Genomic DNA, 72,089 nt, shown 5'->3' on the forward strand with positions numbered 1-72,089 from the left:
CCGATACTGGAGAATTCCGCCCATGATATCCAATCTCAGGAGGGTGGACAAAAAAAACTAATTTAAATTTTCCAAAAAGTAGCTAGAGTGGCCCATTCCATCACACCAGCAATGCACTTGAATTTTTGAAAGTCTCCGTACCGTTGATATGCGCTACTCCAGTAATCATGACTTCAGCAAAAAATAATTTGCTGACATACCATATGACTCAGTCTGAAAGATAAATGTTTTTAGTTCAAGCAACTGACAGAAATAACACAGAAGCAAACTAAATTGATCAGCAGAATGAGAACAGGAGCACCGGTTTGATTTTCAACAGTACTTCAGAAAAATAGTATCGGAACAATGAAAAGCTTTACATTTAGGGATTATCAGGATATTTAGATCACATGTCCATGATTAAAGTCTGATGAAAGACAAACTTCCAACATGTACAAGAGCAAACTGAACAAGAAACTTATGAGGAAGGACTGTAATCACTGGTATCCCCCTCTATCTTATCAGTTTCTCTCGCTTTCTTCTACCTTGATCCAAGATTTCCTTAAAAAAGCACCTTTACAATTAATCAAAGATGCTAATCAAAATAGTCTTTAAAGTTCCAAACGCTGGGCACGTGAGGTTTTCTAATTCAATTTTCATACCTCAGAGACCAAGGCAACATTGCCATAATGGGAGTGACTCTCGCTACTGCTGGAATTGTCCATATAGATAATTGCTACTCATATGCAACTAGACAGCAGCAATTGATAACCCAACAGGCCAATATTAATTATTTCTAACACTTGAATGGATTTGGTATCTGCAACCATTTGCTAAACATGACAACTAGCTGAGCCATAAATGAATTATGTTTCTACTTAAAAAAAATCAAACTAGCGACCTTGACTGGAGACTTCCATGTAAGTGATCTACATACAAGCCTGGGAAATGAATTGTTCTGTGTTCCCCTAATACAGCAAGTTAAGGCCAGCAGAGGCTATCTTTAAACTTGTTACAATGGTGATAACATATGAATTGTTAATTCTAAAAATTAAGTTGTTATATTATTTCAATATCATTTAGGAACAATTTGAAGGTATACATAAGTATCAAGAGTTCCAAATCACTCACTGCTACATTGTAGTATGTGTATCGAACTAATGATGTATCAATCCACAGCACATGGTGTGATCTGAGAAATATATTAGATGAAGCTCCAGCATTTGAGTCTCAAAGTGTGATTATTTTGAATGTCTGAGAACCACAATATAACATGGTGGCAGTAGTTGGCAACATTTTCAACAAATCTAATGCTGAATTTGATACAGAGAGAATTGAGTGAATTGCAAGAAAACAAAATGGCCACCACAGCAGGCAGTACATGCATATCTCTAGCCCATGAAGAATTGGGAGAGGGATGATGAGGTAGGGGCATTTCAGAGTTTTTAAAAAATAATCTTTTTAATAATCTTTATTGTCACAAGTAGGCTTACATTAACACTGCAATGAAGTTACTGTGAAAATCCCCTAGGCCCCACATTCTGGCGCCTGTTTGGGTACACTGAGGGAGAATTCAGAATGTCCAAATTACCTAACAGTATGTCTTTCGGGACTTGCGGGAGGAAACCGGAGCACCCGGAGAAAACCCACGCAGACACAGGGAGAACGTGCAGATTTTGCACTGACAGTGATCCAAGCCGGGAATCAAACCTGGGAACCTGGGACCCTAGCGCTGTGAAGCAACAATGCTAACCACTGTGCTGCCGTGCCGCCCCATAATCTTTATAATTGTCACAAGTAGGCTTACATTAACACTGCAATGAAGTTACTGTGAAAAGCCCCGAGTCGCCACATTCTGGCGCCTGTTCGGGTACACGGAGGGAGAATTCAGAATGTTCAATCCACCTAACAGCGCGTCTTTTGGGACTTGTGGGAGAAAACCGGAGCACCTGGAGGAAACCCATACAGACACAGGGAGAACGTGCAGACCCCACACAGGCATTGACCCAAGCTGGGAATCGAACCTGGGACCCTGGCGCTGTGATGCAACAGTGCTAACCACTGTGCTATCGTGCTGGATGTTTAAACAAAAGCTGAGAATGACACTCGGTACTTTCCTGTTATGGACAGGAGGGGGCTTAACTTAGCTAGCCCTAGCTTCTCCCATCCCTACCTATCAATAAATAGAAAGGTGTTTTGATTTTAATTTCCCACTTTACAAGTGGTTGCGTATTTTCCCAACTCCTTAGTTTTCGAGTGATCCAATTTCTATTAATGTCTCTACAGCAAACACAAGATAGAGTAAACTTAGAGGGCTACTTTATTCTCACAAACTCAAACACGAGAGGAGGGGTTGAAAATACCCTTCTTTTACACTCAGACAATAAAATAAAGGGGGAATAGAAAAATAAAGGGTTTACAAGGGGGAAAAAAACAGAATAACACAAGTATTGTTTCACACAAGTCCAGAGTCCAGAATCAAAAGACCAATGGTATATTCCTTCACAGTGGTCAACGGGATGAAACTGATGTGGGATAATCCACTTTTCCAGTAGAAATTACCTTCCTGATGAGTGAAGGTGAATTAGCTTTGCAGACAATGGTACAGAGGTTCCTGTGGAAACAACGTACATGGGGCCAAGCATTTAAACCTGCACAGATTCTTTTCTGAGCTGCTGATTGGTTAATGGAAGATGGCAGCCCGAAGCAATATGGAAAGAAAGGGTAGCTGGTTCTCCCAGCTGGGGTGGAGGGTCATTTTAAATGACTCCCATTTATCCACTTTGGCTTCAACAAAGGATGTGTATTTCTTAGCCTAGGGGCACTATTCTCCCCCCCCACTCCACCCCCCCCCACGCTGGGTGGGAGAATCGCCGGGGCGCCGCGCGAATCGCGCCACGGCCGCCCCAATCCCCGCACGTGATTCTCCCACCCCCGGAAAGCAGCGACGCGCAATTCGCTGCTCGGAGAACCGGTGAGCGGTGATTCTCCATCACGGATGGGCCGAGCGGCCGCTACGACATGACAGGTTCCCGACGGCGCCGTCCATCCCTGGTTGCTGCCGGCGGGAACTCAGCGGGAACGCTGGGGGGATGGCCTGTGGGGGAGGGAGGGGGGCTCCTTCACCGGGGTGGCCTCCGATGGGGTCTGGCCCGCGGTCAGGGCCCACCGATCGACGGGCCGGCCTCTCCCCTGCCGGGCCTACCTCCTTCCGCGCACGGCCCCAGAACACCAGCGCCATGTTGGTGAGGGGCTGCCGTGCGTAAGACGTTCCCTGTGCATGCGCAGGATGGCGTGGCCCAACTGCGCATGTGCAGGATTGCGCTGCCCCGACTATGCATGCGCGGGTTGGCGCGGCGCCCATTTGGCGCCACGTAAGGATGCTGGAGCGGCGTGAACCGCTCCAGCGCCATGCTGGCCCCTTGTGGGGGCCAGAATAGGTTGTGCCCGGGCCCTGTTCACGCCATCGTGAAACGCAACGGCGTTCATAACGGCGCGAACACTTGGCCTCCATATCGGAGAATCACCCCCTAGATTTTTGAGATTGTTAATGTTTCAACGATTAAGAATTTCAAAATAAGTTTCATGGTCCTTTGTCCCAGCAGACTGGTAGTCTCCACTGGCCAGGTCTGGCTTTCGCAATGTAAATGGCCTTTGTATAATTCCCTTGGAATTTGGTGCTTTACAGCTCACCTACTGTCAGCATTTCTTCAGAGATAATTCAGTGTGAGCTTCTCTGAATGCCAGAAATGTCTAGCCATAGCATCAGTCATTTACCAGTGAAGAGGAAGGGGTGAGCTACACCCTTTTGTGGGGAGAAGAAAAATATGTGGATATGTTTAATAATTGGGACATCAGTAAGAACAACAGTATAAACCCAAACATCATTTGAGGAAGTCCTCACACATCTCCAGCCAAATACAAACTACCCGATCTACTGAATGAATTTCAAAACCTGAGATGTGAACCAGATGAGCCTGTTGGCAATCTCTTAACAGCATTCAGATATGTAGCTAATAAGTGTAAATTAAAAGAAATTCATGAAAGGCTGGTATGTCAACCATTTGGGAGCACTGCACACCATGATGTTAAAGCAGCTATGATTGGGCAGGGCAAGCTCAACATTTTGCAGGCTGTTGACACTGCCAGGGCACATGAAGCCACGAGTGGACAGCTAAAGATGCAGGGCGCTATTCTCCCCCCCCCCCCCCACGCCGGGTGGGAGAATCTCCGGGGTGCCGCGCAAATCGCGCCACGCTGCCCCGACCCCCGCAGGCGATTCTCCCACCCCCCGGAAACCAGCGACGCGCGATTCGCACTGGGCCATTTGTGGAACCGGCAAGCGGCGATTCTCCGGCCCAGATGGGCCGAGCGGCCGCTACGACGCGACAGGTTCCCGACGGCGCTGGCCACCCCTGGTCGCTGCCAGCGGGAACTCTGCGGGAATGCTGGAGGGGCAGCCTGTGGGGGAGGGAGGGGGACTCCTTCACCGGGGTGGCCTCCAATGGGGTCTGGCCCACGATCGGGGCCCACCAATCGGCGGGCCGGCCTCTCCCGCCCCGGGCCTACCTCCTTCCGTGCAAGGCCCTAGAACACCGTCGCCATGTTGGTGACGGGCCGGCGTGCGTAAGACGTTCCCTACGCATGCGCAGGATGGCGCGGCCCGACTGCGCATGCGCGGGTTGGCGCGGCGCCCATTTGGCACCATGTAAGGACGCTGGAGCGGTTCTGTGTGGGCCAGAATAGGTCGTGCCCGGGCCCTGTTCGCGCTGTCGTGAAACACGACGGCGTTCACGACGGCGCGAACACTTGGCCTCCATATCAGAGAATCGCCCCGGCAGACTCCCCAAACAGCTGGCCCTTAGCTAAGTCAAGGTAAAGGCAAGAGAGTTGATGCATACCAGGCTGAGATGTATGACCTAATAAGTTCATAGACAAAATGAACTGTCCAACACAGATGAAACTGTATCGCTTGTGGAAAGTACAGTCACCAGGAAAGGATGTGCAGAACAAATAAAGAAGATGGCAAATGAGTCGCCAGAGGCAGAACAACAGCGTGGAAGAAATATAGAATTCCTACAGTGAAGAAGGTTGGCACTTGGCTCAACGGGTCTGCACAACCCTCCAAAACAGCACCCTACCTAGACCCATGCCCCCATCAATCCCTTTAACCCCATCTGACCTTTTGGACACGAAGGGACAAATTAGCATGGCCAATCCACTTAGCCTGCATATCTTTGGACAGTGAGAGGAAACCAAACTACTCCGAGGAAAATGATGCAGACATGAAGAGAATGTGCAAACTCCACCCAAAGTTGGAATTGAGACCGGGTCCCTGGCAATGTGAGGCAGCAGTGCTAACCACTGTTCTCTTGTGCCACCCAAAAGAGAAAGAAAACAAACCAAAACCATATCCGGAAGACACAGTCTACCGGCAGCACGGTAGCACAGTGGTTAGCACGGTTGCTTCACAGCACCAGGGTTCCAGGTTCGATTCCCGGCTTCGGTCACTGTCTGTGCGGAGTCTGTACATTCTCCCTGTGTCTGCGTGAGTTTCCTCTGGATGCTCCTGTTTCCTCCCACAGTCCAAAGATGTGCAGGTTAGGTGGATTGGCCATGATAAATTGCTCTTAGTGTCCAAAAAGTTTAGGTGAGGTTACTGGGTTATGGAGATAGGATGGAGGTGTGGGGCTTAAGTGGGGTGCTCTTTCCAAGGGCTGGTACAGACTCGATGGGCCGAATGGCGTCCTGCTGCACTGTAAATTCTATGATTCAAACAGTATGTTTGATGACATGATAGACATAGGAATGATACAAAGGCTGGATGCAGAAGTTCTCAAAGAAAATAAATTCCCAGGACCATTCAGATCAGTAAGAGAGTGAGAAATAAGCTCACAATCATAAATCTGAAGTTGAAGAATGATACAGGAGCATAGAGTCACATCATCTTGTCCAGACTGTACTGGAAGATATTTCTTGAAAATTTGAAAGGAAATAGTTACCTAAAGAAAAATTATATAAAATTGAGCAACATCATGCTGACAGCATATGGGTGGAACAGAGATTTGACAGCGAGAAATGACTCAAATCAGAGAGGCATACAATGGAAAAGATGTTCGCTGCATGTTCTATGTCTCAGAAGCAGACAGTCCTAATTTCCCAGGGATGGGTAGCTGTGAAATGGTGTAACTGAACTCAGTAATCCATGCGATAAAGGAGGTATCACTGAGGGTTGAAGGTAATGCATCCATTGAAAAGCATCCTCCGATCAGAAGCAAGAGAGTGATGTCCAGAGTCACATAGCCCACATATTAGGTGACTTCTATTATCATGAGAGATAACAAATCTCAAGTCAAGTGAATGCTTTACAGTCAGATTTTGAGGTTCTGAAGGACAATATTGAAAGATACAACAAGCTCTTGACAACATGGCTTTGTCAGAGGGAGGTCATGCCAAACAAATTTGATTGCATTTTTTTAAGGAGGTAGCCAGGTGTTTAGATAAGGGTAGTGCAGTTCAAATAGTTTATGTGGATTTCAACAAGGCCTTTGACAAGTCCCACATGGGGGCCTTACAAAGAAGGCAAATGCACATGGGGTAAAGGGTAACTTGATAAGGTGGATTCAAAATTGGCTTAGTTGCAGGAGACAGATGATGACAGAAGGCTGCTTTAGTGATTGGAAGCCAGTGTCTAGTGGCATACCAGTGGGATCTGAGATGGGCCTCTTATTATTCATTATTTATATGAACAAGATAGATGACTATGTGGGGTTCAGGATCAGTAAGTTTGTGGATGGCACAAAAATAGGCCGGGTGGTTAACAGTGAGGCTGAGAGTCTTGGGTTACAGGAGGAGATAGACGGGATGGTCAAATGGGCAAATAGTGGCAGATGGAATTTAACCCTGAAAAGTGTGAGGTGATACACTTTGGAAGGACTAATTTGACAAGAAAGTATTCAATGACCGACATGACACTGCAAAGTCCTGAGAAACAAATGGACCTTGACGTGTTTGTCCATATATCGCTGAAGGTAGAAGGGCAGGTTAAGAGGGTGGTGAAAAAGGCATATGGAACACTTGCTTCTATCAATCGAGGCGTGGATTACAAAAGCAGGGAGGTCATGCTGGAGTTGTATAGAACTTTGGTGAGGCCATAGCTGGAGTACTGTGCGAAGTTCTGGTTGCCACATTATAGGAAGGATGTGATTGTATTCGACGGAGTGCAGACGAGATTCACCAAGATGTTGCCTAGGATGGAACATTTAAGTTGTAAAGAGATGTTGGATAGGCTTGGGTTATTTCCGTTGGAGCAGAGAAGTCTAAGGAGTGATCTGATCGAGGTGTACAATTATGAGGGGCATGGATAGGCTGGATAGGAAGCAGCTGTTCCCCTTAATTAAAGGGTCAGTCACGAGGGGACATAGGTTCAAGGCAGGGCTGGAGGTTTAGGGGGATGTGAGAGGAATCTTTTTTACCCAGAGGGTGGTGACGGTCAAGAATGCACTGCCTGGCAGGGTGGTTGAGGCGGATTGCCTCACATCCTTTAAAGAGTTCCTGGATGAGCACTAGGCACATCATAATGTTCAAGGCTATGGGGCAAGTGTTGGTAGAAGGGATTAGGGAGGTAGGTCAGGTGTTTTTTATGTGTCAGTGCAGACTTAATGGCCCAAAGAGCCTTTTCTGCACTGTGTGATTCTGTGACAGAAATGGGAAGGGCTAATTCAGAAACTTTGGGCAGTGCAAGAGGAAGATTTCCAGAAATGTCCAGCACTCCAAGATGAAAAGTTAAAACTGGAGAATAAAGTTGGTGACCTGGGCAGACTGATAGCTGAGTAGGACACATGGGCGGGATTTTCCGGCCGCCGATGCCGAAATTGCGTTCAGCAATCGGCCTGAGAATCAACGTTTGTGTCGAAATCGGGGGCGGCGCCGCTTTAGCGATGCGCCGCGCCCTCCAAAGCGGCATACTCTAGGAGTACGGCGCACGCCGTATCGATGGCCTCAGGACGTTGCCTGAGGTTTCCCCCCCCCCACGATGCTACATCCCTGACCAACCGAGTTCCCGACGGTGTGGGTCTCTCATGCTAATATTTGTCAGGAACTCTGATGTGAGGACTTTCTGTTGTGGGCCTGATTGGTGTGGGGGGGGGGGGGGGGTCCTCTATTGGGGATCTGATCAAGAGGTCTCTGTTGGGGGTTTTGGGGAATCTGATGGGGGTTCTGGGAGGGGGTCCAATGCAGGGGTCTGGGAAGGGCAGGGTTTGTTGTGTGAGGGTGCCCTCCCATGGAATTTGGGAATACCTACATTACACATTTACCCCTTGACCTATCACAGGGTCCACTGCGCCAAGGCCCCTCTTGTAAATACCTGCATCAATCCAAGGTTGTGTGAATCCTGGCTGAGAGGCCTGGAGGATCTCCAGGGCATGGAGAATCGGGCTTCCAGCCTGTTAATTGGACGCAAATGGATGCAAACGACCCATTCGCAACCTCCTGCCATCTCAGGGAGTGTAGCCTGCTGCCGCTGCTGACGGGGGTCTGGAGCATCGGAATGCAATGGACGCATGGCGCGATCCCATTTTTAGCCCGTCCCTCGATTCTCCGCTGGATCAGGAACCCCTCTACCAGCGACAGACAGCGGAGAATCCACCTCTATATCACAAACAGTGAATGATTTACTGGAGACCAATAGCAAACAATGAGAAATGCTGGAGCGTTTAAAAGAGGAAATGTGAAATGTAAGAAGTCAAGCAGAGCAGACACAGCAGGAAAACTGATGGAAGACAGATGAATAAAGTGTCTGGAAGAGAAATATAAGCTGCAGAATTGTAACGCAGAGCTTTAGAAATACTGCCAGGTCAAAGACCAACTGCAGCGTGCGATGTTCGCTCAGAAGAAGTGGCAAAATATTTTACCACCTAACTGATAGTGTGAATCATGTTTTTGGGAAAAAAACAAGCTAGAAAAGACTCTGAAGGTGTTCAGTTTAACTATAAAAGTTAATTGTTAATATTCTTTCCTTGAGACATAATAAAAAATGTAATGATTAACAATTACATTGATATATAGAGACATTATATTTTTGAAAAAAGAGGGATGTTATATTGTTATATTCTTCCAATATGTTTGAGTAATATATGTCCAAACATATGTATACATAAGTATCCAGAGCAGCACTTTACTCAATTATGTGCTACCGACTTGATATCAAACCAACAATTTATCAGTCCAGAGTACATGATGTGATCTGAAAAATACATTTGATGCAGATCGAGCATTTGAGTCTGAAAATGTGATTATTTTGAACAACGCATAACTACCCATGTGTTATGTAAGAATTCTTGTTCCCCAGCTTTTTCTCTAGGGGGCACTTGATTCCAGGATATTTATCGAGTGAGCCAGGAAATGAGTTGTTTCTTTTTGAGGTAAAGGAATATTGGAAGGTGGGCTGGAGGTTTGTCTTGTTTGTGGACAGCAGTCAGAAGGACTCAAAACCTGTGTCTGTTAATCTCCTTCGTCCAGGCACAATGTCCTGCCAGGGCATGGGCCTGTGTCAAGATAATGTTGGACCAGTTGGAAACAACCTGGTGTGCACAACTTGGTTCGGAAGGGGGCCGGGGGCGGGGGGGGGGGGGGGGGGGGGGCAATATTGACTAATGAGAAAGCCAAAGCAGGCAACACGAGGCCTTCAGCATATCAGTTAAATGCAAATTCACTCCTAGGGTCTGTGATTCCAGCACAAATGGTGTCCATTTCATGGTGTCCAGCATAAAACTATTCAACCTCTCTCTTTGATGAGCAGGTGTTATTGTGTCAGGAAGTTCTGTCTTCTTCTTGAATTTTCTGACTTCATCTTCAAGCGTGCTTCAAAAAGTCATCATCTGATATCTTTTACCATTATCACCTTTTCCAAATTTTATCTAATCTGCCACATACTCAATTCGCTCTCCATAGAACATAGAACATAGAACAATACAGCGCAGTACAGGCCCTTCGGCCCACGATGTTGCACCGAAACAAAAGCCATCTAACCTACACTATGCCATTATCATCCATATGTTTATCCAATAAGCTTTTAAATGCCCTCAATGTTGGCGAGTTCACTACTGTAGCAGGTAGGGCATTCCATGGCCTCGCTACTCTTTGCATAAAGAACCTACCTCTGACCTCTGTCCTATATCTATTACCCCTCAGTTTAAAGTTATGTCCCCTCGTGCCAGCCATTTCCATCCGCGGGAGAAGGCTCTCACTGTCCACCCTATCCAACCCTGATCATTTTGTATGCCTCTATTAAGTCTCCTCTTAACCTTCTTCTCTCCAACGAAAACAACCTCAAGTCCATCAGCCTTTCCTCATAAGATTTTCCCTCCATACCAGGCAACATCCTGGTAAATCTCCTCTGCACCCGCTCCAAAGCCTCCACGTCCTTCCTATAATGCGGTGACCAGAACTGTACGCAATACTCCAAATGCGGCCGTACCAGAGTTCTGTACAGCTGCAACATGACCTCCCGACTCCGGAACTCAATCCCTCTGCCAATAAAGGCCAACACTCCATAGGCCTTCTTCACAACCCTATCAACCTGGGTGGCAACTTTCAGGGATCTATGTACATGGACACCTAGATCCCTCTGCTCATCCACACTTTCAAGAATTTTACCATTAGCCAAATATTCCGTATTCCTGCTATTCCTTCCAAAGTGAATCACCTCACACTTCTCTACATTAAACTCCATTTGCCACCTCTCAGCCCAGCTCTGCAGCTTATCTATATCCCTCTGTAACCTGCTACATCCTTCCACACTATCGACAACACCACCGACTTTAGTATCGTCTGCAAATTTACTCACCCACCCTTCTGCGCCTTCCTCTAGGTCATTGATAAAAATGACAAACAGCAACGGCCCCAGAACAGATCCTTGTGGTACTCCACTTGTGACTGTACTCCATTCTGAACATTTCCCATCAACCACCACTCTCTGTCTTCTTTCAGCTAGCCAATTTCTGATCCACATCTCTAAATCACCCTCAATCCCCAGCCTCCGTATTTTCTGCAATAGCCTACCGTGGGGAACCTTATCAAACGCTTTGCTGAAATCCATATACACCACATCAACTGCTCTACCCTCATCTACCTGTTCAGTCACCTTCTCAAAGAACTCAATAAGGTTTGTGAGGCATGACCTACCCTTCACAAAGCCATGCTGACTATCCCTGATCATATTATTCCTATCTAGATGATTATAAATCTTGTCTCTTATAATCCCCTCCAAGACTTTACCCACTACAGACGTGAGGCTCACCGGTCTATAGTTGCCGGGGTTGTCTCTGCTCCCCTTTTTGAACAAAGGGACCACATTTGCTGTCCTCCAGTCCTCTGGCACTATTCCTGTAGCCAATGATGACATAAAAATCAAAGCCAAAGGTCCAGCAATCTCTTCCCTGGCCTCCCATAGAATCCTAGGATAAATCCCTTCAGGTCCCGGGGACTTATCTATTTTCAGCCTGTCCAGAATTGCCAACACCTCTCCCCTACGTACCTCAATGCCATCTATTCTATTAGCCTGGGGCTCAGCATTCTCCTCCACAACATTATCTTTTTCCTGAGTGAATACTGACGAAAAATATTCATTTAGTATCTCGCCTATCTCTTCAGACTCTACACACAACGTCCCATCCCTGTCCTTGACTGGTCCTACTCTTTCCCTCGTCATTCGCTTATTCCTGACATACCTATAGAAAGCTTTTGGGTTTTCCTTGATCCTTCCTGCCAAATACTTCTCATGTCCCCTCCTTGCTCGTCTTAGCTCTCTCTTTAGATCCTTCCTCGCTACTTTGTAACTATCCATCGCCCCAACTGAAACTTCACACCTCATCTTCACATAGGCCTCCTTCTTCCTCTTAACAAGAGATTCCACTTCCTTGGTAAACCACGGTTCCCTCACTCGACGCCTTCCTCCCTGCCTGACCGGTACATACTTATCAAGAACACGCAGTAGCTGATCCTTGAACAAGCCCCACTTATCCAGTGTGCCCAACACTTGCAGCCTACTTCTCCACCTTATCCCCCCCAAGTCACGTCTAATGGCATCATAATTGCCCTTCCCCCAGCTATAACTCTTGCCCTGCGGTGTATATTTATCCCTTTCCATCATTAACGTAAACGTCACCGAATTGTGGTCACTGTCTCCAAAGTGCTCTCCTACCTCCAAATCCAACACCTGGCCTGGTTCATTACCCAAAACCAAATCCAACATGGCCTCGCCTCTTGTTGGTCTGTCAACATATTGTTTCAGGAAACCCTCCTGCACACACTGTACAAAAAACGACCCATCTATTGTACTCGAACTATATCTTTTCCAGTCAATATTTGGAAAGTTAAAGTCTCCCATAATAACTACCCTGTTACTTTCGCTCTTATCCAGAATCATCTTCGCCATCCTTTCCTCTACATCCCTAGAACTATTAGGAGGCCTATAAAAAACTCCCAACAGGGTGACCTCTCCTTTCCTGTTTCTAACTTCAGCCCATACTACCTCGGAAGAAGAGTCCCCATCTAGCATCCTCTCCGCCACCGTAATACTGCTCTTGACTAGCAGCGCCACACCTCCCCCTCTTTTGCCTCCTTCTCTGAGCTTACTAAAACACCTAAACCCCGGAACCTGCAACATCCATTCCTGTCCCTGCTCTATCCATGTCTCCGGAATGGCCACAACATCGAAGTCCCAGGTACCAACCCATGCTGCCAGTTCCCCTACCTTCCACTCGTTGAAGTCTGGACTATTGAATTAATTGTGGGTTTTTTAATATCATCCAAATAAACAAACCTGTTTAACACTTGTAACTTCTCATTGGAACATAAGAACAGAAAAGTGGGTTAATTGAGCCTGTTCCAAATTCAATTAGACCATGGCTGATCATCTCCTTCGATGCCAATTCCTGCACTACCCCCAAATCCCTTGATGTCATTAGTCTTTTCAAATATTATCTTAACCTCCTATAATGTTCTTGAGCATTTTGACTTTGTGACATTCTTCAAATACTCTCTACAATTTTCTCAAAGCTTCTCATTTCGGTTCGCGGAATTCAGACTTAACCCACATTGACTATCGCCCAGGACATCTTTAAGCGACATTATTATTAACAATCAATCAGGATGATCAGTCAGCCAGATGGAACTGTTCCCAAGGCATTATTCCAGGAAGTAGGCATGTACCAGAATCTATATTTGCCAGATTTTAATTAAAAATATCAGATTCCTAATAAGTTCTGATTACCCTTCGGCGTAATTTTATGAGTTTGCATTCTTAGCACAGAGCATTGCAACACCAACCAAGAACATGCACCTCAGCTTTTACTTGCTGCTCAAGTAAACTAACTAGATTTCAACAGTTTGGAGAATTTGAATCTACTGGTAGGATTTTCCAGCCCCTCCTACCATCGGGATCTTCCGCTCCTGTCAAAGTTAGTTCCTTGCAGTGGGTTCCCAGGTGGCGGGCCAGCGAGCCACACAAAAGCCCATAGACCCAAAGGGCAGCACGGCATCACAGTGGCTAGCACAATTGCTTCACAGCTCCAGGGTCCCAAGTTCGATTCCCGGCTTGGGTCACTGTCTGTGCGGAGTCTGCACGTTCCCCCTGTGTCTGCGTGGGTTTCCTCCGGGTGCTCCGGTTTCCTCCCACAGTCCAAAGATGAGCAGGTTAGGTGGATTGGCCATGCTAAAATTGCCCTTCATGTCTAAAAAAGGTTAGGTGGGGTTATTGGGTTACGGGGATACTGGGGGTAGGGTGGAGACGTGGGGCTTAAGTAGGGTGTTCTTTCCAAGGGCCTGTGCAGATTCGATGGGCCAAATGACCAACTTCTGCACAGTAAATTCTATGATTCTATGACATCAGCGGAACCGGAACATCCTTCTGGCAACCGATGGCTTGTAACATTGGGGGGGGTGCTGATTGCAGAGGGGGGGGGGCTGTCATATATGTGGGTTGTTATTGTTGTGCTGTTGCATGGCCCCTTTAAGGGTTGACTTCCGTGATAGTCGATTGAGCATACATTCTTCAACATTTTCATTCTTTTATCCTTGCAAGCACAATGCACAATAGAATAAAAAGAAAACTGACGACGAGGGACGGATCAGAAAAAGCATTCAAAGTTGAAAGGAAATCGATGCTTTTGATTGCCGACGTTGAGACAGATGAACAGTAGGCCAGCGATCGCATCCCGCACCTGGCATCAGACTTGTATGTTTGTTGGGCAAATTGTAAAAAGGAAAGGGTCTATACCTTATTGTTAACCTGGCAACCCGAGGCTGCTTGCAACATGCAGTACAGTAAGACATGAAGGTAGAGGGAGCAAAGAGAAACAAAGCTGGCATCGCTAGCTGATAAAATTGGCTTATTCAATGTATTTAAAATAGACGATTGATAGAAGGGAAGTTGGGAGAGCATTCCGATATCACTGTAAAATGGTAGGAAAATTTTGCACCACCAGTCCATATGAGGAAGACTCAGAAAACTGAAAATTATACCCAGAGAGATTCCACTGTTACTTTCTGGCCAGTAAAATTTCAGAAGACCTTATGGACCCTGCTTTTCTCAGTACTATTGGAAGCAAAGCTTTTAATTTGCTCAGAGGTTTGGTCGAACCAGAGAAACCTGATGACAAAACATCTCAAGACAATTCTGCACCAAAGCGATTAATCATCACGGAGAGTATTCATTTTCACCAAAGAAATCAGCTGGAAGGGAAAAGCATCTCGCAGTTTTGACCCTCAAGCGCCCCACCTTTTGATTATTGTGAATTTGATTACTTGCTTGATGATACGAGTTCATTTGGTTTGTGGGTTGAGAAATGTGGCCATTCAGAGAAGATTATTAACAGAACAATATCTGAATTTGAAAGCAGCATTAGATATTGCTGTTTCAATGGAGCTTGCTGCAAAGGAGGCTTCTCAGCTCGGAGCAGGCACAAGGATCCATAAACTAGCTGTTGCCCAGAAAGAAAGTCTACCCGGCAACAGGCGTGGCATCGCTGTGCAAAATTCCCAGGTTGATTTCTGGACCAAGGACAGCCACTGTAAAAATTGTGGCAGAACTGGCCACAAGCAAAAACTTGCTGGAGTAAAATAACATCTCAGAGAAGAATGTTCAAGGAAAGACACAGAACACGTCTTAAAGAAGAGGCAAAACAAATTCAACTAAGAAAATTTACAATGTGGAAGAAAATAAGAATAAAAGCAATGAAAATACAGCACGTGGTTCTGGTGAGGAACTATCAGTACAAGGTGAATCCAAATGTAGTTCCAAAGTTGAATGTAGATCGATATGAGGGCTGCCATCTCCCTACTTTCTGAGACCATCTATGAACAGAAATTGAATCACCTACCACTGGAGCCAGAAAATGTCATCCTGAGGACCTACACTGAGGAAATAGTGCCTCAACAGGGATGCATTACAGTCAAAATAGAGTTAAAGTGGGCAAACTGTAGAGCTCCCACTCCATTTGGTCCAAGGACATTTCCTAGCTCTCTTTGTCCACTCTTGGCAGGAAAAGGTCAAATTGAACTACAGTGTTCTAAACAGGTTAGCTGATTCAAAGATGGATTTACAGGCCATCCTCTAAAAATACAGCAGTGTATTCTGGGACACACTAGGGTCCATGAAAGGAGTACAAGTGTCATTAAAGATCAAGGAAAATAGCCAGCAAAAGTGTCTCAAGGCTCGAGCAATACCCGACAGTATGAGCACGATTTAACGGAAAGGAAAGAGCCCCATGTCGAGTGTGTTTAGTCGGCTGTTTCCCGTGCCGGCAGCGCCGAGAACGGCCCCGTTATCAAACGAGACTCTGCTTCATTTGAGGGACACAGGGAGGAACGCCCCGCCAAGGCCACACTCAGTCTCATTTCCTGCATTAACATGCTCTGCTCGCCAGTGCAGGAAGAGATCGGGGCACCATTTTTAAATGACGCCCTGATCACAAGACCACCCGACGCACCTATAAGGGGGGGTTGTCATGCCTCCCACACCCCACCTCATAAGGGCAGGTCAGCCCCAGGCCCAAACCCCAGGTGGGCACAATGCTACCCTGGCACTGCCATCCTCTCACTGCCTCTGCTAACTGGATCCCCTGACATTACCAGAGTGCCCAGGTGACATCAGGGTGCCAGGATATCACCATGCCCATACCCCAGCCACTCGTGGCCCCCGATTTCCTGGGGACCTCCCCAGGTGCTGGTGCATCTGGTCCTTTTTTTGTGGAGATCAGTGCTAACCAGCATTCGCTCAGGATCCCTGAGGCACAGGGGTAATCCCGTGCCTTGGGTAACTTTGGCAAATGCATATCTATCCAAGTGAGCTTTACTGCACCTTGAATATGCAGATTTGGGTCCTGCCCACTGTGGCCCAGATCCAGATCACGACATCTCGCGAGGTCCTGTTAGATCTTGCGAGGTGCAGCAAGCCAGGTAAATCTCGAGAGAGAGAGAGACCTCTCGTGAAATTTAACGCGCGTCTCAAGTTGGGCGCAATGCGGGCATTCGATTTCGCCTTACACGTCCAAAGGAAGAATGAACTAATGAGACTTGTGGATACAGGAGTCTTAGAACCCATCACTACCAGTGGCTGGGCAACCCCTTTTGTGTCTGTAATGAAGAAAGACAGAACAATTTGCATCTCTGGAAACTTTAAAACAACCATCATTCCAGTTCTATGCATGGATCAATGCCTACTACCATTGACTGAGGATTTATTTGCCGGCCGAGCAGGAGGACAGGAGTTCAGCAAGATCGACCTATCGCAGGCCTGCCTGCAAATTAATGTTGCAGCTGAATCTCAACACCTGCACACCATTGTCACACATAAAGGCCTTTTCCTTTCAAAGAGGTTACCTTTGAGAATAATGCTTTATTTCAATGGCCCATGGACCATTCTTGGTGGTTTACAAGGGATACAGTGTTATCTTGATGGTATACTAATTACTGGTACTAATGAACTTATGTAACTGGGGGTTACCATTGATCAGAAAGTGAACTGGACTAACCATATTAATACTGTGGCTACCAGAGCAGGTCAAAGGTTAGGAATTCTACAGTCAGTAACTCATCTCCTGACCCCCCAAAACCTGTCTACCATCTACAAGGCACAAGTCAGGAGTAATGGAATACTCTCCACCTGCCTGAATGAGTGCAGCTCCAACAACACTCAAGACGTTCAACACCATCCAGACCAAAATTTAATTGGCATACCTTCTACAAACATTCACTCCCTCCACCACTGATGCACAGTCGCAGCCGTGTGTACCATCTACAGGTTCCACTGTAGGAACTCATCAAGGTCCCATAGGTAGCACCTTCCAAACCCACGACCAATGCCATCTAGAAGAACAAGGGTAGCAGATACATGGGAACCTCACCACCTTGAAGTTCCCCTGCAAGTCACTCAACATCCTGACTCGGAAATCTATCACCATTCTTTAACTGTTGAGGGTCAAAACCCTGGAGCTCTCTCCCTAACAGCACATTAGGTGTACCAACCAACATGGATTAAAAACGTATATTTCCGGGAGACTTGAGTTGACAGTGCAAGGCAGATGCCCGTTGTGGGGGATGAGACTAAAAACTCCTCCAAATTTGCGATAAAGAGTATTGGAACAATTACATGAAGGACACCCAGGTATAGTTTGAATGAAGGAACTTGCACTGAACCACTTCTGGTGGCCAGGAATTGATGCCGAGATAGAGGAAAAAGCAGGACTGGGCCAGTCATGTTTTTGGTTAAGGAATGCACCACCATTGTCCCCATTGCATCATGGGAATGGCCTAAAATGCCATGGCATTGTCTACCCATTTACTTTGCTGGTCCAAATGAGGACACATGTTCATGGTCTTAGTAGACACGCACTTCAATAATAATAATCGCTTATTGTCACAAGTAGGCTTCAATGAAGTTACTGTGAACAGCCCCTAGTCGCCACATTCCGGCACCTGTTCGGGGAGGCCGGTACGGGAATTGAACCCGCGCTGCTGCTCTTGTTCTGCATCACAGGCCAGCTATTTAGCCCACTGTGCAAACCAGCTACTGATCTCAAGTGGCCTGAGGTGGTCATGAGGTAGTCAACAACCGCGGAACAAACCATCGAAAAGCTCAAGGGGATTTTCACCAGATTTGGCAAACCTGAAGAAATAGTGAGCGACAACAGTCCACAGTTCACGGCTTAGGAGTTTGAGGCCTACTTAAAGAATTCCAATACCTGACCATCCATCCACGAACAGTTTAGCCGAAAGATTTGTTCAATCTTTGAAGCATGCACTGAAAGAAAGCTTCCAAGGACCAAGGTGCATTTACATTGCTGCTTAAAAAAGTTTCTTGGCGATGTATCACAACATCACACATGCAACAGCTCAGATTTCACCCGCTTTACTACTAATGAAGAGGAAGCTGAGAATTGCCTTTAATCTGCTTTTTAATCTCACCACAGGAGACATCGGGGCGTCATTCTCTGACCCCCCAGCGGGTCGGAAAATGGCCGTTGGCCGCCGTGAATCCCGCCCCCGCCGGTTGCCGAAGTCTCCGAAGGGAGAAAAGTCGGCGGGGCGTTAATAGCACCGCAGACGTCGGAGAATGGCACTGGTGTGTGCAAGGCCTGCCGATATTCTCCCTTCCGGATGGGCCGAAGTCCCGTCGACGTGATGACCGGTCACGTCGACGTAAATCAAACCTCCTTTTCATCGGTGTGAACCTGTGCTCCAGGTTCACGCCGACCAGCGTGGAGGTGAGTGACGACCTGGGAGGTTGGCCGCTGGGCAGGCGATGACATGGCCGCAGTCTGAATGTGTGGGGAGAGGTGTGTCTAGGGTTGTGTGTGTGTGTGGGCGGCAGGGGGGGGGTGGTTAGAGTGGGCTGGGCTCCGGGGGAGTGCCGGGGGGGGGTCCGTGCCGGGGAGGAGGATGGGAGATCCGTGCCGGGGAGGAGGATGGGGGGTCCGTGCCGGGGAGGGGCATGGGGGGGGGGGCGTGCCGGGGAGGAGGATGGGAGGTCCGTGCCGGGGAGGGGCATGGGGGGGGGTGGTCCGTGCCGGGGAGGGGGATGGGAAGTCCGTGCCGGGGAGGAGGATGGGGGGGTCCGTGCCAGGGAGGGGGATGGGGCTCCGTGCCGGGGAGGGGGATGGGGCGGGGGTCCGTGCCGGGGAGGGGGATGGGAGGTCCCTGCCGGGGAGGAGGATGGGGGGGTCCGTGCCGGGGAGGGGGATGGGGGGGGGTCCGTGCCATGGAGGGGGATGGGAGGGGGTCCGTGCCGGGGAGGAAGATGGGGGGGGTGGTCTGTGCCGGGGAGGAGGATGGGGGGTCCGTGCCTGGGAGGAGGATGGGAGGTCCGTGCCGGGGAGGGGGATGGGGGGGGGGGTCCGTGCCGGGGAGGGGGATGGGAGGTCCGTGCCGGGGAGGGGGATGAGGTGGGGTGGTCCGTGCCGGGGAGGGGGATGGGAGGTCCGTGCCGGGGAGGGGGATGGGGGGGTCCGTGCCAGGGAGGGGGATGCGGGGTGGTCCGTGCCGGGGAGGGGGATGGGGGGTGGGGGGTCCGTGCCGGGGAGGAGGATGGGGGTCCGTGCCGGGGAGGAGGATGGGGGGGTCCGTGCCGGGGAGGAGGATGGGGGGGGGGTCTGTGCCAGGGAGGGGGGGGGGTCCGTGCCTGGGAGGAGGATGGGGGGGGGGGTGGTCTGTGCCGGGGAGGAGGATGGGGGGTCCGTGCCTGGGAGGAGTATGGGAGGTCCGTGCCGGGGAGGGGGATTGGGGGGGGGATCCGTGCCGGGGAGGGGGATGGCAGGTCCGTGCCGGGGAGGGGGATGGGGGGTCTGTGCCGGGGAGGGGGATGGGAGGTCCGTGCCGGGGAGGAGGATAGGGGGGTCCGTGCCGGGGAGGGGGATGGGGGGGGGGTGGTCCGTGCCGGGGAGGAGGATGGGGGGGGTCGCTCCGTGCCGGGGAGGGGGATGGGAGGTCCGTGCCGGGGAGGGGGATGGGGGGGTCCGTGCCAGGGAGGGGGATGCGGGGTGGTCCGTGCCGGGGAGGGGGATGGGGGATGTGGGGTCCGTGCTGGGGAGGAGGATGGGGGTCCGTGCCGGGGAGGAGGATGGGGGGGTCCGTGCCGGGGAGGAGGATGGGGGGGGGGGTCAGTGCCAGGGAGGGGGGGGTCCGTGCCTGGGAGGAGGATGGGGGGGGGGTGGTCTGTGCCGGGGAGGAGGATGGGGGGTCCGTGCCTGGGAGGAGTATGGGAGGTCCGTGCCGGGGAGGGGGATTGGGGGGGGGATCCGTGCCGGGGAGGAGGATGGGAGATCCGTGCCGGGGAGGAGGATGGGGGGTCCGTGCCGGGGAGGGGCATGGGGGGGGGGCGTGCCGGGGAGGAGGATGGGAGGTCCGTGCCGGGGAGGGGCATGGGGGGGGTGGTCCGTGCCGGGGAGGGGGATGGGAAGTCCGTGCCGGGGAGGAGGATGGGGGGGTCCGTGCCAGGGAGGGGGATGGGGGGGGGGGGGCTCCGTGCCAGGGAGGGGGATGGGGCGGGGGTCCGTGCCGGGGAGGGGGATGGGAGGTCCCTGTCGGGGAGGAGGATGGGGGGGTCCGTGCCGGGGAGGGGGATGGGGGGGGGTCCGTGCCATGGAGGGGGATGGGAGGGGGTCCGTGCCGGGGAGGAAGATGGGGGGGTGGTCTGTGCCGGGGAGGAGGATGGGGGGTCCGTGCCTGGGAGGAGGATGGGAGGTCCGTGCCGGGGAGGGGGATGGGGGGGGGGGGTCCGTGCCGGGGAGGGGGATTGGAGGTCCGTGCCGGGGAGGGGGATGAGGTGGGGTGGTCCGTGCCGGGGAGGGGGATGGGAGGTCCGTGCCGGGGAGGGGGATGGGGGGGTCCGTGCCAGGGAGGGGGATGCGGGGTGGTCCGTGCCGGGGAGGGGGATGGGGGGTCCGTGCCGGGGAGGAGGATGGGGGTCCGTGCCGGGGAGGAGGATGGGGGGGTCCGTGCCGGGGAGGAGGATGGGGGGGGGGTCTGTGCCAGGGAGGGGGGGGGGTCCGTGCCTGGGAGGAGGATGGGGGGGGGGTGGTCTGTGCCGGGGAGGAGGATGGGGGGTCCGTGCCTGGGAGGAGTATGGGAGGTCCGTGCCGGGGAGGGGGATTGGGGGGGGGGATCCGTGCCGGGGAGGGGGATGGCAGGTCCGTGCCGGGGAGGGGGATGGGGGGTCTGTGCCGGGGAGGGGGATGGGAGGTCCGTGCCGGGGAGGAGGATGGGGGGGTCCGTGCCGGGGAGGGGGATGGGGGGGGGTGGTCCGTGCCGGGGAGGAGGATGGGGGGTGTCGCTCCGTGCCGGGGAGGAGGGTGGGGAGGGGGTCCGTGCCGGGGAGGGGGATGGGGGGGTCCGTGCAGGAGAGGGAGATGGTAGGGCAAGTGAGTTGCTCCACCTGGCCAGGTGCCAGCCTCCAACAGTTGGACCCATGCAGTCCATGCCACCTGGTTGGGGGGAAGGAGGGGATATGGGCAATGATGACATGTCGTCGTTCCCCCCCCCCCCCCCAAACCAGGCCGTCATGTTTTCCGATCATCCAGCGATGTTGGCCGCCGTGGCGGCAGCCGTTAATGTCTACGTTGCCCTGGATGAGGACGAGCGTGCCAGAGAAGCGGCGCAGGCTGCCGCAGAGGGGCAGGTCGCAGCCGCCCAGGCTGGAGGAGGGACACCTGACCAACAGGAAGAGGAGGGGGAGGAGGACGTCGCGGCCCCACGGCAACGGAGGCACCCGAGGGCGCCCCGTGTGTACCGGCCCCGGCAGTCATACCAGGACCTCACGGACCGGGAATGCAGGAGGAGACTCCGGATAAGGCGGGAAACCGTGGCACACATCTGCCACCTGCTGGCACACCTGTCACCGCGTGGCACTGGCGGGGCCACCCTCTCCCCGTGTCCGTCAAGGTTACGGTGGCCCTGAACTTTTATGCAACGGGGCCATTCCAGGCACCGAGTGGGGACCTGTCCGGCATATCGCAGACATCGGTGCATCGGTGCATCCGGGCAGTGACAGATGCCCTATATGCCATGGCGCACAGCTACATCTGCTTCCCTGTGGACCGGGCCAGCCAAGATGCCCGGGCCATGGGCTTCTCTGCCGTGGCCGGGTTCCTCATGGTCCAGGGCGCGATTGATGGGATGCACGTTGCCGTGCGGCCACCTGCAGATAACAGGGCCGTGTTCACCAATAGGAAGGGGACCTATTCGATGAACATACAGGTGGTCTGCGACCACCGCATGATGATCCTGCACGTCTGCGCCCGTTACCCAGGCAGTGTACACGACTCATACGTGTTGTCGCGGTCATCCATCCCCGGCATGTACGAGGGACGCCATCCCCGGCTGAGGGGCTGGTTGCTGGGCGACAGGGGCTACTCATTGCGATAGTGGCTGATGACGCCGATACGGAGGCCACACAATGAGGCGGAGAACCGCTACAATGATGCCCATGTAGCGACAAGGGGAGTGATAGAGAGGTGCTTTGGTGTGCTGAAGATGCGTTTCAGGTGCCTGGACCTCTCTGGGGGCGACCTCCAGTATCGGTCAGATAGGGTCGGCCGCATCATTGTGCTGTGCTGCGTCCTGCACAACATAGCCCAGCAGAGGGGCGATGTGCCGCAGGCAGAGGAGGGCGGAGTGGAGGAGCAGCAGGAAGAGGCGCAGTTCTCCCAGATGAGGGGGGATGGGGCAATGGTCAGGGCAGATGGGCTAGACACAGGCGGGTGGCTGTCCACCGTTACCGGCTGGCCCAGCGGGCACGGGACAGACTGATAGCCGCCCGCTTCACTGACTAGATGGGCGTGGGAATCGGGTAGTGTGGCCACAGACCGCACACCATGGCAACAGCCGACCACCCACACACCCCACCCATCCACCCACCCAGCACCCTCACCCCCCTCCCCAACCCCACCCACCCCACCCGCATGCACACCACCCCCCCCCCTTGCCGATCCACCTGCGGCACAACGGCCGGACTCACACAGTTGAGGGTGGACGCGTGTCTATTGCAGGCCATGGAGGATGATGACAACCCGCCCTGCGATGAGCTCCTGGCTCCACATCGTTGGACTATGTCTGACCCATGGCCACAGTACCACCATCCACCCGGACCATCCCTGCATGCGGCTGTGACACTGCAGCGCATGGTCCCGTCCTCTGCCCGGGGGGATGTTGATGGTGGCCCAGGGGGAAGGGGGCAGACTCACCTGGGGCTGAGGTAAGACCACCCCTCACACACACACTTGCGCTCAACGTACATGACACCCCCGCACGCTTTGGACAGAGCACAAAGGCAGCTTCTGTAGGTGTAACATTGACTTTAATAACGAAAGGAGTTCATGCACGTGCCCTAGCCCCTAAATCTCATCTGTGCCCTGCACCCGTGCCAACTTACTCAGTGTCTAATTGTTTGGCCTTACGGGCCCTTTGACTACGTCTACGTGGTTCCCCAGACGGTACAGCAGAACTGGAGGTGGACTCCTGTGATTTCTGCCCTCTGACACAGGATCCCTTTGGCGGCCGTTTCCTGGGGCGTCCTGGCCTAAATGGGCCAGGCTGTGGCCCGGGCGACTGGGATGGCAAGCTGCCAGCCTGTCCTGCCCGTTGCCCACCCGATGCACCTGGGACGGAAGGGGGGGAGTCCGAGGTGTCGCGGTGTTCCGGGACCTCCCCTACAGGGGGAGCCGGGACGGACCACACCACCTCCTCCTCCCTCGTGGTGCCCGATGGCCCCCAGGCCTCTACATGAGTGGGGGATGCGAACGGACTGGCCATCCGACGCCCCCCCCGACATCTGGCGCTGCCAGTCCTGGAGGCCCGTGCTGGTATCGACAGGGGTCTGCAGGTTTGCAGCCATGGAGCCCAGGGGGTTGGCAAACCCTGTCTGTGACTGTGCGACGCCGGCTCGCACATGGCCACTGGCGCCGATGCCCTCAGCGATGGCCTGCTGAGACTGGGCCATGGCCTGCAGAGACTGGGCCATGGCCTGCAGAGACTGGGCTATGGCCTGCTGAGACTGGGCTATGGCCTGCTGAGACTGGGCTATGGCCTGCTGAGCCTGGGCCATGGCATTGAGCGCCTCTGCCATCTGGCGCTGGCACTGGCTCATGGCGTCCTGTGAGAGGGCAGCCATGTCCTGGGCCACAGACGCCGCCTGCACGGAAAGCCCCAGGCCTCGCAAACCGTTCCCCATGTCTGACACCGTCGCATCCATTGCCTCCACCGCGGACGCCACCCGTGCGGTGTCGGCCTGGGTGGCGCGCATGACTGGCAGCACTCCCAGCTCCTGGACGCGGGTGGACTCCTCCACCTGCGACTGCAGCCGCCGCAAGCCGGCCGTCACCTCTTCGCTCGTCTCCGGGTCGGTGGTTGCATCGGATCTATGTGTGGGTGTGGTAACTCCAGGAACCCGGGATCCATCTGGGCGGCAGATGTTCGCTTGGGCTGGGCTGCCCTCCGACCGCCCGGCCCCTCTGCTGTTCCTACCTCCACCTGCTGTACCGGGACGGCTGTGTTGTGCGCACCAGTGAGTGTACCAGACGCCTCATCACTAAAGTGCCCAACCGAGGTGAGTGTTTCTGCGATGGTGGAGGGTGTTGGTGACAGCAGTGGCGTTGCGTCGTGCTCTTCGTCCCACTCTGAGTCCATGGCACTTTGGGGTGGGGGTTCGCCTCCACCCATCCACTCTGAGTCACTGTCCGGTATTTCGTCTTCCTGGGTAGTGCTGTCCCGGGTAGGGGTGTCCTGGGTAGTGGTGTCCTGGGTAGTGGTGTCCTGGGTAGTGGTGTCCTGGGTAGTGGTGTCCTGGCTCGGCTGTGACGGGGGCCTGTGGCTGCCCCCCTCGTCGCTGGGTGGCACACGCCTGCATCGTGGCACCCGCACGTGACGGGGGCGTCGTCTCCCTGTTGCTCCAGGTCTCTCCGTCTCCCGTGCTCTCCAAGGGACATCCTGCGGGCGTCGCATGCCGGAGGGTCCGGGTCTCTCCGTCTCCCATGCTGAGCGAGGGGCATCCTGCGGGCGTCGCATGCCGGAGGGTCCGGGTCTCTCCGTCTCCCGTGGCCTCCGAGGGGCATCCTGCGGGCGGTCTGCATCTGCGGGGACGGGTGCCTCGACGTTTGCTCCTGCGATACACAATGAAGCATGCATGGTTAGACACGCAGGCAGTGATCAGGTGGTATGGGGGAGGGGGGATATGGGGGAGGGGGATATGGGGATGGGGGGGATATGGGGACGGGCTGTCCCTGGCTCACTTGCTAGTACGCCCCCGACCTCTGCATCAGCAACCTCCCGGTCCTCAGGTCCGCCAGCCAGTTTCAGGGCCCTTTCCTCGTGTTCGGTCAGTGGCCTCTCATCAGCGGGGCCTCCTCCAGTCCTCAAATGCTCCCTATTGTTGTGTGCGCGCTTCTCCTGGGGGGGGGGGGGGGGTGGGGGTGGTGGCAGGGGTAAAAGGCAACAGTGTTAGGCAGGCATATGAATGCACGCCATCGGTTGCGCGTGCATTGCAGAGGTTAAGGTTAGGGCTGGATTCACTTGGGGATATGGGGGATATGGGGGAGGGGGGGTTATGGGGGAGGGGGGATATGGGGGTGGGGGGGATATGGGGGAGGGGTGGATATGGGGGATATGGGGAGGCTCACCCTGCCTGCTCTGACGTGGTCATTCACCTTCTTGTGGCACTGGGTGCCTGTCCGTGGTGTCAGGGCCGCAGCGGTGACGGCCTCTGCCACTTCCCTCCACAGATGCCGGCTGTGGCGTGGGGCAACTCTGCGGCCGTGCCCGGGATACAGGGCCTCCCTCCTCTGCTCTACTGCGTCCAGGAGCGCCTCCACATCCCGTGACTGGAACCTCGGGGCTGAGCGGCGGCCAGCCATCCAGTCGGGTGTTCCGGTCGGGTTTTCCGGTCGGGTGGAGGGGAGCAGCGCGTCCTTATGAGCCGTCACGCCGTGCGGCGTGTATGACGCTGCACAGCATGAACCACGTGCGCAAGCGCGGATCCCATAACGTCGCTGCTAGCCCATTTCGGGCCGGAGACTTTTCAACCATTTTTCCGGCGTGACGCAAGACGGATTTGCGCTGTTTTATGTGCCGATCGGCGGACTTTGCGCCTATAACGGAGAATTTTGCCCCAGACATCTAGGCCGGGATTCTTCGACCCCCCGCCAGGTTGGAGAATCGCCGGGGGGCGGCGATAATTCCGCCCCCACTGGCCGCTAAATTCTCCGGCACCGGAGATTCGGCTGGGGCGGGATTCGCGCCGCGCCTGTCGGCAGACCCCCCCCCCCCACCCCCCCCCCCCCCCCCGCCAGTGATTCTCGGGCTCGCGATAGGCCGAAGTTCCGCTGCTGATATGTCAGTCCCACCAGAATGAATGGAACCAGGTTCCTTACCGGCGGGACCTGGCGGCACGAGCGGGCTCTGTGGTCCTGGTGGGTGTGCAGGGCAATCTGGCCCCGGGGGGTGCCCCCATGGTGGCCTGGCCCGCAATCAGCGCCCACCGATCCGCGGGCGGGCCTGTGCCGTGTGGACACTCTTTTACTAAGCGTCGGCTGTGTAGGTCTGCGCGATGGCCGCGGGTAGTTGAACCCCCACTGCGCATGCGCGGGGATGACGTCAGCAGCCGCTGACGCTCCCGCGCATGCACGGTCTCCCGCCGGCCGGCAGAATCCCTTCGGCCCCGGCTGGCGTGGCGCCAAAGGCCTTTCACGCCAGCCGGCGGGGGGCCAACCACCCCGGGGCGGGCCTAGCCCCTAAAGGTGCGGGCTTGGCCCATAAAGGTGCGGAGGAATCCGCACCTTTGGGGTGGCCCGACGCCAGAGTGGTTCACGCTACTCCATCCCGCCGTGTAGGAGAGAATCCCGCCCCTGAGATAGTAGAACATAATCAGCAGTTTCAGATCATGAGAAGAGAAGGTAATTCGAGAAGAAGTTTGTTTAAACAAGGAGAGCAAGTGTTGGCATACAGCTATACCACAAGTGAGACGTGAGTTCCTACAACTGTATTGACTCAAATCTGTTACACCATACAAAAGGGAGATCACGCGGATCAGTTGCTTTCAACATGGATCGATGTGCCAATACCATGTATGACAGAACTACCTCAGGTGAAGACCTCATCCACACAACCAGGTCATGTGACTGTGACTTCTGGTCAATCCACTGAAGCAGAGATTGCCGAAGAATCCTCTGTTGATACTAATCTTCCTTCTTCAAAAGAAACTGTGGAAGAGTGAATCAGTAGGTTTATTAAATGGGGGAATAGATCTAACACCCAGACCTAGCACATGCTAGTCAAGGTCCTAATATCAGCAGAACTTATCAACAATATTGTTTACTTTTTTGAAGTGGCACAGTAGCATAGTGGTTAGCACTATGGCTTCACAGCACCAGGGTCCCAGGTTCGATTCCTGGCTTGGGTCACTGTCTGTGCGGAGTCCACACGTTCTCCCTGTGCCTGCGTGGGATTCCTCCGGGTGCTCCGGTTTCCTCCCACAAGCCCTGAAAGACATACTTGTTAGGTGAATTGGACATCTGAATTCTGCCTCCGTGTAGCCGAACAGGCGCCAGAATGCAGCGACCAGGCGCATTTCACAATCACTTTGTTGCAGTGAGAATGTATGCCTACTTGTGACAATGAAGATAATTATTATAGAAGAATATACAGCTTTCTAGCTTGTTTACAAACAAGCCTTTGTGTGTAGGTTTAATAATAAACCCACCCAGGCAAGATCAGAATTTTAAAACAATGCTCTGTGTACTGATTAACTGTATGGCCATATGTATCTGTGACTTGGGGAAGAGAGTGGTTTTAGAATGCTCTCCCTGTGATTGCTGTGTTAGAGAGCTATGTGAGAAGTCGGTTACAGCTGTTTTAGAACTGTATCCGAGGAGGGTGCTCCTCCAGAGGTTTCTATGGGATAATTCCCTCCATGCTTGAATCATGAATATAATATTGTAACCTGTCCCTGGGTCTCTTGGTTAGTTGGAAGAGGTCCACCACAACAGACTGTAACGCCTTCCAGGGTAGAGCCCTCCACAGAAGAACCTGAAGAGACATCTAAAGTCAAGAATATTCCAAATCTCTGAAGTGTGCAGGCACCCAGTGCAGAATAGAGACCCACCAGATTGTCTTTCCGATTGACTGTATTACCACTGTGTAATGATTGGATGCCTGCCTTTGTACATGTGTGCAAATGACAAGTCAAAATACTATAATTATTTGTTGTGTTGGAGGGATGTTATATATGTGGGTTGTTATTGTTGGACTGTTGCAGTCTGTTAAAAATTTTAAACATGCATTTTTAATATGCATATTTTTAGCAATCCCCGACCTCCTCTTAGCCCGAACGCACTATGGGCCTTTGAGGCAAAGGAGGTGAATCCCAAAGCTTCAGGTACCTTGAGAATCTGTACATTAGAATGAGGCTAGCTGTCTCGCTCTAATATGCAGATTTGCCAAAGCGTGATCTCGTGTTGGACCTCGTGAGGCGTTATGAGCTGGGTCGGTCCCGGGAGTGGGGTCTTCCTTTTTTTTTCGGCCACACTGTGCCACGGGAACTGCTTTTCCAATGCAGCGTGACCATTGGATCACGCTCCATTTATTTCTAAAGACTTATGGTGGTTAGACAGAATTTGAATCTTACTATAGTAAATTTTGCAATTCCATTTGGTAATCTATGGATTGGCACCAAAACAAATGACCATGAAACCTGCCAGATTATTATAAAAACTCAACTGGGTTACTCATGACTTTCTGAGAGGATTGACCACAGCTACCTAGTTTGATACATTAATTATAACCATTCCAAATTTTGTGGTTGGCTTTTCATGCTGTCAATGCAACTATGGATAAATACTGCTTTGTTATGGTTGTGCATATTGCAAAAGTGAATCAAGAACATCTCCCTGGAAACAGTAGAAAAGGAATTTGATATGAGTGCATTATGCATTTGTACACTTTGTCAATAGTCATTTTTGCCCCCCTTAAGAATACATTTTTTTTTGAAACAGAACATCCCTCTCTTGGTTATTGGTGCTTGGTAAATCTAAATTGGTCCAAAGGGATAAAGATGAACTCAAGCAAATGTAATTATTTGCTTCCAGAATTGACTTTAGAATCGATATCTATTATCCCTTCTCAATTCTCTGCATCCTCCTTTTTCGTTAGTCCTACAATCCTAAAATCAAAACAAACTGTGCAGTAACCAGAACTGATGATTCAACTTTCATGCACGAGATTCTACAACATACATTCAGAGACTATACCTAATGATTAAAAAAGGCAATTCTGTCAGTGATTTATTTGCCTATCTATGCTACTCAAAAAGATATCTAATATTAAAACAAATAGCAAATTTGTGTGTTAATGAACTGAATCATGGAACGTTCAGGATCATTTTAGAGACTGTCATGCAGCGAAAATAGAGCTGGAAGGAAGGAAGCAAATCAGAAAACAAGTTGCCGAAACATGCTCCAATACAAACCTTGGGAGAAACATTGTACAAGGCAACATGGCTATCGTCACGGTCAGTGAATGTTTTCAAACATATGCAGATGTAAAACAGAGGAGAAAATGGGGTAGAGACGAATCTACACAGCATGCATCCCAAGAATGGTATTTAACCCTGAAAAGTGTGAGGCGATGTATTTTGAGAGGAGAAACAAGGCAAGGGAATACACAATGAATAGAAGGCCCAAGAAAGTGCTGAGGACTAGTGGGATCTGAGGGCACATGCCTTAAGATACCTGAAGGCAGAAGGACTGGTTGGTAAGGTGATTAAGAAGTTATATGGGATACTTGCATCTATTAGCCAAGGCATAGAACATAAGAGCAGTCAGGGTGTGATGGAGCTGTATAAAATGCTTGTTAGGCCATATCTGGATGACAGTGCGCAGTTCTGGTCGTCACACTATAGGAAGATGTGATTTCATTAGAAAGCATGCAGAGGAGATTCACCAGGATGTTGCCTGGGTTGGAGCGTCTCAGCTATGGAGAGGCTGGTTAAGCTGGTGTTGTTTTCCTTAGAGCAGAGAAAGCTGAGGGGGGACCTGATTTATGTGCACAAATCTATGAGGGACACAGATAGAAAGAAATTTTCCCCCTTAATTGAGGGATCAGTGACCAGAGGGCATAGATTTTAGGTAAGGGGCAGGGGATTTAAAGGGGATGTGAGGAAAAGCTTTTTCACCCAGAAGGTGGTGGGAATCTGGAACTCACTGCCTGAAAGGGGGGTAGAGGCAGAAACCCTCACAACATTTAAAAGGTTTTTAGATGAGCACTTGAAACACCATAGCATACAAGGCTCCATGTGGGATTACAATAGATGGATACTTGATGGCCGACACAGACACAATGGGCCAAAGGACTTCTTTCTGTGCCGTAAAACTGTGACTCTAAGAGGTCTTTGGACCTTTTGAAGCATTTCAGACAAGTTGCCGGATTTAAATTTGGGCTATTGACAGCAGCACTCAGGTAAATTCCAGGAAGGGATTGGAGGGGACAAAGGGGGGCATGAATCTAGGACCGTGGAGTTCAAGGAGCACTCCTGGCTCTGGAGAATAATGAGTGGGACAGGCCTAATGTTTGACCCACTCATTGGTCATCAATTTTGTGGAAGGAAATATTGAAAAAGGTGTTTGCTGTCTAACATATCTAAGCAACCCAACAGTTATTTACAGTGTTCACTAAATGAGCATCACAAATTTGCCCATGGAACAAATTGTGCAGATTGTGTGCCAAATGACTGCAATCATTCACTTCTGTAAATGAGCATGGTGCACATCAATTTCTACTCCAATAAATTTAGAAAACTGGCGTTACAATACAACTTAAAGATATGCAAAAGGATAACAGAACAAGTAATGTCTACTCCACAACATACATTTTTCATAGAAAAAGTGTCTCGGGGCATATATTCAAGTGCTTTATTAAACATGATTATATATGTTTTAAATTTTTATTTCATCATCAAATTTTTGCAAATATGAATTTATGAGAACCAGCAATTTTACTTTTGCTTCCAAACATAACAGAATGATGAAAGGGTTATTCAAATAAGCTTTGTGTCAGGAACTGTTTAATTTCAAACAAGTAAATGAAGGAGCATCCGTTCTATATTTGGAGTAATGAGGTAAATGCAGAAACAACATTGACGTGACAGCACAAGCGGTGGGATCAGCTGAACTAAGCAGAGCAAGCCAGGAACAGTGCCAATAGCTGACTTCCTAATTTACAGATCTGTTGATATACTTTCTCCCAAATATACATGAGCTAATAAGCTGCCTGCTACTTTCGCAGTATAATAACTGCTGGGTAATAGAAAACTGGAGAGCTCAAATACCAAATGACCAAACAACATTGATTCTGATTCTCCACAAGGGAGCCTGGTAGTTAGCAGATCAAGTGCACTCCAATAAAGTTGAGTCCACCTAGTTAAAACTTTGCAGATCTATGGCATTTACAGATGAAAGAACATTCTGTATAGGTTTGTGCAATCTACTGGGATCCAGGAAGTGGGTCAGTATACAGCATCATCAGCAGTTTCCATACATATCCAAATCCAGCTGCCTCAGGAAAAAAAAGATGTCTTCAGCAACATTATACAACAGACTGTAATATTAAACGACATTTCTTCATGTTATCTTTGACATTACAGATATTTTTGAAATGGTAGGTAATCTCCAGACTGATATTCAAGAAATATTGAAAGACATGTTTTGTGATTTGTACTGTACCATTGATTGACCTTGTACTCTACTGCACTCTATTAAATTCATATGTTCCTTAACTGGAAGAAACTGCCACAAGTGGAGGAATGATTTTGTTCGTGTGTAGCATTGCGACTTGGTAAATCAAGTAATAAACACATCCCAATTGGTTTTCACTCAAGGGAGGTCAAAAGAGGTTTTCCAAGGGTAGACATTCAGCCTTGATGGTTTTCTGACAAAAATAAAGATATTTGAATATATTTCCCTAAAGCTGACTCGATGACACAATTATACTTGACAAATTGATTTCAGATCAGCGACCTGAAATCAAATATGCTGATTAGCTGGGGTCATTCCCAGTTGCGCACTTGCACACGTGGATGGGTTTCTGTAGGTCTTGCACAATGTGGGCAATTAACCGAAGTCTTGTGGAGCTGACCAAAAATAGATGGTGGGTGTGACTTACTGCCGGCAGTGAGTTTGAGGGCACCACCTTTAAAGCCCAATCTGCAGCTTTTATACTGGCTGCATACAGAGAATGTTAAAGAAGAAATGCAACAGAAGGCATGTGTGGAGGGGTGGCAGGACTGTGAGGAAGGGTCACTTCAATTGTGCTTTTCTGTAGGAGCTCTTGTAGGGGGTGAGGGGAATGAAGCAAGTACATGCAGTGATTTGGATGACCCATGTGTGACTCAACAAGGACCTTGTGCATCAAAACAGAGGTGGCTTGACACCAGAACATCATGGCCAAGATATCGCACTCAATGCAGTGCCAAGTGTGGACGAGGCAAGCAGTAGGCCTTCCATCCTTCAATGATGGTCATTAAAAGTAGCACAGCCTTCTGATATTCATGGAGGCAGGATAGTTGTGGAACACTCTTTGTGTCATTGCGGACAAAGGAATTTCACAGTACAACAGAATGGAGATGGGAGTTATTGTGCCATATTTTACAATGATAATGAAAATGGAGACAGGGTGCCAGCCGGTCAGTCTGTTGCAGAGGATGGGATGGGTGTGGAGCCTAGGCAGAGTGAAAGATGCAATGTCTGCAGACTCAAATCCTGCTCAGTTGTGTTTTCACTGGCTCCTCTGTAGTCCATGAGGACCATATCAAGCTCAGGAACATATACAGGCAGGATACAGCGGAAGCATAGGGATGTCATTAATGCCACCTTTGTCTCTTTTGCAAGGTCAGTGGTGGAGGTGGTGCAGCAGAGGACATCGGAGGCAGTGGTGATCAGCGTGGAGGAATTGTGATCTGAGGATTTACCAGCTCCACCAGCGCAGATACTCCCATGTTAGTGGGACATTCATGGCACATGATTAAAATAGGTGGCACCTGCAGCTGGACATGACACACAATTACACAATCAGGTGAGGCGGGCAGTGACTGCTGTGCCACGTCCCATCAGAGGATTGAGGGCAGGCCTTCTTGAACTGCTGCAGTCCTTGATGTGTAGATGCTGTTAGGAGGGATTTCCAGTGTTTTGACCCAGCGACAAGTGGGTCAGCGCACTGAGTGGATGCAGGAGGTTCATACTGGCCTCAACTTGGAACTGTGTTGAGCAATGGGCAGGCAGGCTCAGAGCGGCAGGTGTTATAGCACTCCTGGTAAGCAGGGTAAAGAATCCTGCTTCGGACATCATGAAGTAGGCTTCCAGCCTGGAGTATATTAACAGCATGTATTTATTAACAACTCATAAATATGTACATATTTACAGTAGAATGTCCAGGAATGGGCTGTCCCCATTCTAGGTTTTAATCCAACTACGTCAATTTCTAGACTGACCTTGGCTCTGGATCATGTATCTTCTCACAGGGGGCACTGATGTGGGTGGTACCATACTCATTAGTCCCACATTAACCCTTTATGCACCAGATCTGCAACTACACAGGGGCCTGCAGGTGAGTCTTGGAAAGTGTCAAGAAGTAAATCCCTGAAGGCATTTCTGGCATTGATGGAAGAGCCTCTGCCCCTTTTATGGTGACACAAATGCTGTTGAATGCCCTGATGACAGAGGCTGCCCTTACATAGATGCAGGTACAGATGTGTGGAAATAGGAAGAGGCTTCATGGGGTCACTCCCCAAGTTTTTCCCATCATCCACTGGAGTCCATTGGCTGGAGGCAGATATCCAATTGCGGCTATTAAGGAAGTCATTAATGGCAATTTTGTGCAGTAATTTGAATTTTGTAGATGATGCTGGGGTTCCATGGAATATCAGTGCCTCGCCATTGCAAAGGAGGCAAGAGTGCAAGAGCAGAATGGTACATGAATGTTGCCTGGAACTGATAGACACAAAGTTGTGCAGGGGTACTAAACAGGCTCAGGATGACATTGGAATGGAGTCTACTTGAAAGAGATGGCTGTGCGGAAGGGCTGTTGTGGAGGCCAGTAACTGGAAGGATTTCTCCCAGGTTGACTTATGAAGAAACAATGAGCTGGTCAGATCAATACGCATTGGAGTTTGAAAGAATGAGAGCTGATCTTCTTGAAACATACACATTTCTGGGGGCTAAATGCAGAGAAGATATGAGGGGGCCAGATGCAGAGAAGATATTTCCCCTCATTGAGGTCACAGTTTAACAATAAGAAGCCTCCCATTTAAAATGGGGATGAGGAAGATTTTCCTCTCTGAAAACATTGCAATTCTGTGGAATTCTCTTCCACACAATGCAGTGTAGGCTGGCTCATTAAATGTATTCAAGGGTAAATTGGACAGATGTTTGACGTAAAATGAGTCAAGGTTATGGGGGGCAGGGGGTAGGCCAGAAAGCGGGGTTAAGGCCATTATCAGATCAACCATGATTTTATTGAATGGCGGGGCAGGCTGAAAGGGCCAAATGGCCCTCTCCTGCTCCTATTTCTTATGTCCACCCGTGCAGCGAGCTCAGACAAGGCAAGGGTGGTGGCATCCATTCAACTTTGTAGGATGCAAAGATATATGAGCCTGACCTGGCACTGCCCCGGTATTGTCTCCTAGCACTGCTGTTGGCATTGCCCCTAGCATGGTCCCCAGGGGCAGTGCCAAGAGAGTCCCTCTGGGGAACGCCAGTGTGGACTGGTCCCAATGTATGCAGTGGGGGTTGCCCAGTGTACTCAAGGGGGGGGGGGGGTCCTTTGAATGTTGGTGGGAGGGTCCCTGTGGAGGGTTTGCCATGTTAGGTGGTTCCTCTTTTGTTTTTAACCGGAGCTCTGGAAATCTGACGTTGCTGACTTTTTCAGACCCTGTCTCACTAGCATGAAGGCACGGGACATGCTACCAGAATTCTTTTCTTCTAGGTGCTGACCATATGGTGAGAAAAGGTGGCTGTGCAGCCAGCATGTTGCATGTCACATTTATCGCCTGAACCAACACTTTGAAGAAAAAAATGAAAATTGCGTAGCTTGGGTGGATTCTTGTGTCCCTTGCTGTAATTGGTGGCAGGTGGACTTTTAATTGGGTGAGTGGGTGGTAGATGAGGACCATGCCCTCTTCTCACCACTTTCCTTGATTCAGCCCAGGGCATCCTTCTGTCCTGCTGCCAACGGAGGCTCTTAAATGACCCACATGTGGGACTCTTCCCATTGCCACTGATATTAAGCCAATGGAGCGTGGGAGGCTCACCTTGCAGGAGCACAACAAGCAAGCCCTGGTGAGTTTACCTGCAGGCTCCCACAGGGTCTTGGGTCGGTGATAAGTCCTTTACTCAAAGGCACTTAGTGCCTTATCAAGGAATCGTGCATGGGGAGGATGGGGCCTGCTGAAAGCCACTCCCTTGCTCTTGCTCCTCACCCCATATCCCAACCTGCAACCCTGCTTCCAATCACCACTTACATGTGCTTCAGTCAATTCTAAGCCTTGTCATACCAGTGGCAACCACTCCCTCCTTGGTGCCGTTGCTGAGTACAGAAGAGCTGATGGATCACAATGACTGGTGTCTGCAAGTCTTTTTTTAATATCCTTTCAAAGTGGCTCAAGATGTCCATCACTGGATAAAATGAACAAGATGCTCATCGCCCTGGCACCAGGTACAAAAGATACCATGTGGGTCTGTCAATCCAGTCTGTCCCTGTAATTATTGGACCCCCTATAACTACCACTCAACTCTTTGCATTCCTCTTCCCCACTTTGGACAACTTTCTGCTCCTAAGTCACATGGTCAACTTTCTCTGCACAATGTGAGCAAAGTCGGGAGCAAATTGTCCAGATATTGCTCCTCCACCCTTGTTTCCAAGTGTGCTCAATTCACACTCCAGCTCAATTACACTGAGCTGGAAGGTTTGAGATGGAGAAATCATGTGGAATTTTCCATCCCACCCACTTGTGCGAATGAAGATTCCTGCCCGAAACCAGCAGACCATTTGCTGTTCCGTTAAATTTTTTTGTCTTACTCGTGTCGTTTCCCATGGCGGGTGGGACTGGAAAATTAAGGCCACTAACTGCAGATGTATTAACTCAGATAATTTATTCAATTCATAAAATCAGGACTATTTCCCAGTGTTTAAAAAAGAACCTGGAAGGCATTCATAGAATTCCTACAGTGCAGGAAGGGGCCATTCAGCCCATCGAGTCTACACCGACCCTCTGAAAGAGCACGTTACCTAGCCCACTCACCCATAACCCCACCTACACTTTGGACACTAAGGGGCACTGTAGCATGACCAATCCACCTAATCTGCACAATTTTGGACTATGGGAGGAAACCGGAGCACCCGGTGGAACCCCACATAGACACGGAGAGAATATGCAACACTTCACAGAGTCACCCAAGGTCAGAAACAAACCTGGGTCCCTGGCGCTGAGAGGCAGCAGTGCGAGCCACTGTGCCACCGTGCTGCCATTATGGGGTAAAATATCTGCAAGTCTTCTCCAATCTCCCAATGTTATTTCAGTGGAAAATTGTTGAAGACAAGATATTTAAATCATTTTCCTGATGTTGCCTTTGATCGTCCATGAAGTGATATGGAAGTGGAACTGCAAACATTCTCAGCAGGTATCTGTAAATTACTTTTTTAAAAAAGAGCCTAATTTGAGTTGTGCCAGAAATTGGTTCTCATTTAAATCAAAAATCCGTCCTAGGCCAAATAACGAATAATTTCTTATCATAGCTGCGAGATTTTCTTAGCTGGCTATCAGATTTCCCTGAGTTTCCAATTCCTCTTCAAAGATGATGGATTTTGCAAAAGGAAATATTGAATTGCTGATATCCTCTTGCTGGGTTCAATGAATGATTTAGTTCATTAATAACAGCTTTGAGCTGGACATATAGGTGACATCTGTGGAGTCTACTTAAGTGATCGGAAATGCAATACAGCATGTTCTATTGGAAAATACTCCTCCCTCATCCCATATAATGAGTTTAATTTGTACCTTTGTCGCAACTTGTTCCTGGCTAATACCACTGACTTAGAACAGCTGACTGAATTGGTGTACAAACTGCTGCTCTGTCTGTGGGTCTCCAAAGAGCCCTTTATCCTTTCCATTTCGTAAATACTTGTGCCTGACATAAAATATAAATTATTTAGATGTACAATCAAAATGTAATGTTAGAAATTAAGTATTTTAGACACATTTTACGCATTTTATTTTGTTGAAAAAAATCTTATAATGATAGAACTGGAGGATTCAAGCTGACATTATCTCATGAGTGTTCACTTGGTGTTTGATAAGTGTTTACTGAAGGCCACCTGGGCACAGTAAGAGGTGAATGCAGTTGGGATGTAAAGAAGGGTATAGAGTAAATGATAGAACTCAAGAGCAAAATTTTCAGGCTGCAGGCAGACTGGGAATTGCTGCATGAAGATGACAAGCTGGATATATGTAAAAAAAATCTAATTATAATTAAAACCTGGAAGTAGCTGATGGTGATACTGGTGGTGTCGTATTTCATGCCTTTACTGATGGAATAGTATTTCACGCATTCTTGTAATTTTACATTGCCTGCCATTTTAATGGAGAGGTAAACTCATTATTTTATATGGTTTTAAACATTTCCATATAAATAGAGGACAAAGGAATGTCACGGGAACATGCCCGCTATTAGCCCCAGCAGTGAATCTCCAGATTTCTGTCACCGATGTTGTGCCGTGGCTCATGGCAGCCTTTGAATGAGAGGAGTTCAAGCCCCATCCCATAGACATGCTCACATAATCCAGGTTGGCACTTCTGTGCCTCAAGTGAAGAAGGAGTACTGCTGGTTGATGGTGTCATCTTTTAAGTCCCATCCGTTCTTTCAGGTGGATGTAAATGTCCCATGGCATCATTCTGAAGAAGAGTAGGGCATTCCCCCTGGTGTCCTGACCAATATTCATCCCTCAACCAACATCACAGAAACATATTATCCAGTCGTTATCACATGGCTGTTTGTGGGAGTTTGTTGTGGAGCCATTGACTGCTGTGTTTCCTATATGACAATAGTGACAGCACTTCAAAAAGCACTTATTTGGCTGTAAAATGCTTTGGGATGTCTTGCGATTGTGAAAGACAGATATAAATGTGAGACCTTCTTGTTTTCTTCTACATGGCTTGTCATTTGAAAAGATTGCAAGGGCAACGTTACAGACATAGGTCAGAGAATATTTTAATTTACGCAGTCTTATAACCCCTGCAGAGGATACGGGGTGTGTACCATTCATTTCCCCGTGACCTCCAATTAACATGAGCTTCGCGGGTAACAGACGGGCCTCTCCTTTAATGAGCGGAGCCCTAACAGTATAACTATTCCGACCTGGGTGCAGGTAGGGAAGGGAGACCCTTCGGACAGAGGAGATTTGTATATTATAATAAGAGAATCGTTTTGCATCCTAATTGTCAGTCATGCTTATTCTGTTGGCGTGGATACTGCACACAGCCAGGTGGAAAAGTGGCAATCGTGGATCGTTTACCTGTTACACAGCCAACCCTAGAGTGCTTTCCATTTAAGCCACAGAAAATTGGACAGCTTGCATAATGGGTGATTGCACTGCCAGTTTCCCTCCCCAGCAGTAAAAATTTAAATCTGCATCATGGCTGATTTCCTGATTGCGATTTTCAGATACAAATGAAAGGAGCATTTGGTTTGTGTGCTCCATTCACTTGCACCAAGCAGCAAGTGACCTAACCAATGATCATTCAACGGGCTGCTGGAGGCTAGTCAGGAGATGGTCCAGAAATATTTTTTTATGCAGGTTTTTTGTGGGAGCAAGAGAGTCAGTTATGGTTCCACAGTAACACCTTAGGCTACTTCTGGCCTGGCTTTCACTGCCTCGGGTATTAGTGTGTGTGTGTCAGTTTGGATCTGTAGGCAAGAAAATTTCATAGCCCCCCCACAATCAGCAGGTTGCAGCTGGTCTCCATTTTGTTGCCTACAGCTGGATGGGACATGAATATAAGGCATAAACCTGGAAAGGGTTCCAATCTCCTGATGCCTGGCACCTCAGAGTTGGTGATGTTTCCAAGCGTAAACCAAAATTTCACTCTCCCAAACAATTGTTGATTGTTGGAAGTGGCACTCAGTGTTAGCTGGCTAATTGTGCATTGGCAAAGATTTTTCATTTATTTGTCAGGAAATTAACCCTACCAACTCCATACAGGAGTATACAAACTGTTGAGATGATGGGTTATTTTGCAATTTAATTTTTTAAAATTAAATGTTTGTTGAGCAGGAATAGCTTTAACATATGGCTGTCAAGAAAATTTGTTGGAAGATGTGAAATGGGTCCGTTTTGTGTAACTGTTTTTGTTTGCTATTTTAAAAAGCATCTGGAAAATATCCATGCTGAGATTTTGGAAAAACCAGGCTTCATTCAAGAATTTAATAACTTTCCCCAGGAAATGAATTAGCAATCAAAGTTTGGTACCCTCTCAGCTCTGAGATAAATTAGAAGAATGAGTCCACCCCATCACAAGAGATATGCCAGCAAGTATGTGCAGGAACCTTCCACATGGATAAGCAGATAGGAATTTAAATGTTCGTACTATAACACAGACATTTTCTATGTCAGCCTGCATTAGGCCAATTATTCATTTGCCTTGTTAATCAAAGTCATACCTGCCTATTTAAGCTTTTGGACATTAATGTGGCATTTTTATTTGCTTGTTATTTTGGCCAGGTCAACAAACACTGCTGAAATAATCCTCTAGCAAATGTATTATTTATTGGGATTCTTTTTTAAAAAACTGCAGTGTACCCTTGACAAAAGAAAATTCACAGTGGGCTGTAATTTACTGCTCCTCAATTGCAAAGACCCAGCAGGCACATCCCCAAAGCCTGTCACAAGATCATCCAGTAAGCCTTTTCTTCAGAGAGGATTCCCTAAGACAAGCTGCAAGACTAGAACTTCGCTAACCACTATCTGTTTTTGTCTTAGGTGCTGAAAGTGATGGTTAAAGCTAGAGGTGAGTTGGTCACAGCAAAATTCTTACAATGACTTTTCAGGAGCATTCTGAAGAAAATAAATTTTTATCACCTTAATGAGGAGAAATGAGGGAAGTACGTTTTCATATTGTGAAGGCAGGTTGAATGAGTAAACGGAATGCAGGAATGACAGATGGTAAATTCCAACTGACATTAATTGTAGTGATGAAGTATCAGTTCACACTTACTGGTGAGTTCAGAAGAGGTGTAATGGAAATAGAAGCAGCAACATTACATAGACAGACTGCATCCAAATTGGGCTTTGATACAGGGTTCTAAAGGGCTGCGCACATTTAAGGATTTGGTGGCATGGCCACAGGGATAGCACCAATAAGCTGCAGGCATACGCAGTGGTCCCAGATGCAGTCAGTATGATTCTGGGCCCAATCTTCACAAGAATACTGCTGGTGGAGTTCTTGAAAGCAAGGCCCTGAGCCCAAATATTTTATGCTTTTTCATCAATGACCTTCTCTCCATCATGACATAAGAAATAACGATTCCATAGGAATCGCCTCCATTTGTATTCCTCTGATAATGAATCAATGCCCGCCTGCAACAGGACGTAAGAACATAGCTGGGCCAAATACTGACTGTGACTCGGAAGTGGCAAATATCATCCATGCCACATAGCTGCCAGTTAAGTACCACCTCTTTAGGCTTCATTAATACGGAGTTTACCATGGAAAACTCTTGGCACTTCCCAGTGATTAGAAGCAATGCTAATACTATGATTACAAAAAAGGGGCATAGACTCGAATGTCAGTGACATGTGGCTCGCCTCCTGACTCCACAAAGCACCTCCAACACCTATAATGCTCAAGTTAAGTGTATGGTGGAAATTCAACACTTGCCTGGATGGATACGGCCACAAAAACACTCCGATTGCAAGACAATCTAAGGCAAAGTAGTTAACTTGATTACTGCCCTGGTCAGTGAATACGTATCTAAATCAACTGGTGAAGCCAGAATTTATTGCCCATCTGTAACTGTCTTGAGAGGTTGCTGGTCCTTCTTGACAGCTGAGTGGCATGCTAGACCAATTTAGAGGTCAGTTAATCGGTCAGTTAATCGCGATGGGTCCGACGACACATATAGGACTGACTGTTAGGTAAGCAGATTTCCTTTCCTGAAGGGCATTAGTGAACTGGGTAATACTAGCTTTTCATTCTGAAGTATTTAATTAACTACATTTAAATTCCTTAGCTCATGTCTCTGGACCATTAGCCAAACCTCTGGATTACTAATCCCATAACATAATCATTATGCTGCCACTCCTGTCCTCATTATTCACCATTACTGCCATAATGTTACTGCAGTACAGGTTGCATTGCATCAACAAAAATAACAACTTGTATTCAGAAAGCAGCTTTAAGATAGTAAAATGTCACATGACTTTTCTTAGTTCTTCATATGGGTGTTATCAAACAAAGTGTAGCACTGAGACACATAAGAGGAAAGATAAGGGGAAATGATTAAAAGCTTGCTCAAAGAGGTAAGTTTTAACGAGTGTCTTAGAGTAGGCAAGATATATAAAGAGGTGAAAATTTTAAGAATGGAAGGTCCAGAATTTAGGCCTCCGGCAGCTGATGATAGAGCCACCAATGGTGAAACAATAAAAATTGGGAATGCTAGGTTGAAGGAGTGCAGTTCTCTCGGAGTGCTGTAGGACTGGAGAAGATTACATAGATAGGTTACTGTCCTGGAAATTATAATAAAGACAAATTCTTTGAGGTTTGATTTAAGGAAATTTATTTGACACAAAAATATTTGCAGAGAGAGGAGTGGTCTGGCTGCATAGCCATTCCACAGCACTCTGAGGTTCGACCAAAGAAAGCATATCTTTATAGTCTGAAATAACAGCTTGAAGTAAACAGCCATGTTTATATTAAGTAGACCTTGGAAAGCACGTAAGATGAAATCCTTGTTTACATTACCTGACCTATTTATTTTCATTCAAAAGCAGTGCTAAACTATAGTCAAGCATTTCCCAGCATGCTTCTAAGTGGGCAACTCATTAATTTCCCTTCCACAGTTACCAAGGTCACGTTTACAATCGCTACCAGTGAGAAGATAAAGTCAACTATATCATGGAAAAATTGTTCGCTCCATGTTCCTCTTCAAGTTACACACCATGCTGACTTAGACCTATATCATCATCAGTTCATTGGTGCTGGGGCAAAAACCTAGAACTCTCTACATAACACTATTATGGGAACAAAATGAAGAACATGAAAGACAAGCTAATAATAATTAAATCATCACCGCAAAGGCTGCAACAGTTCAAGAGAACCGGCCCAATAACAACATCTCATAGCTACTGAGGATGAACAATAATTGCTGCTTTGCCTGAATTGGCAACATTTCAAGAATAAATAAAAAGAAAATAAAGAATGAGAGTTTTCAAATACTTCAGTCCAGCCTGTCATCTCACTGAGGATATAATATTCAATATGGTTATGGCAGGCTGCAGAAGGATATTATCCCTTCCTCCTGACCTAGTTTCAACCACCTAAGAGTAGATCAACCCGAGGACAATTCACTTTTGAGCTGGAGATACCGGAGACCACCAGTGTTCTCCAATACCATGAAAAGAATAGTAGAATGAAAATTGTTCGCACTTAATACAGTCTTCAGTATGTAGATGATTGCGGAAAAGAAAAGGCTATTCAACTGCACCCCATTGGTATTTTGTATCAATCATAGTCTGCTCAATTACATGTAGTAAAGCTTCACAAGCCAAGTTTCCTGTAAGTGGAATTGTTGCAGACATGGTCAAGATCTGGAACTATTTGGTTGCAAAAGGCCTTTTATTTTTTAAATAAATTTAGAGTACCCAATTCATTTTTCCAATTAAGGGGCAATTTAGCGTGGCCAATCCACCTAGCTTGCACATTTTTGGGTTGTGGGGGTGAAACCCACGCAAACAAGGGGAGAATGTGCAAACTCCACACGGACAGTGACCCAGAGCCGGTGCTAACCCACTGCGCCAACGTCCTGCCCACAGGTTAAGCCTTTTATAAAGCAGGATTGTCAAAAAAACATGCAAGGTTCCATTGGAAAAGACTGCAGAGTCTGCACGTTCTCCCCGTGTCTGTGTGGGTTTCCTCCGAATGTCCCGGTTTCCTCTCACAAGCCCCGAAAGATGTGCTCGTAGGTGAATTGGACATTCTGAATTCTCCCTCTGTGCACCCGAACAGGCACCAGAATGTGGCAACAAAGGGCTTTTCACAGTAACTTCATTGCAGTGTTAATGTAAGCCTACTTGTGACAATAATAAAGATTATTATTATTACACTCGTGAAACTTTCTTCAGTCAGTTTCCTGCCAAATCGATTATTGTTAGCTTGTCTTCCAGGTTCTCCCTTTTGTTACAGTGCCAAAACAAAAAGAGTTTGATTTCAACAGCATCTTTCATGACCATAGAACATCCCAAAGTACTTTGCAACTAATGGAGTACTATTGAAGTATGGTTAGAGTTGTAATATGGGAAATTCACAGCCATGTTGATAAAGGAACAAATGCTGGCCAGGATACTGGAGGTAACACTCATGCCCCTTCAGTTTAACATCCCATCTGAAAGTCAGCACCTCTGACAGTAAAGCATTCCCTCAGTGGAGCGAAGTAATATTGATCCTGTCTTTTGTGCTGAAGTCCTGGTGGGGTATTTGATCCACTACCTACTGATTCAGAGGTGACGAGTCAGCTGAGCCAAAGCTGACAGCACATAGATCCATGGATAAACCGATAGAAGTTTTTCTATTAAACATTACAACAAACAGTAAATACATCCAATTTCTGCTGAAAAAAGTATCCAAAAAACTTAAGACACTGACATTTTTGTTGCCTTATTTACGGTTTAACACTATACCGATTACTAGGACACTGAATCATGTTTGTGTAAGTCTGAAACATTTCACAGGTCGACATAAATGTCAGAATACTAATCTTCATTCAGTGTGACTGCTGACATTCACCTTGTTACTTGCTGCCAGAATGGTAACCTTGTCCGCTTGTCGAATGTTTGCATAGAACAGAATCTCTGTGCTACTGATTTTAGGCTATTTCTTTAAAGCTACTCCAACTTTATACTCATATCAAGATCAATTGCCTTCCTGCTCTGAATAACTGTGGGCTTTAAACAAGACCTTTGCTGTTCAGAAATGAGTATCAGAGTGGAATCGTTTATCCATGCAATAAAAATAAAACATGTACAGTTTGATCGGTGAAAAACAAATTTAGATTTTTTTCATGATTATTAACTATTGTATGCACTAACATTTTCCAAATCAAATAATCTTTACTTTAAAGCCATTTAAAAAACACCTTAAAAATATCCCACGGCTCTTTCATTGAAAGTGTAACTTTTAAAATGTTGGCACTTACCTGAGAAAGGCCTGAGGCAGATGAGGAGAAGATGTAGGCCTGGAGTGACTGTGGACCCTGGTAAACTATGCGCAGTACTGGGAGGCTGCAGGCCTGCAGTGATCGTTGACTCTGGAACACTATTGCAGCACTGGGACAGTGCAGGCCTGGAGTGACCATGGACTCTGGAACACTATGTGCAGCACTCGGACAGTGCAGGCCTGGAGTCACCGTGGACTCTGGAACACTATGTGCAGCACTGGGACAATGCAGGCCTGGAGTCACCGTGGACTCTGGAACACTATGTGCAGCACTGGGAGATTGGAGGCCTGGAGTCACCGTGGACTCTGGAACACTATGTGCAGCACAGGGAGGCTGCAGGCCTGGAGTCACCGTGGACTCTGGAACACTATGTGCAGCACTGGGAGGCTGCAGACCTGGAGTCACCGTGGACTCTGGAACACTATTGCAGCACTGGGACAGTGCGGGCCTGGAGTCACCGTGGACCCTGGAACACTGTGTGCAGCACAGGGAAGCTGCAGGCCTGGAGTCACCGTGGACCCTGGAACACTATGTGCAGCACTGGGAGGCTGCAGGCCTGGAGTCACCGTGGACTCTGGAACACTATGTGCAGCACTGGGACAGTGCAGGCCTGGAGTGACCATGGACTCTGGAACACTATGTGCAGCACTGGGAGGCTGCAGGCCTGGAGTCACCGTGGACTCTGGAACACTGTGTGCAGCACAGGGAGGCTGCAGGCCAGGAGTCACCGTGGACTCTGGAACACTATGTTCAGCACTGGGACAGTGCAGGCCAGGAGTCACCGTGGACTCTGGAACACTATGTTCAGCACTGGGAGAGTGCAGGCCTGGGGTCACCGTGGACTCTGGAACACTATGTGCAGCACTGGGAGGCTGCAGGCCAGGAGTCACCGTGGACTCTGGAACACTATTGCAGCACTGGGAGAGTGCAGGCCTGGAGTGACCGTGGGCTCTGGAACACTCTGTGCAGCACTGGGACAGTGCAGGCCTGGAGTCACCGTGGACTCTGGAACACTGTGTGCAGCACTGGGACAGTGCAGGCCTGGAGTCACCGTGGACTCTGGAACACTATGTGCAGCACTGGGACGGTGCAGAAAAAACCACATGGATTGTTCTCGGTGTAGCAACTTCTTCCAGGCAGATTTTCAAGCAGCAAAATCAAGGCTGCAGAAGGTACTGTTGGGCGGTGAGGGCTGGGGTGGTAGTGGTGAGGCAGGAAGGGGAGGAATGAAGAGGGCGTGAACTTGGAGGCTTTGAGGATGGTGGGGAAGATTGAGGGTGTTAAGGGAAAGAGATTTGGGTGTCGTACAATAGATGAGCTGGTATGGAGCATGAGCATTGGAAGGGTCGCATTGGAGTGCAGATGGAGGAGGGGGAAGGGTATGAAGGGGCATGAGCGGGTGTAGAAGAGCCAGGGGCTCAGAGGGAGGGGTCAGTGAACTCAATGGTCAATTCCTGGGGTGGGAACATATTGAAGGTACTGGTGTTAAGATGGGATGGTGATGATTAAAGGGGCAGTGGGGTCAGTTGGGTAGGAGGATGAGTGTTTGGCAATGTCAGGTGAAGGCGCTAAACATTTTGGAGAGGATGCAGAAGGTGATGTGGACTTGGAACATCAGCAGGACGAGAGTGGGATGTTTGTCATTACTGGGGAGCGATGTTTGGGAAGGTAGGGGACTTCTATATTTAGGTGAGCATGATGGAAGGCCATGGGGATAGGTTGAAGGGTGAACTTGGGGAGGTAAAGATTATTCCTGGTGGTGTCTATGCTTATGGGAGGGGGGAGTGTATGCTTAACAGGAGGAGGGGAAAGGTATTAGTCTCTATCTTAAATGTTGCTAGTATCATGGCTGCTTGCATCCAAGAAAGCCTTGTGATGGAGATCTCAAAATGCTGCACGGTGGTTGGGACATCAAAGATGGGCAGAGATTCAGGTCGACCCAACTGGACAACTGGAAGGAACCTCAGCACATAGTACTGGCAATGCTCGGACCTTGAGACGGATGAGAGCGTGAAAGGCAAAGGCTCAGTTTACATAACAGAATTCTTTCACATTGTTCACAGAGGCCCTGGCAAAGACCTGCACATGCCTGATTCCAGGGGACATGGGGTATCCCTCAGCCAGCCTTAAAGACGATCACAAGTAATCCACATCAGATATGATTGAAGTGCAAATGAACAATATTTACAAAGCTGTGACATGTGTAACAATCATAGTGCACCCATGCAATCACTTGTGAATTCAAAACACCTTAATCTTTCATTCCCTCTCACTTCTTCTTGGTGTTTCCCTGATATCCGCACCAGGGGTGGAGGCAGCCTGCTGACCAGTTAGCACTTTTGGCTTGGATGGTGTTGGCAGCCTTCCTCTGGAGACCTGAGGCCTGGAGGGCTCTGGTTTACTTTGGTTGTCCTGCTGTGGGCCAGCTGCTCCCTCTATGGTCATGGAGGACGAAGCAGAAGGGATGGAGGTCCTGGGGTGTCTAACTGCTGCTTCTCTTCCCTTTGGTCCCCTGTCTGATTCCTTGTGGGGATGGGACACCTGAAGGGAGATCGAGGTGTCTGTCACCCTCTTGCCTAGCCATCATGGAAGTTCATCCATGGCTATGTGCATCTCCAGCAGAATCGGATGGACCAGGTCCTACCATAATCCCCATGGAGAACTTCATGCCTGCAAAGGTCGGCACCATGTCATCAAACAACAGGCAGATGGACTCTTCCACCTTGCATGCCTGTTAAGGTCTCCAAGACCTCTGCCTGATTCCCCCGCCTCTTGCTGTCTCTCCACCTCACTTAGAGTTCGGGGCACACTTTCAAAATGGTGGCCCAATCGCTGAAGAACCGACAACTTCAGCCCACTACTGATGAAAACATTTCTAAGTGTGGGCTTGTCGGGAAGAAACTCCCCAAGACTCCAAAAAATGACGAAGGGTGCAATTTGACGGAGAAAGTTCTAAGTATATCGGGTGTGATTTCCTGGGTGTTTACCCAATGGCTGAGCTGGCAGGATCGTGGCTCGTATTTAACTGCATTTCGTACAGAAAATAAGCTTCACGCCGGTACTGACTATCCCGCCAGCTGATTCGCCAGATTTGCACCCGGCAGCTTCCTGCTAACAAGGGGGTACTGCTTTTATGCACTCCCTCCAAACTCACTCCCAGTCAGCAGACCAGTATACACGATATTGGAGGATGGCTTGTCGGCCCCATAGATGCCATGCACCTACTCCCAGCCCAGGGGCGACCTCTGACTTATGACGCCCAGTCCCCTGATCAGATCCAACCCTCCAGCCCCCCCCCCCGAGTACTAGGCCTGCAGTTCCAGTGCCCCCGGGCTGCTTGCCGGCGAATGGGAATGGCCATTCACCTCCTCAGACCCTGTAGCCATCTGGGGTGGCCACGTCCCGATTACAAAATGGACACTTGCAAAGAATGCAGGGAAAATTGGAAAATGCTACGAAACAAGTAGGTGCAAGCTCTGTTTGTTGATTAGAACCTCAAACTCTCAGACAGGACAGAAACTGCCAAGCAATCTAATACTAATGAGACATCTCCGGGGACAAAAGGGAAACATTTAGATACACAATGTTAAGGCAGACTCCCCGGCGCCAGAAGAAGCTAAGACAAAGCAGACTGACAGTCACCAGGACACGCCCAGCGATCAGGGAACCACTCCTCTATTGGAGGAAAATCGATACAGATGATTGGGAAAGACCCAATTAGTTGAGGCCAAGTTCAAGGCTCGCCCAAAAGCGTGTGAAGCCCTTTTCAGTATAAAAGGTATCCCCCAAGGGAGAATCCACCTCCTTTGGCTTTGGCTCTCACCGAAGAGAGAGACCTGCTTAGCAGCTGCACCAAACCAAGTAAGTCCCAAGTCAACGCACGCTACGAGATAGACGCTTCTAGTTGCCACCCTGTAAACAGCTGAACCCAGCAGCCTCAGAACCGAGCAACGGCCATTGTTCCTCTGACTGAGTGGGCGCCCGAAGCTAAGTATAGGCCTTAGTAATAGTGGTAGTTTGGTTTGTAGAGTTTATGCATGAGTAGATTTGACTGTGTGTAAATAAATGAGCATTGCTTTTGAACTTACTAACTGGTGTATCGAGTCATTGATCAATATTCGGTTCTGAACCTTGTGGTGGTGTCAAAAGATACCTGCCGACTCTTGAGCAAACGTAATTAAACAGAGCCAAATTAAGAGCCAACCAAAAGTTAGCAACAACCCCCTCAGCAGCCAAAGCACCAGCTTCCCATTTTTAAAAAGAACTACCAAAATAGCGCCCAAGTGTGGTTGAATAACGCTGTGGATATCACCCAAAAAGCCGAAGGGAACCATCCTGCCAAACCTGCCCACCATGACACTCAGAAATCATTTAATTAAATTCCACCCCATATGTTTTAAGTTCAATAGAAAAGTACAAAAATATTTATTTTGAAATTTCAATTTGAAATACAGTCTGAAAATACAACCGGGCCCCATGTAAATAGTTGCTCTTATAAATAAACGTCTTCTGTTGTTTACTCAGCGGACTCCCTTTGCCTTTTTTAAACTGGCAGCGAGTGTAAAACTGGAACTGTCGACGTGCCAGTCTGCCGACTGAGCCTCCTCTCTGTGACTTTGCTTCTCACTTGGACTAAGGTATGGCATTTTGTGGTTCACTGTGCCTTTGCATGGATGCTTTTGACCCTGCTGTTGAATCCTGGAATCAATACATGGAATACTTGTGTTACCTTTTTAGAGCAAACTATATTACTGAAAATGAACGCCAGAAACAGAATTTATTGACGGAATATTAAGGGGCCTTACGTTTCTGATGGCACTGGATGCACTAGCATTTGACCAGCTTATCGCATTGATGGGACACCATTTAAACTCGACTCCATCCATTATTGTGCAAAGATACTGGTTCAAAACAACGGAAATGTGAGAACATGTGTCCATTGCCGAATGTGTTTTCCGTTTGTGAAAAATCGTTGAATATTGCAAATATGGCACTGTCTGGTGGGTGTGCTCTATGAGAACTTGGTTGCGGTATTAATGACCTTGAAATCCAAAAGAAGTTTCCAGGTGAGAGATCCCGAACATTCCAGCAGGCTTTGCAAATTACTCTTTTGCAGGAGAGTGCCCTCGGGGTGTACAGGAACTCCAGGGAATTGAGGTGAATGTTGTCCGGCCTTTCCCCCCCCCCATCGTCACCCTTCTGAGACTAGGAAGGATGACCATGACGCTACGGGCTGCTGGTTCCAAGTCCCTGGGCCGTGCGGCACACCATCGGGAGATGCGGATTCTATCCCCTGTGAGAAGTGTGGATATCGGGCCCATCCACCGGCAGCGTGATGGACAATGCCCTGGCCTCCTGGGATGAAGTAGGCATCGGCCCTGTCTGAGGACCCTACCTTTGGATAACATTTAAGAAGCTGGAGATGAGTCAGAAATGCAGCTGAACTGAGTGCCTGTGCCTTGGGTGGCCCCTGTACACTTAATTCACATGGTGTTGGATACATGTGCTGCCTTCTCAGTGGAGCACAACACATGTTCGACCGGATCCAACATGGTGAATCGATTGTCACTGACAGATACGGCCGCTCACCTCGCCTCACGTACGGGGGATCGTCCGGCTATAGTGAGCTCCACTCTCGCCCTGGTGGTCTATGGGCATCAGTCACTGCACCTTCCTCTCACTGTCGTACAGGGGGTGGCCCCAACCTGCTGGGTCGGGATTGGTTGCACCATTTGCAGATCGACTGGCAGCGTGTTCTCTGGATGGAGACTGGGACTAATACACGGTACTGCACAAGTTCTCCGATGTCTTGGGGACCAGTCTTGGGAGAGTTAAGGGGGCCCTCGCGAAAATCCAAGTGGATACCTATGACCAGCCCTGTTGTTTTTGTGCTGAACTGGTCCCTTATGCTATCATTGGTAAGTCAAGGCAGATCTGCAGCGATTGCAGAGCCTTGGTATAATTCAGCAAGCTCGTTTCGCCGACTGGACAGTGCCGGTTATTCTGGTGATGACGCTGCATTGGACTGTCTGCCTTTGCGGCGATTACAGATTAACCATCAGTAAGGCTTCCTCTTTAGACTGATATTTGCCACCTCAGATTGAACATCTCTATGCCACACGGGCAGCTGATTGTAAGTTTATCAAGTTAGATATGAGATACACGTTAGATACTTAAATTGGACAAGGCCTCGAGAAAGTATGTTACTGGCAATACACATAAATGATTTTATGGGGGCGGCATGCGGCGCAGTGGTTAGCACTGGGACTGTGGCACTGAGGATCCGGGTTTGAATCCCGGCCCCGGGTCTCAGTCCGTGAGGAGTTTGCACATTCTCCCCATGTCTGCGTGGGTTTCACTCCCACAACCCAAAGATACGCAGGTTAGGTGGATTGGCCATGCTAAATTGGCCCTTAATTGGAGAAAAAATAATTGGGTACGCTAAATTTATTTTTTTTAAATAAAAGAAATAAAAGGTTTTATTAGCACACCAAGCTTCCATTCAGCATATCCTCAACTGGTGCCATGTTTCAATATGCAATCGAAGGGATATTACAAGATTTCCCGTGTGTTGCCGTTTATCTCGGGAGCCACAGAGTGTGAGCACCCACGAAACATTGAAGTGGTACTACAGAGGTTGTCGGAATATGGTGTTCACCTGCGTAAGATGAAATGCATCTTCAATGCTAAGGAGGTGGTGTATGTAGGCTACCTGGTCAAGCGGGATGCCTACACCTAGTTGTTGACAAAGCACAGATGATCAAGCTGGCCCTTGCATCATGTGACAATACGAAACTTCGCTCTTTCTTAGGCCTGATCAATGATTATGGCCATTTTATTCCGAACTTGGGAACGGTCGTGGTCCCCCTTCACTTCCTTCTACGGAAAAGCCAGCCCTACGTTTGGGGCAAAATACAGGCGGAGGCTTTCCGGTTACTGAATCAGAAGTTGATTTCCTCAAGAGTGCTGACCCATTTCGACACAACTCAGCCACTATGTGCGGTGTGCGATGTATCTCTATCTATCATCGGGGCCGTCCTCTCCCATCGGATGGGTGACAGTCGCGACCGTCTGATGGCTTTTGCCTCCAGGACGTTGACGGCTGCGGAGCGTACTATATGCACATAGAGAAAGGGGATTTGGCGATCATGTTCGGGGTCAAACATTTTCATCAGTACATTTACGGCCGCCATTTTTTCAAATGGTGTAATATATGTTGCTCATTTGCTTCTTCCCAAGATGATCCTTTATTCGATGTTCATTAACACTCGTAGCCTTCCAATTAAAGTACATTATTTATTGAGTAACATTAACAAATAAACTTGTTTGAGTTTGTTCTCTCTTCAACAACTAAACCAGATATTAAATTATCAAGATTGAATATAAATTAACTATGATTAACAACACCTGCACTCTCAGCTATCTCTCTCTACCTCTGGTTACTAGTCACTACACACACGAAGAGGGAGGAACTCGGTTTGAGTCTGTCTTTTATACCCAACTCTAGTGTTGCCATCTAGTGATTACTTAGCTGTTATATCTATACATTAACCCCTTGTATACATACAGATATGCAGATCACTACAGCCTCCGCTCAAATCCAGAGGTGGGCTCTACTTCTGACTGTGTGCCAGTATTCTTTTGAGCACCGCCGGGGAACGTAGAAAGCGAATGCCGACGAGTTGAGTCATCTTTCCCTGCTTCTGGTTTCAGTGGATCCACCCATGGCCGACGAGATTGTTGTGGTCCAAAATTTCATGGACACTCTGCCCGTGATAGTTGCCTGTAACCACAAGTGGACACAGACCAACCCTGTGCTGCCTAAGGTGTGTGATTTAGTTTTGTACTGTGGACCACTATGACAGCTTCCAGTCGAATTGAATGTCTTTTCCACTGTTATGGACCAGGGTTTGGAGAACCCCAAAGTGTATCATGGAGTTCACCTGACCCACAACTTTTAATAGATTGTGGTATGGGAAGCATACGGCCCACTCTACAGGTGTGGTACAGCAGAAATGGAAAAATATTTTTAAAAGCAAAACAATGTTTATTCTATGAACTCAAGTTAACCTTTTTAAAACATACAGTGAACATCTTAGCAACCATTAATTCAAATACAACCCCCAAAGAATACAACACTAAATAATCCTTAAGTTTTCCTTTTAACATCCATAAGATTGAAAAAAAGCCTTTAAACAGAAGTACATCAGGTTAAAGTCACTACTGAGAGCAGTTATTAGTTTTAAATCACCAAAGGATCGATTTACATTTTTCAGATTACAGCGAGAGAGACTCATACACCTTCTGGCTGTGACTGCAGCTATCCAGCTCTGAAAACGAAACTAAAATGAAAGTAAAAAGCTGTCAGACAGCCCAGCTCCACCCACACTCTGACATTTCTGATAAACACCCATTTCTTAAAAGTACATTCTTAAGCACCAATTTCTTAAAGGTACTCTCACATGACACCACTAAGATGTTGGAGCTGACTGTCAAGGAGTGTGTCCTCCTGTGGGGCATGAGGGTCATCGTCTCTGCAAAAGGGCAAGCTTCGAGGCATGCGGGTATCTCCAACATGAAAATTCTGGCCAGGAGTTACGTCTGGTGACTGGGTCCGGACACAGACCTGGAGGTGGTGGTTTAACACTGCCCTGTTTGTCAGCTAAACCAAAAGCTCCGACAGCGATGCCCCTGCACCCCTGGAAGTGGCCCAGGCCTGCTGGGCTCACATTCATGCAGATTTCACTGGATGTTTTTGGGGTCCATGTTTCTCATCTTTGTGGATGCGCATTCAAAGTGGCTGGACGTCCCCAAAATGGCGTCCATCACCTCCCACACCTCCCACACAACCAACGAATGATTGTGCACCTCTTTTTCGGTTCACGGCATACCGGTGCTTGTTACTGACAATGGGTCCTCATTTACCAGTGAGGAGTTCACTGCATTCGTGAAGGCAAATGGCATTCTCCATATCCGCACTGCTCCTCATCACCCGGTGACTAATGGACTGGCGGAGCGCGCAGTGAAGATGGAGAAGTGGAGCCTGAAGAACCAAAGCACCGGTTCGATGGATATCTGTCTGGCACATTCCTGTTCTCGCACAGAACTGTACCTCATGATATGACTGGGATGACCCCCAGATGAGCCGAAATGTTGATGGGTCGCCGACTCCGGACTCAGTTGAGCTTGTTGCTCCCCGATAGTGGCGCAAAATGTGCCGTACACAAGATTTACAAGGGCATTGCCCAACTAGGTATCGTCTTCTTTGGCATTTTCACACATGATGAACCGGTCTATGCCCACAAATTTGGCGAAGGTACTTGCTGGCTCCCAGGGTTCGTCATTCATCAAGCTGGCCCTGTATCATACTGGATTCGTATTCATGGTCCATAGCACCATAGAACCGTAGAAAGAGGCCATTCAGCCCATCAAGTCTGAACCGACCGTCTGGAAGAGCACCCTACCTCGGCCCACTTTCCTGCCCTGTCCTTGTAATTCCCCTAAGCTGTCCATTTTTGGACTATGGGAGGAAACCGGAGTACCCGGAGGAAACCCACGCAGATATGGGGAGAACGTGCAAACTCCATACTGACAGTGACCCAAGGCCAGAATTAAACCTAGTGCTAACCACTGTGCCACCATGCTACTCTAATAAAGCTAATGAAGTTAATGAAGCATCACCTGGATCACCTCCGTGCCCGGATGTTTGCCGCTCGGGAGGCTCCTCGGGGGAACTCCACCCCGGTTCTGCCGGTTCTGCGGCCTGTGCATCCAACTGCCTTGTCTTGTATTCCTTGTGGTACAGAGATGAATGATGTCTGATTCCAATATGGAGTCAAAGATCTCTGATATCGTAGTTCGGCTGCCTTCAGATGGTTCTCTGTTCAAATGTTCCATCCGCAAGAGTAATTCTCCGCCTAGGTATACAGCAGCTGACCCCGTCTCACCGCCTGGCAGCAATGTTACAAAACGTCAGCATCATCCGCCACCTGCCGGGGCTGCGCCGGTTTCTTCTGCTCCTTGCTCATCATCGGTGTTTTTGATGTTTTCTTCTGCTCCATGTCTTCATCGTCCTCTTTGTTCCCGTTGGGGGTGAGGGATGTAATAACCTGCATGGGACACATTGTTTTCCCCGTGTGGCTCGAGGAGTATGCGCTTCCCCGCTAAGTACGGACTGATTATTATGTTGCACAAAATGTCGGCCTGTCAGGAATCGACCGACACAGAAAGAGGACCCAGTGAGGTATAACCAGGCCTCACATTATTAGTTGTTCTTCTTAATGAATGTCCTCTTTTGTTTATTCGTCGGACTCCCTTCGCCTTTATTAAAATTGTCCAAACATATGAAAATCAAGACGGAACCATTTGTTTGAGTAAGTCAATTGTGTACCTCAATGTCTGGATCCAGCACTGAACTCCACCTCCTGCTCTACTTGCAGCACCAAGCAGCAGTGGCCACTTCTCCTGCTTGGCGCTGCTGGTGTGCAGAACTGCCAGCCTCTGATGCCACCACCTCTCTTAGACAGGACTTCTTTCAGCTAACCTTCTTAAAGCTGCTCTGGGCAACCATGCACTGATACACAGAGGTTGGACACTCAGTGGGAGGAATGCTGGAGTAGGGAAAATGCAAGAACTGTGGCAAAAAGGGCCATATTGTCAAGGCATGATGGGCTCAGATAACCTCTCCAACGGCAAGAAAAAAATTACGGCGAAACAGACTAGCCGTGTTTATAAATTAGTCGCTAAATTAGCGGCGCCTCTCCTAAATGTCTAACCTCTTGAATAGGGGGCCGTACGAAAACAAGAGTGCAAACTCTTGCCCTGGGAATTCTGTGCTTCAAGATGGACCCTGTTTTAAAATGTCAAAACCACTCAGAAAACTATATACCTGAGCAACTTCAGGAGCTGAAACTAGGCATCTTGTCAGGACAGAGGCGATCTGCAATGTTCCTGAGCATATCCAAAACTCAAGGGTCATAAAATCAAAATGGAAGTGGATATGGGTGCAACTCTATCATTAATACCTGTGACAATTTATTATCAAAAGTTGAAACATCTGTCTTTAAAACCAACAAATGTGACTCTAAGGATGTGCACAGAAGAGGCTGTATCATTAAAAGATTGCATCATGGTGAAACTTGAAGCAAATGGACAGACGGCAAAGTTGCCTCTTCACGTTGTCTATGGAAATTTTCCTACTTTATTTTGTCGAGCATGGCTGTCAAAGGTTAAACTTAACTGAGGAGCAGTAAATCAGCGAGTGCATTCAAAAAAACAACCTACAACAACTTCTGGAGAAGTATGAGAAGGTGTTCAAAGATTCATTCGGCTCAATGACTGGAGTTAAAGTTCAGATAAAAATCAAGACAAACAGTACAGCAAAATGAAGGGCGGCAGGGTGGCACAGTGGTTAGCACTGCTGCCTCACAGCACCAGTGACCTGGTTTAATTCCGGTCTTGGGTAACTGTGTGGAATTTGCATGTTTTCCCCATGTCTGCGTGAGTTTCCTCCGGGTGCTCCGATTTCCCCTCACAGTCCAAAAATGTGCAGGTGAGGTGGATTTGTCATGGTCAATGCTTGCGATTATGGGGATAGAGTGGAGGAGTTGGCCTAAGCAGAGTGTTCTTTTGGGTAGTCGTTGCAGACCCGATGGGCCAAATGGTCTCCTTCTGCACTGTAGGTATCCTGTGGGATTCTATGGAAATGAATCAAAGCTCGAAGCATACCATATATCATTAAGTCAAAGGTTGGAGAAGAATTAGAAAGATGAGTCCAAACAGGAGTCATTAAACTAGAAGTGGTTCGACAACAAAAGAGATGATCAGTGGGAATATGTGGAGAAATTAAAACAACTATGAACCCGTTATTGTGCGCAGATCACTAGCCACTGCCGTTGATTAAAGACTTGTTTGCTGGACGTTCTGGAGGGCAGTGATTCAGTCAAATTGATCTTTCACAGGCATATCTGCAGAGGAATGTGGCTGCAAATCACAGCCACTACTTACTATCTTGACGCACAAAGATCTGTTTCATTAAAGAAGATTTCCTTTTGGGATAACATCTGCTCCTACTCTTTTTCAGAGGTCGATGGATCAAATTCTGAGTGGTCTAAATGGGGTGCAATGTTATCTACATGAGATTCTCATCACCAGTTCAAGTGAACAGGAACACTTGAAGAACTTGGAAGCTACTCTAAAATGTCGGCAAAACCATAATCTCCTGTAAGTGCGTCATTTTACTCTTTTGATGGATCATCAGCCCTTGACAACAATCTTTGGGGCATATAAATGTATTTGTTCCTTAGCAGCTAGTACATTGCAAAGATGCTCATTAATATTTTCGGCACACATGTACGATATCCAATATCGCAAGTCAGAGAAATGCAAACGTTGGTGCTTTGTCAAGATTGTCGTTACAAGTCAAACATGAACCTGAAGAATATTTCATCAACAGCCTGTATTTCTCACTCATGGATAATGTGCCTGTGACTTTATCTCAAGTTCAGAGATACACAAGAATTGATCCAGTGATGGGGAAGGTGATGGACCTGGTCCAAAAAGGAATGCTTTCTGACGTTCGTCGGAAAAATCCAGTCCTTTACTTCCATGGAAATGGCCGACACATCTTTGGCAGAAAATGCACATTGACTATGCTGGTCCAGTGGAGACATGTTCCCAAATGATTGTGGAGGCACATTATAAATAGCCAGATGTCATAATCATGAAATCTACAATGACAGAACAGACCATTGAAAGGCTACACAAAATTTCTGCAAGATTTGGAAAACCGGAACAAATTGTAAGCGACAATGTTACTCAGATCACTTCGAAGGAGTTTGAGGACTCCCTGGAGGGAAATGGTATATGGCACATCAAGTCAGCTCCCTATCATCCTGAAACAGATTGATTGACCAAATGTTTGGTTCAATCATTGAAGCATTCCATCAAAGCATCGAAGAACATGGCATGGGGACATTAGCAAGAAGAATGAACAAATTCTTCATGTCTCAATGGAACACTGCACACGCAACAACATGGAGTTCACCAGCAATGCTGCTGTTCAAAAGGAAATCATGAACACAATTTGATTTGTTGATTCTGCCTTCAGAGATTGTCAAATGACAACAACAAGCACAGATTTCGATGAGAGAACAGAATGCTAAAAAGCGAGTATTCATTCGAGAGTGAGTGCTAGCCAGAAGATACACCACTAATGAGAAATAGGTACCTGCTCCGATCCTAGCAAAGACAGGTTCCATATCATACACTGTGCAGATGTATGACGAGAGAGTTTGGAGATGTCATGTTAACAACTACTAGCTTCATGAAGTGAAACCGCTGAAACTTCTCAAGAAGCATTTCCCTTAGAAAATATGAATAGCGATACGCTGGAACACTGAACAAACATAGAGACAAGTTCAGATTCTGTTTCTGAGCTCTATCTAATACCTATAGTGACAGATACTGGAGTAACTTCCCAGGAAGTACCACCTACTGAAGGAAAAGAGGCCACTTCCAAGGTCTCAAGTAGCCAGATTCCAGCATGTCGAATTCAATCTAAAAGGAATTGATGACCACCTGCGGCTGTCTTATTAACTTATATATATGTATTGAGATAATGCATAAGTAGGTCTGTTGTATAAATGTTAAGTCGTTGTAGTTGTGCTGAAGAAGTAAAGGGGGATGGGTGTTATGTATTAGAGAATATGTCCCTGCTGGTGAAGCATCACGTGATCGGTAGTGACATCAGCAGAGTATTTGCATGGGCATTTAGTTCTCCATCTTAGACTCTATGAGAAACACCTCTTAATAAAACCTCTCATCATGGTTGTAAGAATTCAGAGTGTGGGGACCTCCATACCTTTTCTCTTAGCGACTAATTTCGAGATATGTTTTTTTCATTCATTTTTACAGGATGTTGGCTTTGCTGGCTATGCCAGCATCTGCTGCCCAACCTTAATTGCCCTTGAAAAGGTGGTGATGAGCTGCCTTCTTGAATCACTGCAGTCCACGTAGTGTAGGTACAGCAACTGTGCTATCAGGGAAGACGTTGCAGGATTTTGACCTAGCGACAATGAAGGAACAGCGATATCTTTCTCAGTCAGGATGGTGAGTGACTTGGAAGGGAACTTCCGTGTGGTGGTGCTCCCATGTATTTGCTAGATGGTAATAGTCATGGGTTTGGAAGCTGTTGCCTAAGGAGCCTTGGTAAGTTCCTCCATTGCATCTTGTAGATGGTACACACTGCTGCTAATGTGTGTCGCTGGTGGAGATAGTGAATGTTTGTGGAAGGGTATCACTCAAGTGGGCTGCTTTGTCCTGGATGAATATTGTTGGAGCAGCACTCATCCAGGCAAGTGGGAGTATGCCATTACATTCCTATTTTTAATTTATCTTTTAAAATAAATTTAGAGTACCCAATTCATTTTTTCCAATTACGGGACAATTTAGCGTGGCCAATACACCTACCCTGCACATCTTTTAGGTTGTGGGGGCAAATCCTATGCAAACACGGGGAGAATGTGCAAACTCCAGGGTCGGATCAAACCTGGGACTTTGACGCCATGAGGCAGCAGTGCTAGCCACTGCGCCACCGTGCTGCCCACTGCCATTACCCTCCTGACTTGTGCCTTGTAGCTGGTGAACAGGCTTCAGGGAGTTCAGGAGGTGAGTTATTCACCGTAGAAGTCCCAGCCTATGACCTGCCCTGGTAGCCACAATATTAATATGGCTAGTCCAGTTCAGTTCCTGATCAATGATAACCCCCAGGATGTTGAGAGTGGGGGATTCATGATGGTAATGCTATTGAATGTCAAGGGGTGATGGTTAGATTTTACTTTGTTGGAGATGGTCATTGCCTGGCATTTGTGTGGAGTGAATGTCACTTGCCAATTATCAGATTAAGCCTGGATATTGTCCAAGTTTTGCTGCACTTGGGCATAGACTGTGTCAGTGCCTGAGGAGTCACAAATGGTCCTGAGTATTGTGCAAACATCAGTAAAAATCCCCACTTCTGTGCTTATGATAGAAGGAAGGTGATTGATAAAGTAGCTGAAGATATTTGGGCCTAGGGTGCTCCCCTAAGTAAATCCTGTAGTGATCTTCTGGAACTAAGATAATTGAGCTCCAACCACCAAAACCGTCTTCCTTTGTGCGAGATATGACTCCAACCAACAGAGAGTTCTCCCTGGTTTACATTAGCTCCAGTTTTGTTAGGGTCCTTGATGCCACACTTGCGCAAATGATGCCTTGGTGTCAAGGGATGTTGTAGATTTAGGTTATCCTGGACCTGATAATACTCTATTACTAACCTATGCCCTAGATTAACCTATTAAAAGAGGGAAACCTGTTTGTCATGATATCCGTGTTAACATATCATGGTGCAATCACACACACACACTGATGGACAGGTAGACGGACCAATCAACACAAACACAACATTACAGCCAATCACCAGTGAGAGCACACACACTATAAAACAGGGAACACCACAGTTCCAGCTCATTCTACTAGGAGATAGCTCAGAGCACAGAGCTCACAGCGTGCCACTCAGACATACACCATGTGCTGAGTGCCTCTCTAAGATAGTGCTAGGGCTGAGTCCACAGGTTAACTGGTGAAGTACGAACCACAGCCAGAAGTTAACCGTTGTTATTGTACAGAATAATAAAACACAGTTGTACCATCTACAACCGTGTTGGTTCGTTTGTGTATCGGAACACCCAACACGACATTGTTTTCCTGCCAAGACTCAGAATAGATCTCACAAAGGGAGAATGCTTTCCCGGGTCTCAGACAGTTAAACAGGATTTCAGTTACTTTCTACAGGGAGATCTCAGATTCGTCACTCATAACTAAATCGATACCTCTTGAGGGCGTGGGTCCTATCCTAAATGAGTGTCTAGGAATTCAGCCTCGAGATTAATTTCACACAGTATGATTTTAATTAAAGTATCTTTATTGTGAAAATACTACCAATAGATACATACTGAATTGCAGAGTTAAAGTATAAGTGGACTAAACAGTCCTTTTAGTTATCTACTAACATATCTAAACATGGAAAAATCCTTAAAGCATCTCTTATCAGTTTCTTAGTACATTCCTAAGAAGTTATTGCAAAACCATACTTACAACAGGTTTTGTGCGACGAGACAAGCTTCTTGAGAACCAACTGACTCTCGCCCTAAGAAGGGGGGTCAGATAGAGAGATCTCCAGCTTCTGCTAAAATGCCTCCTCCTTTTATACATTAAACTTGCTTATCGGTTCAGGAAGGCATTTGTTACCTTGGCATTTATTGTTGGTTAATTACCTATAGCCAAATGGCTAATTGGATGTACTATCACTGATAGATCTTTTAAAAGTTTGTAGTGAACATAGAACATACAGTGCAGAAGGAGGCCATTCGGCCCATCGAGTCTGCACCGACCGACTTAAGCCCTCACATTCACCCTATCCCCAATAACCCAATAAACACTCCTAACCTTTTTGGACACTAAGGGCAATTTAGCATGGTCAATCCACCTAACCTGCACATCTTTAGATGGTTTGTGCAATTGTCCAGGGTTCTAAGATATATTGGCAAGGGAGGCACTGGTTGGTGCCTGCCTCTTGTCTGGGTGACATTCTTTCCAGATATCAAAACACTTTTGTGAGGGTGTTATCCTAAGTGTCAAGGGGTATAGTTAGGGAAGGATTTGTCTATCTATTTATCTGGAGAATTCCCTGTCCTTGTATTTTTTAATACTTCTCGGGAGGGGAGTTTGTCTCAAAGGATTTATGGTCTCTCAAAGAAAAGGCTTTAATTGTTCGACACTAATGAGTCCTTGGAACCAGCTTGGAGTCTCTCCCATCAGGTGGTAACCTCTATCTGACCTTTAGCTGGAGTGGTTTTATTCCATCTTGAATTAAAATGTTGTTTGTATTACTGCCTTATTTTTAATCCGAATTCTGCAGTGAACGTGATATCCATCACAGGGAGATCACTCTCACCTCTCCTCTGGAGTTCAGCTCTTTTGTCGATGTTCGAACCAAGTCTGTAATGAAGTCAGGTGCTGAGTGACTCTGGCGGAACCCAAGCTGAGCATAGTCAGCTGGTTATTGCTGAGCAAGTACTGCTTGACAAGACTTTATTCCAGCACTTTACTGATGCTCCAGAGTAGACTAATGGGACGATAATTGGTTGGGTTGGATTAGTTCTGCTTTTTGTGGACAGGGCATAATTAAGTACTTTCCTACATTGTTGGGTAGATGCCAATGTTAAAGCTGTACTGGAAAGCTTGGCTAGGGGCACAGCAAGTTCTGGAGCTCATGTCTTCAGTATTATTGTCAGACTATTATCAGGGCACATAAACCTTGCAGTATTCAGTTATTCAGAATTGCCCGATATGTTGAATGAATCAAACTGGCATCCGTGATGCTGGGGAACTCGGGAGGAGGCCAAGGTGGATCATCCACTTAACAAATTGAGGTCCTTAGGTGGGCATTTAATGGCATTTAACGTTATAGGTCAGGTGAACTCCAAAACATTCTTTGGAGTTTTTAAACCCTGACCTACATCTTTTTGTTGAATTTGGCTAGGATGAGCAGAGGGCCTTCACTTGAAGTGTGATTCAACAGACTGCCTCGACACTTCAATTAAAAAAAAGTTTATTCTAAGAACTGTGTCCTGATGGACACTTAATTCTGGCGGGTCTTCCCAATGGAGGCAACACGCGATTCAAGATGGTTTTGCAGCTGGCAGGAGAGACCTCCATCACCAACATCATCTCAAATCCAGATTTTTGGACATGCTGACAATTTTTAAGCGATGAAGCTTCTTTCAGCGAAATAATTGTACCAAAATCCATTTGTATAGTTCACAAGATCAGAACATACCCATTGGAAAATAACATTGTGCAGAATGTAAAAAGAGTGCTTTGTGCCGCTTTACGTTTCTCCCCCAAGACGAATTTCTTGCGATCCAGTCAATTGTTAACAAAAATGCTCAAGAATGAAACTATAATGTCATTATAAATGATGATTACAGCAGTTACTAAAAGATAAAAGAAGGTTCAGAGGTAATTCCAAAATACAAAGAATTACAATTTAATATTGTACTCTGTAGGGTGCAATCCCAATCTGGAAAGGTCCTTCCTGTTTATTCGCTCTTTTATTTTGCCGTTATCACTTTTGATCCCTGGGTGGTTAATGGACATGTGTCTTAAGTCAAGCAGCAGAGGGAATGAGGAATTCAGAAGTTACAGGAAAGAACACTCTACTAGTCACTGCCAGTTTGAACAGGAGACCTCACACTTTTCGGCACAAGAGAGAGAGATGGAGTGGGACTCAAAATGATTGATTGGCAGGTGGCCAATGTATTGCCCCAAAGGCTGTACTCTGCCCGGTAACAGGTGGTGAATGGATCCTATCCAGTGGGATGGTTCTCAGAGACCTGAGGGAGCAGTTGACTCCTAACAAAGAAAGCCATGGACCTGTTTTTTCTCCCTCTCCAGAAAGGCTGTGAATGTTGGATTCCTGGAACTGCAGAGGACCTGAATGAACGAACCCACAAGAAAACCATTACAGGCTGCAAACAAAGACCAGGATATTCTCTCTCTCCAGAAAGGCTGTGAGTACTGTCTTTCTGAAACTACAGAGACCTGAATGAATCTACAGTAAAACTTCAAACTGAAAGCAAAGTTTGAAGAGGAGCAAGGTGCTAAAAACCAGCATCTGAAACGAATACTCTTTTTTACTTTAACTGTTCAGCTTTTACCTATTTCTTTCCCTTTGTATTCATATGCCGTGTGTATGTGTGTGTGAGTAGCAGGTGGGAGGAAAGTTAAAGTGGGGAATTAGGAATTAGATAATAGTTAACCAGTTGTATTTGCTGCATATTTCATTGAAGTGCTTGTTATTAATAAGTTAACATTTACAAACCTGGTGACTGTAATTATTGGGCAGCCAAAGGCCAAAGACTTCAGGTATTTTTCTCAGAATTATTGTTAATTCACTTGTGCTGTGATCTGGGTTGAGTGGGGCTGGAATTGACTGCGCACTATTCCAGAGCGTCATAACATTGTGCAATATATCTGTAGGATTAAAGGCTAATTACATGTTAAGGTTATAGAGAGATAACTGGATACCATTCTTACTATTCTTTGTGAGTGTCAAATTGTGTGTGTGCTAACAATAAATTTCTATGCTCCAGCCTTACCTTTATCGCATCTGATGAAGCAATCAATATGGTTGTTTTGCTGATTTCTAGTGTTGATCGCAAAGCTGAACGCAATTAAAATTAAAATAAACTCGCTTCGCAGCTCTATAGTATCTATCTATGGAGTCTATTTTAAAGATTCTGCCATTTTATTGAAGATAAAAACCTATTGTTAGTATCAGTTCCAAACCACATTTTCAGTTCTATCTTTTTCTTCCTTTTACTTCACACTGGAGCTTTCCTTGCTTTAATTGGTAACACAAGAGTGGAAAATTAACTGTCAATATGAAAACCCTTGAACAATTGTGACTTTGATGACCATTTTTAAAATATCCAGATCCATACTTTAACAAAGAACAGTTAAAAGGCATAGAGAGGAGAGTGCATTTTCTGATATATACCCTGATGATTTGCGCAGAATTCATAAGGTTTTTTCCATGCTATTCAATGTTAGTATTGTCCCAAACTTATAAATGGATATGTTATATTACAAAGGTGATTCCTGATGGGACAGGCAAGGAGAAGCTGATCAGATCATAGATCATAGAAGGAGGCCACCCGGCCCATTGAGTTTGCACCGGCCCTTGGAAGGAGCACCCCAGCCAAGCCCACACCTCCAACCCATCCCCGCAACCAAGTAACCACACCCAACCATTTTGGACACTAAGGGCAATTTAGCATGGCTAATTCACCTAACCTGCACATCTTTGGACTGTGGGAGCAAACCAGAGCACCCGGAGGAAACCCACGCAGGCACAGGGAGAACGTGCAGACTCCGCACAGACAGTAACCCAAGCCGGGAATCGAGCCTGGGACCCTGGAGCTGTGAAGCAACTGTGCTACCGTGCTGTCCCAGTACCTGAACTGCATCTTCAGCATGCCGAAACATAGCTCGATCACGCCCCTGGTCGCTGCATGGGTATTGTTGTAGCGGGTCTCTGCGTCGGTTTGTGGCTTCCGGATTGGTGTCATCAACCACGATCACAGAGGATAACTCCTGTCGCCCAAGGGCGAACTCCTCACCGGGGGTCTGCCTCAAAGAGGTCAGGAACCATCGAATATGCCAGGTATCAGGCGACGACGTGCAGCTGATGGTCACACACACCAGCTGCACTTTCATCAAATGGAACCCCCTTCGGTTTGTGAAGACCGGCCAGTTTTGAGCCAATGCTTGTAAGGTGACCTGCATCCCGCCGATCAACCCCTGGACTTGGGGCATCTTGGGATAATGGCACACCCCGCTGCCCAGGCATTCTTGTGGGCTCAGTCCACATTGAAATGGATTGTATTGCGCTGATTGGGCATATAGGGCCTCTGTGACGGCGCAGATGCACCTGTGCACCGATGTCTATGAGAGTCCGGACAGGTCCACACTCAGAGCCTGGAAGGGCCCTGTCGTATAAAGGTTCAGGGCGACTGTCACCTTCACTCCCACTGAAAGCAAGTGTCTACCCCACCCCCACGGTGCCAGGTGCTCCATGATCTGGCAGATATGTCGTACTGTTTCCCTGCTCAGCCGAAGTCTTCAATGGCATGCCCGGTTAACCATGTCCTCAAATGACAGGCACTGCCGGTACACTCAAGGCCTCAAGTGGCACCTCATTTCCACAACCTCCTCCTCAGACTGTTGGGCGACCGGTTCTCCTTTCTTAGCGGGTGGCTCGTTTTCCTCTGGGGCAGGCTTTGCTGCCTCATGGTCCCCCTCGATCAGCTCCAGCTCGTACAGCCTCAGTGCATCCTGCAGGGCTGCAGGAACTGGGATAAAGGCCACCATTCCCGGTTGAATCCCGAAGACCAATGTCTGGCGGGGGTCAAAGTCAGACATGTTAGCATGGTGTATAATCCCGTGCCCAACCAGGTCCAACAGGCTACACAGTGGCCCCGGTGTGTACTGCAGACCCTGCCCCCATATGTTCCCCTTCACCTTCCTCCCCCATTCGCAACCCCGGCTGTTCCCCCGGCACTCTGCCATCCCCACCCCTGGCACCCGCCCCTGCTGCCAGTGTGACTGGTGGCTGACATTACCCATGACAACGGTACGCGCCTCAGCCCCCAACCGGCACCTTCCTGCAGGGGCTTCTTTAGGGAGAAACAATAATAATCTTTATTGTCACAAGTAGGCTTACATTAACACTGCAATTAAGTTATTGTGAAAATCCCCTAGTCGCCACATTCCGGCGCCTTTTCGGGTACACTGAGGGAGAATTCAAAATGTCCAAATTATCTAGCAGCACATCTTTTGGGACTTGTGGGAAAAAACCGGAGCATCCGGAGGAATCCCATGCAGACACGGGGAGAACGTGCAGACTCCGCACAGACAGTGACCCAAGCCGGAAATCAAACCTGGGACACTGGCGCTGTGAAGCAACCGTGCTAACCACGGTGCTACTGTGCCATCCTGCCCCGCCGATGGGTTGCAGCAGATTGCGGCGGGAGGGGTGGGGGGAGTTGGTGGAATGGAAGGTGGAGTGTGGTGTTCGGGGTTGGTGGGGTGGAGGGTGTGGGCTGGGGTGGTGGGATGGGAACACCTGTACTGCCGGCGTCACTCTGCACAACCACGTGCCATGGTGCGCGGTCAGTGGGGTGTGCAGCAAGACGGCTGCCTTGCAGGCCGTGGCAATGGCTATCTGTGTCTGGTCACCCCGGCCCCCATGAGGGATTAACCCCCCCAACGGCCCATCCCCTGGTCACCCCCTGTTACCCCCTGAGCTTGGCAGAACACTCTCTCGCCAAGTCAACCCTGCCAGTGACAGGGCCAGCAGCCCACGGTCGTGCCTCTGCACGTCCAACCTCCTCTCCCTCCCTCAATTGCCACGGTGCCTTTTTCCTGATCTTTAAAACCACAATGAAACTCTCTCTGTCAGTAATTACCTCCGGCAGAGGCGGAGCATCGCAGAGGCCCCGGAAAATATGTGGTCAGACCCGCTAATGATATGTGAAAGGCGTTTACTGTACGTGTGAAGTAGAACACATTGACGCCGCTGTCAAGGTGCCAGAGCATGGCATTCTGTTGTGTGCCCTGTGCCCGCTACGATTTTGGCTTCACAACTGATTCTCCGCCCAATCACGCTTTGCGATTGCGGCGTCGGCCTACAGAGAATCTCGCACCCGCCTTGTTCTCGAGGAAGGCCTTTTGTCTGAAACCCTTTTTCACTGCCACCAATGAATCGCCACCCAGTGTGTCAAGGAAGTGAAAATAAACTCAGAGATAGCAGTTGCCACTGGCCTAGAGGTGAGTTCCGAACTGGGGGAGCATGGTTTGTCATGAAGGGAGTGAGGAGACTGAAGGTTGCCAGCTTAAAAGGCTGGCTGGATGAAACCCTGAGAGAAAAGGCAGGACAGTAGTTATCAGGTTTGAGTGGGGGTGGGGGAGTGTTGTTGTGCATTTATTCAGCGATTGCAATGACTGCCCAGGAGTCTTAAGTGTAAAGGCATGACAGCATTTAGACCATGGGATGACAAAGCCTGAGTATCAACGGTGCCTAGCAGTACAGCCTTTCTCTGCCTCTGAGAGCAGTTGAGCACTTTGACATTCCTGAGAGTCTTGCTCGTACAGATAACTGTCCATCATCATTTAACCATCAGCAGTGTCGGCTGCCCACAGTCTCAAAGATAAGGGGCGTCATTCTCCGCCGGCGGGAGTTTCCGTTTTGCCGGCGCCCGGGGGTTTCCCGACGGCGTGGGGCTGCCCCACAATGAAAAACCCCATTGACCGGCCGGTGTTCCGGAGACTCCCGCCGGCCGGTCGGGGCAGAAATGTGGCGGGGCGGGTAGGAGAATTTCGCCCCAGAAGAGGGGTCATATCAAGGGATGAATGTTGTGTGCAGGGCATAGGAAGAGAATGTGTTGAGCCTTGCAGCTGTGACCACCCGAATGTCCTGGGGGAATCCAATAGCCCTTAATGTTCACATGGGTGTTTAGTTGACTCTGTGTATGATGGATGGGTGGCCGTTGAAGATGCCTGCTGTTGATATTAAGTGAGGGAATGACCCAGGCGTGAACCCATAGGCAACTCCGAATGGGAGAGGGCTGTAACTGTGGCCGGTCAAACAGACATTTGAGATAGTGCTGACTGCCAAGAAGTGGAGGATTGACAACTTCCAGGACCAGGATGACCAGAAGTGTTCGGAGGATTTGAGGGTAACAGAAGCAACACCTACCTGACTGTTTTTCTCTTTCTCTTATCCCTCCCAGATACCAATTTGGGATGGAGGCAGTGGTACAGGCTGGTTTAGCTCAGTAGGCTAGACAGCTGGTTTGTGATGCAAGGCCATCAGTGCGGGTTCAATTCCCTTACCAGCTGAGAATTCTGAATTCTCCTTCCATGCACCCAAACAGGCGCAGGTGTGGCGACGAGGGGCTTTTCACAGTAACTTCATTGCAGTGTTAATGTAAGCCTACTTGTGACAATAAAGATTATTATTATTATTACGAATTGGCAATAATTCCCACTGCAACGCTGAAGGAGGACAGACTCCAGCACTATAGAGATGCCCAAGCCAGGGAGGATCCAACACCAGGACATCATGGGCTGCTGGGCAGACTCAAATTCCGGCCACTCATCAGGCCAAAGAGGGAGCACAAATGCATCACTGAAGCAGACCTAGGGTGTCCAGGACCCGGCTGTCCTTCATTGAGCTGTCAGACACAATGTGAGGCAGGAGACGCCGTCTCAACAAGGAGACAATGCGGCATCTATGCCATGTTTTAGCAAGCGTTGCGCCATGTGGAGGAGGTTGGCACCCACTCCCTGTGGCCTTGAAGGTCATGACAGCCTTGAACTTTTATGCAACTAGTTCGGACTGCAGGGTAGCACATTTGTTACTGTGGGTCACTGTCTGTGCAGAGTCTGCATGTTCTTCCCGTGTCTGCGTGGATTTCCTCTGGGTGCTCCGGTTTCCCCCCACAAGTCCCGAAAGACGTGCTTGTCAGGTGAATTGGACATTCTGAATTCTCCCTATGTGTATCCAAACAGGTGTCGGAATGTGGCGACTAGGGGATTTTCACAGTAATTTCATTGCAGTGTTAGTGTAAGCTTACTTGTGATACCAATAAAGATTATTACTATTATTATTATCATTTCAGGGCTCAACCGGTGACCTCAGTGGGATATCTCAGTCATCAGCCGACAGGTGCAACCGTCGGATCGCGGATGAAATGCATACCCGGGCCTTAAATTAGATAAACTTCAACCTCAGCCAGGCATATCAGGATGCATCCATCGCTGGACTGATACAGGTCCAGGGGCCATCAATGGGACACGTGTGACGTTAAGAGCACCATTGCAGCAGGTAGTCACATTTATTAATCAAAAGAGGTTCCATTCGCTTGATGTACAGCTCGTGTGCGATCACTGCATTATCATTATGCACGTCTGCGCACGTTTCCCTGGCAGCATGTATGCCAGCTTTTTCCTGGGGCACTTGCTAATCCCTGGGGTCTTCGGAACTACCCAGTCTGCTGGGATGGCTCGTGGGTGACAAGGGGTACCATTGAGGTCTTCGCTGATCATAGAATCATAGAATCCCAACAGTGCAGAAGGAGGCCAATTGGCCCATTGACTCTGCTCCGACCCTTTGAACGATCACATTACCTACCCAATCCCCCGGCCTATTCCTAACGGGCAACTTCACATGGCTAATCTGTCTAGCTTGCACATCTTTGGACTGTGGAAACAAACCTGAACACCTGGAGGAAACCCAGGCAGACACGGGGAGAATGTGAAAGCTCCACACAGTGATGAGACAGGTTAAGAGGCCTGAGACCAACGTGGACCCCCGTTATAATGAGGCTCACAGTGCCAACCTGGTCAATTAACGAGCACTGCAGTGGTGTCCTGAAGCTGTGCTTTCGTTGCCTCCGGTCCAGTGGGGCACTTCAGTACAGCCGCCAGAGTGTCTCTCGAATTGCCGTGGTGTGACCGCAGTGGAAGGTCTGTTTCAACACATTAGAGCCATGCGTGGTGGAGTCCAAGGCATGACGCAGTTTCTGAGAATCATGACTGCGGGCATCAAAAACATGGTTCAGACACAGAGGTTCATTGGTGAGGGGTTGGACACAATGATGTGGACATAGGTGAGCTCCAGGACTGGCAGCACCAGGTGACATTGAGGTTTCTGGAGCTGCCCCTCCATCCCATGGAGTCACCCAGGGCCCACGTGCAACCTGAGGGAGGGCAGGGATCTGTGTTCGGGAGGATCTATATGTGGGAGGGCGATTTGTGGAGGGAGTTCCTTTCGGCAGGTGGTCCCTGTGGGGGGGGGGTCCACCTATTGTCGGGGTCCCTGAAGGATTCCATTATTACAGTGGTCCCTGAGGGGGTCCCACTATTACAGGAGTTCCTTGGGGGGGGGGTTCCCCTATTATGGGGTCCCCTTATTACATGGGTTCCCCGGGGTTTCCCCTATTACAGCGGTCCTGGCGAGGTCAACTCCATACTTGGGGGGTGGGGGGTGAACTCAGGCAATCTGGGGGTGGGGAGACATGTGCGGCGGGGGAGGGGGGGGAGGTCAGGTCCATTTTACGGTGAAGTGGGTGTGGGGGTGGCTAGCTGCGGGACCTCGCTATCGAGCCACCCGCTCAAGATGGTGGGAGTCCCGGGGAAATCCGTCACAATCCACGTCATGCATAAATTTACATGGCCTGGAACACTGAAATGCATCCTGCTTTATGATCTCAAGTGGATCATAAAACTGGTGCAATTCAGCTCTCACCCACAGTGTTTCTCTCCTGACAGATGCTGGCTGACGCGCTGAGATTTTCTAGCTTCCTCTGTACTAGTTTCTGATCCCAGCATCTGCAGTATTATTTCAATAGACAACTTCACCTTCTGGTGAATACATGCTAGCCTTTCTCCTCCACTTTGGCCCTTCTGAACCTGTGCTCAGTATTTCACCACATGCAGGACCCCCTCTATCATTGTCACTAAAATCCAGGCAGTGGCAGTATCTGAACCACTATCTGTGACTAGGAAATTGTGTTTGTAGTGATCTGCATATCTGTATGTACACACGGGGTTAATAGATGCAACAACCAAGTAATCACTGGAGGGCAGCACTAGGGACAGGTATAAATGGACAGACTCAAGCCTAGATCCGCCTCTTTGCAAATACAGGGACGAGAGACCACAAGCAGACAAAAACAGCTCAGCACAGATGTAGCCAATCATAAGTATTTCTTTTTTGTCTTGTTCATGTAACGTCTCGTTTAAGCATTGGAGAGAGAATGCACTCACAGTTAATTTGTCAACGTTACTCAATAAAGTATTTGCTCTAATTGGAAGACTACGAGTGCTAATCAACATCGAGTTAAAGATCATTCTGGAAGAAGCAAGTGAGTAACTTATATTGCACAAAGCAATACAACATTACTAACAGAAATAGTAATATAATATGGTACCAGGTCTGACTTCAAGAAAGCTTACTCGATAGATTAGATAAGAGATAAAAAATAAAAAAAATTGTACCAGTTTTTGACTTTGGAAAGCTTTGCAGCATTTGGATCCCTCAAAGAACAACTGGCTCGATGGACCAAGTTCAAGCTCCACGTCTACTCAAAACTACCGGTAATCTTAATTCTAATTGGCAACTTGTTAAACAGCAATTCCATATCTTTCTGGAAGCACATGATTTGGCCACTGCTTCTAAAGCTAGAAAAATAGCTCTGCTTTTATCCATGGCAGGAGAGCAGGCTGTAGAAATATACAACTCTTTCACTTACTCTGAAAGGGAGGACAAAAGCAAACTTGATGTAATAATAAAAAAATTTGAAGACCATTGCAAAACGCAGAAAATGAAATCTTTGGGAGATTCAGGTTCAAAAGACGTTTGCAAAAATATGGAGAATCATTCATCAGCTTTGTTACAGATCTTAAGTTCCTAACACAAAGCTGTAATTTTGCTGCTTTAAGAGACTCAATGATAAGGGGTCAGTTAGTTGCTGGCCTATGTGATGAATGTTTCAGTGAATCATTATTAAAACGGAAAGATTTAACGCTGGAAATCACGTTAACCTGTTCTTTACTTTGTGTGTTAAACACTTCTGAATCACATGCGCAGTTGAAAAAAGATCGCACACCATCCAAAGATCGATTTGCACATGCGCATTCGATTATTACGCATGATGTCATGAGCACCATGATGTCAGAAGACTCAGACCACACCCACTTAAAGGGAAAATGCCCGAAAATCATAAACAAGACTCTTAAAGGTACAAAACCCAATTTTGTTTACCTCAAAAGGCACAACATTGCCTGAATTTCAACCAGCAGTTGAAAATAACTTTCACAGCACCCTGGAACAAACAGTTTGCAGCATCCAAAAGGAAGAGCACAATGACAAATCCAAAACTAAAGAAGATGGTTTGTTAATTAAAAGTGAAGAGCAATTTCTACAGC

Source organism: Scyliorhinus torazame, chromosome 3, assembly GCF_047496885.1.
Source record: "Scyliorhinus torazame isolate Kashiwa2021f chromosome 3, sScyTor2.1, whole genome shotgun sequence".
Taxonomy (NCBI): Eukaryota; Metazoa; Chordata; class Chondrichthyes; order Carcharhiniformes; family Scyliorhinidae; genus Scyliorhinus; species Scyliorhinus torazame.